Raw genomic sequence first — 72,089 nt, 5'->3', positions numbered from 1 at the left:
CAAGGACAGTCTGTACCTTTTCACGCCCGACTGTGAGCCCAAGCACAGTCTGTACCTTCTCACACCCGACTGTGAGCCCAAGGACAGTCTGTACCTTCTCACTCCTGACACTGAGCCCAAGGACAGTCTGTAGCTTCTCACTCCTGACTCTGAGCCCAAGGTCAGTCTGTACCTTCCCACGCCCGACTGTGAGCCCAAGGACAGTCTGTACCTTCTCACGCACGACTGTGAGCCCAAGGACAATCTGTACCTTCTCACGCCCGACGGTGAGCCCAAGGCTAGTCTGTACCTTCTCACGCCCGACTGTGAGCCCAAGGATAGTCTGTACCTTCTCACGCCCGACTGTGAACTCAAGGATAGTCTGTACCTTCTCACGCCCGACTGTGAGCTCAAGGACAGTCTGTACCTTCTCACTCCTGACTCTGAGCCCAAGGTCAGTCTGTACCTTCTCACGCCCGACTCTGAGCCCAAGGACAGTCTGTACCTGCTCACGCCCGACTGTGAGCCCAAGGACAGTCTGTACCTTCTCACTCCTGACTCAGAGCCCATGGTCAGTCTGTATCTTCTCACGCCCGACTGTGAGCCCAGGGTCAGTCTGTACCTTCTCACGCCGGACACTGAGCCCAAGGTCAGTCTGTACCTTCTCACGCCCGACTGTGAGCCCGAGGTCAATCTGTACCTTCTCACGCTCGACTGTGAGCCCAAGGACAATCTGTACCTTCTCACGCCCGACTGTGAGCCCAAGGATAGTCTATACCTTCTCACGCCCGACTGTGAGACCAAGGATAGTCTGTACCTTCTCACGCAAGACTGTGAACTCAAGGATAGTCTGTACCTTCTCACGCCCGACTGTGAGCTCAAGGACAGTCTGTACCTTCTCACTCCTGACTCTGAGCCCAAGGACAGTCTGTACCTTCTCACGCCCGACTCTGAGCCCAAGGACAGTCTGTACCTTCTCACGCCCGACTGTGAGCTCAAGGACAGTCTGTACCTTCTCACTCCTGACTCTGAGCCCAAGGTCAGTCTGTACCTTCCCACGCCCGACTGTGAGCCCAAGGACAGTCTGTACCTTCTCACGCCCGACTGTGAGCCCAAGGACAGTCTGTACCTTCTCACGCTCGACTGTGAGCCCAAGGACAATCTGTACCTTCTCACGCCCGACTGTGAGCCCAAGGATAGTCTGTACTTTCTCACGCCCTGCTGTGAGCCCAAGGATAGTCTGTACCTTCTCACGCCCGACTGTGAACTCAAGGATAGCCTGTACCTTCTCACGCCCGACTGTGAGCTCAAGGACAGTCTGTACCTACTCACTCCTGACTCTGAGCCCAAGGTCAGTCTGTACCTTCTCACGTCCGACTGTGAGCTCAAGGACAGTCTGTACCTTCTCACTCCTGACTCTGAGCCCATGTTCAGTCTGTACCTTCTCACGCCCGACTGTGAGCCAAGGGTAAGTCTGTACCTTCTCACGCCCGACTGTGAGCCCAAGGACAGTCTGTACCTTCTCACTCCGGACTCTGAGCCCAAGGTCAGTCCGTACCTTCTCACGCCCGACTGTGAGCCCGAGGTCAGTCTGTACCTTCTCACGCCCTACTGTGAGCTCAAGGACAGTCTGTACCTTCTCACTCCTGACTCTGAGCCCAAGGTCAGTCTGTACCTTCTCATGCCCGACTGTGAGCCCTGGGTCAGTCTGTACTTTCTGACGTCCGACTGTGAGGTCAAGGACAGTCTGTACCTTCTCACGCCCGACTGTGAGCTCAAGGACAGTCTGTACCATCTGACACACAACTCTGAGCCGAAGGGCAGTCTTCCTCCTGACCATGAGCCAAAAGACAGTCTGTACTCTCTAACTCCCGAATGTGTGCCCAAGGACAGTCTATAATCTCTGTCTCCCATCACTGAGCCCAAAGCCAGTCTCATTCTCAACACTGAGCACAAAGACAGTCTCGCTCACGACTGTGAGCTCAAGGACAGTCTCACTTCCGTCTGTTGTACTAAGCGTAGTCTGTACTCACTGACTCCTGACTGTGCACCCAAGGACTATCTGTACACCCTGACTGCTAACTGTGAGTCCACGGACAGTCTCACTCTTGACTGTGAGCCCAAGGACAGTCTGTCCCTTCTCACGCCCGACAGTCAGCCCAAGGACAGTCTGTATCTTTTCACGCCCCACAGTGAGCCCAAGGACAGTCTGTACCTTCTCACGCCCGACAGTGAGCCCAAGGGAAGTCTGTACCTCCTCACGCCCGACAGTGAGCCCAAGGACAGTCTGTACCTTTTCACGCCCGACTGTGAGCCCAAGCACAGTCTGTACCTTCTCACACCGGACTGTGAGCCCAAGGGCAGTCTGTACCTTCTCACGACCGATAGTGAGCCCAAGGGCAGTCTATACCGTCTCACGCCCGAGTGTGACCCCAAGGACACTCTGTACCTTCTCACGCCCGACTGTGAGCTCAAGGATAGCCTGTACCTTCTCACGCCCGATTGTGAGCTAAAGGACAGTCTGTACCTTCTCACTCCTGACTCTGAGCCCAATGTCAGTCTGTACCTTCTCACGCCCGACTGTGAGCCCAAGGACAGTCTGTACCTTCTCACGCCCGACTGTGAGCCCAAGGATAGTCTGTACCTTCTCACGCCCGACTGTGAGCCCAAGGACAGTCTGTACCTTCTCACGCCCGACTGTGAGCTCAAGGACAGTCTGTACCTTCTCACTCCTGACTCTGAGCCCAAGGACAGTCTGTAGCTTCTCACTCCTGACTCTGAGCCGAAGGTCAGTCTGTACCTTCCCACACCCGACTGTGAGCCCAAGGACAATCTGTACCTTCTCACACCTGACTCTGAACCCAAGGTCAGTCTGTACCTTCTCACGCCCGACTCTGAGCCCAAGGACAGTCTGTACCTTCTCACGCCCGACTGTGAGCTCAAGGACAGTCTGTACCTTGTCACTCCTGACTCTGAGCCCAAGGTCAGTCTGTACCTTCTCACGCCCGACTGTGAGCCCAGGGTCAGTCTGTACCTTCTCACGCCCGACTGTGAGCTCAAGGACAGTCTGTACCTTGTCACTCCTGACTCTGAGCCCAAGGTCAGTCTGTACCTTCTCACGCCCGACTGTGAGCCCAGGGTCAGTCTGTACCTTCTCACGACCGACTGTGAGCCCAGGGTCAGTCTGTACCTTCTCACGACCGACTGTGAGCTCAAGGACAGTCTGTACCTTCTCACTCCGGACACTGAGCCCAAGGTCAGTCTGTACCTTCTCACGCCCGACTGTGAGCCCGAGGTCAGTCTGTACCTTCTCACCCCCGACAGTGAGCTCAAGGACAGTCTGTACCTTCTCACTCCTGACTCTGAGCCCAAGGTCAGTCTGACCTTCCCACGGCCGACTGTGAGCCCAAGGACAGTCTGTACCTACTCACGCCCGACTGTGAGCCCAAGGACAGTCTGTACCTTCTCACGCTCGACTGTGAGCCCAAGGACAATCTGTACCTTCTCACGCCCGACTGTGAGCCCAAGGATAGTCTGTACCTTCTCACGCCCGACTGTGAGCCCAAGGATAATCTGTACCTTCTCACGCCCGACTGTGAAATCAAGGATAGTCTGTACCTTCTCACGCCCGACTCTGAGCCCAAGGTCAGTCCGTACCTTCTCACGCCCGACTGTGAGCCCGAGGTCAGTCTGTACTTTCTCATGCCCTACTGTGAGCTCAAGGACAGTCTGTACCTTCTCACTCCTGACTCTGAGCCCAAGGTCAGTCTGTACGTTCTCATGCCCGACTGTGAGCCCAGGATCAGTCTGTACCTTCTGACGCCCGACTGTGAGGTCAAGGACAGTCTGTCCCTTCTCACGCCCGACTGTGAGCTCAAGGACAGTCTGTACCATCTCACACACAACTCTGAGCCCAAGGGCAGTCTTCCTCCTCACCATGAGCCAAAAGACAGTCTGTACTCTCTAACTCCCGAATGTGTGCCCAAGGACAGTCTATAATCTCTGTCTCCCATCACTGAGCCCAAAGCCAGTCTCATTCTCAACACTGAGCCCAAAGACAGTCTCGCTCACGACTGTGAGCTCAAGGACAGTCTCACTTCCGTCTGTTGTACTAAGCGTAGTCTGTACTCACTGACTCCTGACTGTGCACCCAAGGACTGTCTGTACACCCTGACTGCTAACTGTGAGTCCACGGACAGTCTCACTCTTGACTGTGAGCCCAAGGACAGTCTGTCCCTTCTCACGCCCGACAGTGAGCCCAAGGACAGTCTGTATCTTTTCACGCCCGACAGTGAGCCCAAGGACAGTCTGTACCTTCTCACGCCCGACAGTGAGCCCAAGGGCAGTCTGTACCTCCTCACGCCCGACAGTGAGCCCAAGGACAGTCTGTACCTTTTCACGCCCGACTGTGAGCCCAAGCACAGTCTGTACATTCTCACACCTGACTGTGAGCCCAAGGACAGTCTGTACCTTCTCACGCCCGATAGTGAGCCCAAGGGCAGTCTATACCGTCTCACTCCCGAGTGTGACCCCAAGGACACTCTGTACCTTCTCACGCCCGACTGTGAGCTCAAGGATAGTCTGTACCTTCTCACGCCCGACTGTGAGCTAAAGGACAGTCTGTACCTTCTCACTCCTGACTCAGAGTCCAATGTCAGTCAGTACCTTCTCACGCCCGACTGTGAGCCCAAGGACAGTCTGTACCTTCTCACGCCCGACTGTGAGCCCAAGGATAGTCTGTACCTTCTCACGCCCGACTGTGAGGCCAAGGACAGTCTGTACCTTCTCACGCCCGACTGTGAGCTCAAGGACAGTCTGTACCTTCTGACGCTCGACTGTGAGCCCAAGGACAGTCTGTAGCTTCTCACTCCTGACTCTGAGCCCAAGGTCAGTCTGTAGCTTCTCACTCCTGACTCTGAGCCCAAGGTCAGTCTGTACCTTCTCACGCCCGACTGTAAGCTTAAGGACAGTCTGTACCTTCTCACTCCTGACTCTGAACCCAAGGACAGTCTGTAGCTTCTCACTCCTGACTCTGAGCCCAAGGTCAGTCTGTACCTTCCCACGCCCGACTGTGAGCCAAATGACAGTCTGTACCTTCTCACGCCCGACTGTGAGCCCAAGGACAGTCTGTACCTTCTCAAGCCCGACTGTGAACTCAAGGATAGTCTGTACCTTCTCACGCCCGACTGTGAGCTCAAGGACAGTCTGTATCTTCTCACGCCCGACTGTGAGCCCAAGGATAGTCTGTACCTTCTCACGCCCGACTGTGAACTCAAGGATAGTCTGTACCTTCTCACGCCCGACTGTGAGCTCAAGGGCAGTCTGTATCTTCTCACTCCTGACTCTGAGCCCAAGGTCAGTCTGTACCTTCTCACGCCCGACTCTGAGCCCAAGGACAGTCTGTACCTTCTCACGCCCGACTGTGAGCTCAAGGACAGTCTGTATCTTCTCACTCCTGACTCTGAGCCCAAGGTCAGTCTGTACCATCTCACGCCCGACTGTGAGCCCAGGGTCAGTCTGTACCTTCTCACGTCCGACTGTGAGCTCAAGGACAGTCTGTACCTTCTCACTCGGGACACTGAGCCCAAGGTCAGACTGTACCTTCTCACGCCCGACTGTGAGCCCGAGGTCAGTCTGTACCTTCTCACGCCCGACTGTGAGCTCAACGACAGTCTGTACCTTCTTACTCCTGACTCTGAGCCCAAGGTCAGTCTGTACCTTCCCACGCCCGACTGTGAGCCCAAGAACAGTCTGTACTTTCTCACGCCCGACTGTGAGCCCATGGACAGTCTGTACCTTCTCACGCTCGACTGTGAGCCCAAGGATAGTCTGTACCTTCTTACGCCCGACTGTGAGCCCAAGGACAGTCTGTACCTTCTCACGCTCGACTGTGAGCCCAAGGACAATCTGTACCTTCTCACGCCCGACTGTGAGCCCAAGGATAGTCTGTACCTTCTCACGCCCGACTGTGAGCCCAAGGATAATCTGTACCTTCTCACGCCCGACTGTGAAATCAAGCATAGTCTGTACCTTCTCACGCCCGACTGTGAGCTCAAGGACAGTCTGTACCTTCTCACTCCTGACTCTGAGCCCAAGGTCAGTCTGTACCTTCTCACGCCCGACTGTGAGCTCAAGGACAGTCTGTACCTTCTCACTCCTGACTCTGAGCCCCAGTTCAGTCTGTACCTTCTCACGCCCGACTGTGAGCCAAGGGTAAGTCTGTACCTTCTCACGCCCGACTGTGAGCTCAAGGACAGTCTGTACCTTCTCACTCCGGACTCTGAGCCCAAGGTCAGTCCGTACCTTCTCACGCCCGACTGTGAGCCCGAGGTCAGTCTGTACTTTCTCATGCCCTACTGTGAGCTCAAGGACAGTCTGTACCTTCTCACTCCTGACTCTGAGCCCAAGGTCAGTCTGTACGTTCTCATGCCCGACTGTGAGCCCAGGATCAGTCTGTACCTTCTGACGCCCGACTGTGAGGTCAAGGACAGTCTGTCCCTTCTCACGCCCGACTGTGAGCTCAAGGACAGTCTGTACCATCTCACACACAACTCTGAGCCCAAGGGCAGTCTTCCTCCTCACCATGAGCCAAATGACAGTCTGTACTCTCTAACTCCCGAATGTGTGCCCAAGGACAGTCTATAATCTCTGTCTCCCATCACTGAGCCCAAAGTCAGTCTCATTCTCAACACTGAGCCCAAAGACAGTCTCGCTCACGACTGTGAGCTCAAGGACAGTCTCACTTCCGTCTGTTGTACTAAGCGTAGTCTGTACTCACTGACTCCTGACTGTGCACCCAAGGACTGTCTGTACACCCTGACTGCTAACTGTGAGTCCACGGACAGTCTCACTCTTGACTGTGAGCCCAAGGACAGTCTGTCCCTTCTCACGCCCGACAGTGAGCCCAAGGACAGTCTGTATCTTTTCACGCCCGACAGTGAGCCCAAGGACAGTCTGTACCTTCTCACGCCCGACAGTGAGCCCAAGGGCAGTCTGTACCTCCTCACGCCCGACAGTGAGCCCAAGGACAGTCTGTACCTTTTCACGCCCGACTGTGAGCCCAAGCACAGTCTGTACATTCTCACACCTGACTGTGAGCCCAAGGACAGTCTGTACCTTCTCACGCCCGATAGTGAGCCCAAGGGCAGTCTATACCGTCTCACTCCCGAGTGTGACCCCAAGGACACTCTGTACCTTCTCACGCCCGACTGTGAGCTCAAGGATAGTCTGTACCTTCTCACGCCCGACTGTGAGCTAAAGGACAGTCTGTACATTCTCACTCCTGACTCAGAGTCCAATGTCAGTCAGTACCTTCTCACGCCCGACTGTGAGCCCAAGGACAGTCTGTACCTTCTCACGCCCGACTGTGAGCCCAAGGATAGTCTGTACCTTCTCACGCCCGACTGTGAGCTCAAGGACAGTCTGTACCTTCTGACGCTCGACTGTGAGCCCAAGGACAGTCTGTAGCTTCTCACTCCTGACTCTGAGCCCAAGGTCAGTCTGTAGCTTCTCACTCCTGACTCTGAGCCCAAGGTCAGTCTGTGCCTTCTCACGCCCGACTGTAAGCTTAAGGACAGTCTGTACCTTCTCACTCCTGACTCTGAACCCAAGGGCAGTCTGTAGCTTCTCACTCCTGACTCTGAGCCCAAGGTCAGTCTGTACCTTCCCGCGCCCGACTGTGAGCCAAATGACAGTCTGTACCTTCTCACGCCCGACTGTGAGCCCAAGGACAGTCTGTACCTTCTCAAGCCCGACTGTGAACTCAAGGATAGTCTGTACCTTCTCACGCCCGACTGTGAGCTCAAGGACAGTCTGTATCTTCTCACGCCCGACTGTGAGCCCAAGGATAGTCTGTACCTTCTCACGCCCGACTGTGAACTCAAGGATAGTCTGTACCTTCTCACGCCCGACTGTGAGCTCAAGGACAGTCTGTATCTTCTCACTCCTGACTCTGAGCCCAAGGTCAGTCTGTACCTTCTCACGCCCGACTCTGAGCCCAAGGACAGTCTGTACCTTCTCACGCCCGACTGTGAGCTCAAGGACAGTCTGTATCTTCTCACTCCTGACTCTGAGCCCAAGGTCAGTCTGTACCATCTCACGCCCGACTGTGAGCCCAGGGTCAGTCTGTACCTTCTCACGTCCGACTGTGAGCTCAAGGACAGTCTGTACCTTCTCACTCGGGACACTGAGCCCAAGGTCAGACTGTACCTTCTCACGCCCGACTGTGAGCCCGAGGTCAGTCTGTACCTTCTCACGCCCGACTGTGAGCTCAACGACAGTCTGTACCTTCTTACTCCTGACTCTGAGCCCAAGGTCAGTCTGTACCTTCCCACGCCCGACTGTGAGCCCAAGAACAGTCTGTACTTTCTCACGCCCGACTGTGAGCCCATGGACAGTCTGTACCTTCTCACGCTCGACTGTGAGCCCAAGGATAGTCTGTACCTTCTTACGCCCGACTGTGAGCCCAAGGATAGTCTGTACCTTCTCACGCTCGACTGTGAACTCAAGGATAGTCTGTACCTTCTCACACCCGACTGTGAGCTCAAGGACAGTCTGTACCTTCTCACTCCTGACTCTGAGCCCAAGGTCAGTCTGTACCTTCTCACGCCCGACTCCGAGCCCAAGGACAGTCTGTACCTTCTCACGCCCGAGTGTGAGCTCAAGGACAGTCTGTACCTTCTCACTCCTGACTCTGAGCCCAAGTTCAGTCTGTACCTTCTCACGCCCGACTGTGAGCCCAGGGTCAGTCTGTACCTTCTCACGCCCGACTGTGAGCTCAAGGACAGTCTGTACCTTCTCACTCCTGAGTCTGAGCCCAAGGTCAGTCTGTACCTTCTCACGCCCGACTGTGAGCCCGAGGTCAGTCTGTACCTTCTCACGCCCGACTGTGAGCTCAAGGACAGTCTGTACCTTCTCACTCCTGAGTCTGAGCCCAAGGAGATTCTGTACCTTCTCACGCCCGACTGTGAGCCCAGGGTCAGTCTGTACCTTCTCACGCCCGACTGTGAGCCCAGGGTCAGTCTTTACCTTCTCACGCCCGACTGTGAGCTCAAGTACAGTCTGTGCCTCCTCACGCCCGACTGTGAGCCCAGGGTCAGTCTGTACCTTCTGACGCCCGACTGTGAGCTCAAGGACAGTCTGTACCTTGTCACGCCCGACTGTGAGCTCAAGGACAGTCTATACCATCTCACACAGAACCCTGAGCCCAAGGGCAGTCTTCCTCCTGCCCATGAGCCCAAAGACAGTCTGTACTCTCAAACTCCCGAATGTGTGCCACAGGACAGTCTATAATCTCTGACTCCCATCACTGAGCCCAAAGCCAGTCTCATTCTCAACACAGAGCCCAAAGACAGTCTCGCTCACGACTGTTAGCTCAAGGACAGTCTCACTTCCGTCTATTGTACTAAGCATAGTATGTCTTCACTGACTCCTGACTGTGCACCCAAGGACTGTCTGTACCCACTGACTGCAAACTGTGAGTCCACGGACAGTCTCACTCTTGACTGTGAGCCCAAGGACAGTCTGTCCCTTCTCACGCCCGTCAGTGAGCCCAAGGACAGTCTGTACCTCCTCACGACCGACTGTGAGCCCAAGGACAGTCTGTACCTTCTCACGCCCGATAGTGAGCCCGAGGTCAGTCTGTACCTTCTCACGCCCGACTGTGAGCCCAAGGACAGTCTGTACTTTCTCACGCCCGACTGTGAGCCCATGGACAATCTGTACCTTCTCACGCTCGACTGTGAGCCCAACGATAGTCTGTACCTTCTCACGCCCGACTGTGAGCCCAAGGATAGTCTGTACCTTCTCACGCTCGACTGTGAACTCAAGGATAGTCTGTACCTTCTCACACCCGACTGTGAGCTCAAGGACGGTCTGTACCTTCTCACTCCTGACTCTGAGCCCAAGGTCAGTCTGTACCTTCCCACGCCCGACTGTGAGCCCAAGGACAGTCTGTACTTTCTCACGCCCGACTGTGAGCCCATGGACAATCTGTACCTTCTCACGCTCGACTGTGAGCCCAAGGATAGTCTGTACCTTCTCACGCCCGACTGTGAGCCCAAGGATAGTCTGTACCTTCTCACGCTCGACTGTGAACTCAAGGATAGTCTGTACCTTCTCACACCCGACTGTGAGCTCAAGGACAGTCTGTACCTTCTCACTCCTGACTCTGAGCCCAAGGTCAGTCTGTACCTTCTCACGCCCGACTCCGAGCCCAAGGACAGTCTGTACCTTCTCACGCCCGAGTGTGAGCTCAAGGACAGTCTGTACCTTCTCACTCCTGACTCTGAGCCCAAGGTCAGTCTGTACCTTCTCACGCCCGACTGTGAGCCCAGGGTCAGTCTGTACCTTCTCACGCCCGACTGTGAGCTCAATGACAGTCTGTACCTTCTCACTCCTGAGTCTGAGCCCAAGGTCAGTCTGTACCTTCTCACGCCCGACTGTGAGCCCGAGGTCAGTCTGTACCTTCTCACGCCCGACTGTGAGCTCAAGGACAGTCTGTACCTTCTCACTCCTGAGTCTGAGCCCAAGGAGATTCTGTACCTTCTCACGCCCGACTGTGAGCCCAGGGTCAGTCTGTACCTTCTCACGCCCGACTGTGAGCCCAGGGTCAGTCTGTACCTTCTCACGCCCGACTGTGAGCTCAAGTACAGTCTGTGCCTTCTCACGCCCGACTGTGAGCCCAGGGTCAGTCTGTACCTTCTGACGCCCGACTGTGAGCTCAAGGACAGTCTGTACCTTCTCACGCCCGACTGTGAGCTCAAGGACAGTCTGTACCATCTCACACACAACTCTGAGCCCAAGGGCAGTCTTCCTCCTGCCCATGAGCCCAAAGACAGTCTGTACTCTCAAACTCCCGAATGTGTGCCACAGGACAGTCTATAATCTCTGACTCCCATCACTGAGCCCAAAGCCAGTCTCATTCTCAACACAGAGCCCAAAGACAGTCTCGCTCACGACTGTTAGCTCAAGGACAGTCTCACTTCCGTCTATTGTACTAAGCATAGTATGTACTCACTGACTCCTGACTGTGCACCCAAGGACTGTCTGTACCCACTGACTGCAAACTGTGAGTCCACGGACAGTCTCACTCTTGACTGTGAGCCCAAGGACAGTCTGTCCCTTCTCACGCCCGTCAGTGAGCCCAAGGACAGTCTGTAACTCCTCACGACCGACTGTGTGCCCAAGGACAGTCTGTACCTTCTCACGCCCGATAGTGAGCCCAAGGGCAGTCTATACCTTCTCACGCCCGACTGTGAGCTCAAGGACAGTCTGCACCTTCTCACTCCTGACTCTGAGCCCAAGGACAGTCTGTACCTTCTCACGCCCGACTGTGAGCCCAGGGTCAGTCTGTACCTTTTCACGCCCGACTGTGAGCTCAAGGACAGTCTGTACCTTCTCACTCCTGAGTCTGAGCCCAAGGTCAGTCTGTACCTTCTCACGCCCGACTGTGAGCCCGAGGTCAGTCTGTACCTTCTCACGCCCGACTGTGAGCTCAAGGACCGTCTGTACCTTCTCACTCCTGAGTCTGAGCCCAAGGAGATTCTGTACCTTCTCACGCCCGACTGTGAGCCCAGGGTCAGTCTGTACCTTCTCACGCCCGACTGTGAGCCCAGGGTCAGTCTGTACCTTCTCACGCCCGACTGTGAGCTCAAGTACAGTCTGTGCCTTCTCACGCCCGACTGTGAGCCCAGGGTCAGTCTGTACCTTCTGACGCCCGACTGTGAGCTCAAGGACAGTCTGTACCTTCTCACGCCCGACTGTGAGCTCAAGGACAGTCTGTACCATCTCACACACAACTCTGAGCCCAAGGGCAGTCTTCCTCCTGCCCATGAGCCCAAAGACAGTCTGTACTCTCAAACTCCCGAATGTGTGCCACAGGACAGTCTATAATCTCTGACTCCCATCACTGAGCCCAAAGCCAGTCTCATTCTCAACACAGTGCCCAAAGACAGTCTCGCTCACGACTGTTAGCTCAAGGACAGTCTCACTTCCGTCTATTGTACTAAGCATAGTATGTACTCACTGACTCCTGACTGTGCACCCAAGGACTGTCTGTACCCACTGACTGCAAACTGTGAGTCCACGGACAGTCTCACTCTTGACTGTGAGCCCAAGGACAGTCTGTCCCTTCTCACGCCCGTCAGTGAGCCCAAGGACAGTCTGTAACTCCTCACGACCGACTGTGAGCCCAAGGACAGTCTGTACCTTCTCACGCCCGATAGTGAGCCCAAGGGCAGTCTATACCTTCTCACGCCCGACTGTGAGCTCAAGGACAGTCTGCACCTTCTCACTCCTGACTCTGAGCCCAAGGACAGTCTGTACCTTCTCACGCCGGACTGTGAGACCAAGGACAGTCTGTACCTTCTCACGCTGGACTGTGAGCCCACCGACAGTCTGTACCTTCTCACGCCCGATTGTGAGCCCAAGGACAGTCTGTACCTTCTCACGCCCGACTGTGAGCTCAAGGACAGTCTGTACCTTCTCACTCCTGACTCTGAGCCCAAGGTCAGTCTGTACCTTCACACGCCCGACTGTGAGCCCAGGGTCAGTCTGTACTTGCTCACGCCCGACTGTGAGCTCAAGGACAGTCTGTCCCTTCTCACTCCTGAATCTGAGCCCAGGTTCAGTCCGTACCTTCTCACGCCCGACTGTGAGCCCGAGGTCAGTCTGTACCTTCTCACGCCCGACCGTGAGCCCAGGGTCAGTCTGTACCTTCTCACTCCTGACTCTGAGCCCAAGGTCATTCTGTACCTTCTCACGCCCGACTGTGAGCTCAAGGACAGTCTGTACCATCTCACACACAACTCTGAGCCCAAGGGCAGTCTTCCTCCTGATCATGAGCCCAAAGACAGTCTGCACTCTCGGACTCCCGAATGTGTGCCCAAGGATAGTCTATAATCTCTGACTCCCATCACTGAGCCCAAAGCCAGTCTAATTCTTAACACTGAGCCCAAAGACAGTCTCACTCACGACTGTGAGCCCAAGTACAGTCTCACTTCCGTCTCTTATACTAAGCATAGTCTGTACTCACTAACTCTTTACTGTGCACCCAAGGACAGTCTGTTCCCCCTGACTGCTAACTGTGAGTCCACGGACAGTCTCACTCTTGACTGTGGCCCAAGGACAGTCTGTCCCTTCTCACGCCCGACAGTGAGCCCAAGGACAGTCTGTATCTTTTCACGCCCGACAGTGAGCCCAAGGACAGTCTATACCTTCTCACGCCCGAGTGTGATCCCAAGGACAGTCTGTAACTTCTCACGCCCGACAGTGAGCCCAAGGACAGTCTGTACCTTCTCACGCCCGACTGTGAGCCCAAGCACAATCTGTACCTTCTCACACCCGACTGTGAGCCCAAGCACAGTGTTCCTCCTGACCATGGGCCCAAGGACAGTCTGTACTCTCTGTCTCCCGAATGCGTGCCCAAGGACAGTCTGCATTCTCTGGCTCCTGTCTGTGAGCCCAATGGCAGTGTCACTGCTGACTGTGAAACCAAAGACATTCCGGACTGTGAGCGCAAGGACAGTCTGTACCTTCTCACACCCGACTGTGAGCGCAAGGACAGTCTTCCTCCTGACCATGAGCCCACGGACAGTCTATATTCGCTGACTCACGAATATGTGCCCAAGTACAGACTGTACTCTCTGATTCCCGAATTTGTGCCCAAGGACAGTCTGTACTCTCTGGCTCCTGTCTGTGAGCCCAATGGCAGTGTCACTCCTGACTGTGATTCTACGGTTGGTCTGTACTCTCTCACCTGTGACTGAGCCCAAGGACAGTCTGTACTCTCTGACTCCCGGATGTCTGCCCAAGGACAGTCTGTACTCTCTGGCTCCTGACTGTGAGCCCAAGGACAGTCTGTACTCTCTGACTACCGAATGTCTGCCCAAGGACAGTCTGTACCTTCTCACTCCTGACTCTGAGCCCAAGGTCAGTCTGTACCTTCTCACGCCCGACTCTGAGCCCAAGGACAGTCTGTACCTTCTCACGCCCGACTGTGAGCTCAAGGACAGTCTGTACCTTCTCACTCCTGACTCTGAGCCCAAGGTCAGTCTGTACCTTCTCACGCCCGACTGTGAGCCGGAGGTCAGTCTGTACCTTCTCACGCCCGACTGTGAGCTCAAGGACAGTCTGTACCTTCTCACTCCTGACTCTGAGCCCAAGGTCAGTCTGTACCTTCCCACGCCCGACTGTGAGCCCAAGGACAGTCTGTACCTTCTCACGACCGACTGTGAGCCCAAGGACAGTCTGTACCTTCTCACGCTCGACTGTGAGCCCAAGGACAATCTGTACCTTCTCACCCCCGATTGTGAGCACAAGGATAGTCTGTACCTTCTCACGCCCGACTGTGAGCCCAAGGATAGTCTGTACCTTCTCACGCCCGACTGTGAACTCAAGGATAGTCTGTACCTTCTCACGCCCGACTGTGAGCTCAAGGACAGTCTGTACCTTCTCACTCCTGACTCTGAGCCCAAGGTCAGTCTGTACCTTCTCACGCCCGACTGTGAGCCCAAGGACAGTCTGTATCTTTTCACGCCCGACAGTGAACCCAAGGACAGTCTGTACCTTCTCACGCCCGACAGTGAGCCCACGGGCAATCTGTACCTCCTCACGCCCGACAGTGAGCACAAGGACAGTCTGTACCTTCTCACACCCGACTGTGAACCCAAGGGCAGTGTGTACCTTCTCACGCCCGATAGTGAGCCCAAGGGCAGTCTATCCCGTCTCACGCCCGAGTGTGACCCCAAGGACACTCTGTACCTTCTGACGCCCGACTGTGAGCCGAAGGATAGTCTGTACCTTCTCACGCCCGACGGTGAGCCCAAGGATAGTCTGTACCTTCTCACGCCCGACTGTGAACTCAAGGATAGTCTGTACCTTCTCACGCCCGACTGTGAGCTCAAGGACAGTCTGTACCTTCTCACTCCTGACTCTGAGCCTAAGGTCAGTCCGTACCTTCTCACGCCCGACTGTGAGCCCGAGGTCAGTCTGTACCTTCTCACGCCCTACTGTGAGCTCAAGGACAGTCTGTACCTTCTCACTCCTGACTCTGAGCCCAAGGTCAGTCTGTACCTTCTCATGCCTGACTGTGAGCCCAGGGTCAGTCTGTACCTTCTGACGCCCGACTGTGAGGTCAAGGACAGTCTGTACCTTCTCACGCCCGACTGTGAGCTCAAGGACAGTCTGTACCATCTCACACACAACTCTGAGCCCAAGGGCAGTCTTCCTCCTGACCATGAGCCAAAAGACAGCCTGTACTCTCTAACTCCCGAATGTGTGCCCAAGGACAGTCTATAATCTCTGTCTCCCATCACTGAGCCCAAAGCCAGTCTCATTCTCAACACTGAGCCCAAAGACAGTCTCGCTCACGACTGTGAGCTCAAGGACAGTCTCACTTCCGTCTGTTGTACTAAGCATAGTCTGTACTCACTAACTCCTGACTGTGCACCCAAGGACTGTCTGTACACCCTGATTGCTAACTGTGAGTCCACGGACAGTCTCACTCTTGACTGTGAGCCCAAGGACAGTCTGTCCCTTCTCACGCCCGACAGTGAGCCCAAGGACAGTCTGTATCTTTTCACGCCCGACAGTGATCCCAAGGACACTCTGTACCTTCTCAGGCCCGACAGTGAGCCCAAGGGCAGTCTGTACCTCCTCACGCCCGACAGTGAGCCCAAGGACAGTCTGTACCTTTTCACGCCTGACTGTGAGCCCAAGCACAGTCTGTACCTTCTCACACCCGACTGTGAGCCCAAGGACAGTCTGTACCTTCTCACTCCTGACACTGAGCGCAAGGACAGTCTGTAGCTTCTCACTCCTGACTCTGAGCCCAAGGTCAGTCTGTACCTTCCCACGCCCGACTGTGAGCCCAAGGACAATCTGTACCTTCTCACGCCCGACGGTGAGCCCAAGGATAGTCTGTACCTTCTCACGCCCGACTGTGAGCCCAAGGATAGTCTGTACCTTCTCACGCCCGACTGTGAACTCAAGGATAGTCTGTACCTTCTCACGCCCGACTGTGAGCTCAAGGACAGTCTGTACCTTCTCACTCCTGACTCTGAGCCCAAGGTCAGTCTGTACCTTCTCACGCCCGACTCTGAGCCCAAGGACAGTCTGTACCTGCTCACGCCCGACTGTGAGCTCAAGGACAGTCTGTACCTTCTCACTCCTGACTCTGAGCCCAATGTCAGTCTGTACCTTCTCACGCCCGACTGTGAGCTCAAGGACAGTCTGTACCTTCTCACTCCTGACTCTGAGCCCAAGGTCAGTCTGTACATTCTCACGCCCGACTGTGAGCTCAAGGACAGTCTGTACCTTCTCACTCCTGACTCTGAGCCCATGTTCAGTCTGTACCTTCTCACGCCCGACTCTGAGCCAAGGGTAAGTCTGTACCTTCTCACGCCCGACTGTGAGCTCAAGGACAGTCTGTACCTTCTCACTCCGGACTCTGAGCCCAAGGTCAGTCCGTACCTTCTCACGCCCGACTGTGAGCCCGAGGTCAGTCTGTACCTTCTCACGCCCTACTGTGAGCTCATGGACAGTCTGTACCTTCTCACTCCTGACTCTGAGCCCAAGGTCAGTCTGTACCTTCTCATGCCCGACTGTGAGCCCAGGGTCAGTCTGTACTTTCTGATGTCCGACTGTGAGGTCAAGGACAGTCTGTACCTTCTCACGCCCGACTGTGAGCTCAAGGACAGTCTGTACCATCTGACACACAACTCTGAGCCCAAGGGCAGTCTTCCTCCTGACCATGAGCCAAAAGACAGTCTGTACTCTCTAACTCCCGAATGTGTGCCCAAGGACAGTCTATAATCTCTGTCTCCCACCACTGAGCCCAAAGCCAGTCTCATTCTCAACACTGAGCCCAAAGACAGTCTCGCTCACGACTGTGAGCTCAAGGACAGTCTCACTTCCGTCTGTTGTACTAAGCGTAGTCTGTACTCACTGACTCCTGACTGTGCACCCAAGGACTGTCTGTACACCCTGACTGCTAACTGTGAGTCCACGGACAGTCTCACTCTTGCTGTGAGCCCAAGGACAGTCTGTCCCTTCTCACGCCCGACAGTGAGCCCAAGGACAGTCTGTATCTTTTCACGCCCGACAGTGAGCCCAAGGACAGTCTGTACCTTCTCACGCCCGACAGTGAGCCCAAGGGCAATCTGTACCTCCTCACGCCCGACAGTGAGCACAAGGACAGTCTGTACCTTTTCACGCCCGACTGTGAGCCCAAGGACAGTCTGTACCTTCTCACACCCGACTGTGAGCCCAAGGGCAGTCTGTACCTTCTCACGCCCGATAGTGAGCCCAAGGGCAGTCTATCCCGTCTTACGCCCGAGTGTGACCCCAAGGACACTCTGTACCTTCTCACGCCCGACTGTGAGCTCAAGGATAGTCTGTACCTTCTGACGCCCGACTGTGAGCCGAAGGATAGTCTGTACCTTCTCACGCCCGACTGTGAGCCCAAGGATAGTCTGTACCTTCTCACGCCCGACTGTGAACTCAAGGATAGTCTGTACCTTCTCACGCCCGACTGTGAGCTCAAGGACAGTCTGTACCTTCTCACTCCTGACTCTGAGCCCAAGGTCAGTTCGTACCTTCTCACGCCCGACTGTGAGCCCGAGGTCAGTCTGTACCTTCTCACGCCCTACTGTGAGCTCAAGGACAGTCTGTACCTTCTCACTCCTGACTCTGAGCCCAAGGACAGTCTGTACCTTCTCATGCCCGACTGTGAGCCCAGGGTCAGTCTGTACCTTCTGACGCCCGACTGTGAGGTCAAGGACAGTCTGTACCTTCTCACGCCCGACTGTGAGCTCAAGGACAGTCTGTACCATCTCACACACAACTCTGAGCCCAAGGGCAGTCTTCCTCCTGACCATGAGCCAAAAGACAGTCTGTACTCTCTAACTCCCGAATGTGTGCCCAAGGACAGTCTATAATCTCTGTCTCCCATCACTGAGCCCAAAGCCAGTCTCATTCTCAACACTGAGCCCAAAGACAGTCTCGCTCACGACTGTGAGCTCAAGGACAGTCTCACTTCCGTCTGTTGTACTAAGCATAGTCTGTACTCACTAACTCCTGACTGTGCACCCAAGGACTGTCTGTACACCCTGATTGCTAACTGTGAGTCCACGGACAGTCTCACTCTTGACTGTGAGCCCAAGGACAGCCTGTCCCTTCTCACGCCCGACAGTCAGCCCAAGGACAGTCTGTATCTTTTCACGCCCGACAGTGATCCCAAGGACACTCTGTACCTTCTCAGGCCCGACAGTGAGCCCAAGGGCAGTCTGTACCTCCTCACGCCCGACAGTGAGCCCAAGGACAGTCTGTACCTTTTCACGCCCGACTGTGAGCCCAAGCACAGTCTGTACCTTCTCACACCCGACTGTGAGCCCAAGGACAGTCTGTACCTTCTCACTCCTGACACTGAGCCCAAGGACAGTCTGTAGCTTCTCACTCCTGACTCTGAGCCCAAGGTCAGTCTGTACCTTCCCACGCCCGACTGTGAGCCCAAGGACAGTCTGTACCTTCTCACTCACGACTGTGAGCCCAAGGACAATCTGTACCTTCTCACGCCCGACGGTGAGCCCAAGGATAGTCTGTACCTTCTCACGCCCGACTGTGAGCCCAAGGATAGTCTGTACCTTCTCACGCCCGACTGTGAACTCAAGGATAGTCTGTACCTTCTCACGCTCGACTGTGAGCTCAAGGACAGTCTGTACCTTCTCACTCCTGACTCTGAGCCCAAGGTCAGTCTGTACCTTCTCACGCCCGACTCTGAGCCCAAGGACAGTCTGTACCTGCTCACGCCCGACTGTGAGCTCAAGGACAGTCTGTACATTCTCACTCCTGACTCTGAGCCCATGGTCAGTCTGTATCTTCTCACGCCCGACTGTGAGCCCAGGGTCAGTCTGTACCTTCTCACGACCGACTGTGAGCTCAAGGACAGTCTGTACCTTCTCACTCCGGACACTGAGCCCAAGGTCAGTCTGTACCTTCTCACGCCCGACTGTGAGCCCGAGGTCAGTCTGTACCTTCTCACGCTCGACTGTGAGCCCAAGGACAATCTGTACCTTCTCACGCCCGACTGTGAGCCCAAGGATAGTCTATACCTTCTCACGCCCGACTGTGAGACCAAGGATAGTCTGTACCTTCTCACGCAAGACTGTGAACTCAAGGATAGTCTGTACCTTCTCACGCCCGACTGTGAGCTCAAGGACAGTCTGTACCTTCTCACTCCTGACTCTGAGCCCAAGGACAGTCTGTACCTTCTCACGCCCGACTCTGAGCCCAAGGACAGTCTGTACATTCTCACGCCCGACTGTGAGCTCAAGGACAGTCTGTACCTTCTCACTCCTGACTCTGAGCCCAAGGTCAGTCTGTACCTTCCCACGCCCGACTGAGAGCCCAAGGACAGTCTGTACCTTCTCACGCCCGACTGTGAGCCCAAGGACAGTCTGTACCTTCTCACGCTCGACTGTGAGCCCAAGGACAATCTGTACCTTCTCACGCCCGACTGTGAGCCCAAGGATAGTCTGTACTTTCTCACGCCCTGCTGTGAGCCCAAGGATAGTCTGTACCTTCTCACGCCCGACTGTGAACTCAAGGATAGCCTGTACCTTCTCACGCCCGACTGTGAGCTCAAGGACAGTCTGTACCTACTCACTCCTGACTCTGAGCCCAAGGTCAGTCTGCACCTTCTCACGTCCGACTGTGAGCTCAAGGACAGTCTGTACCTTCTCACTCCTGACTCTGAGCCCATGTTCAGTCTGTACCTTCTCACGCCCGACTGTGAGCCAAGGGTAAGTCTGTACCTTCTCACGCCCGACTGTGAGCACAAGGACAGTCTGTACCTTCTCACTCCGGACTCTGAGCCCAAGGTCAGTCCGTACCTTCTCACGCCCGACTGTGAGCCCGAGGTCAGTCTGTACCTTCTCACGCCCTACTGTGAGCTCAAGGACAGTCTGTACCTTCTCACTCCTGACTCTGAGCCCAAGGTCAGTCTGTACCTTCTCATGCCCGACTGTGAGCCCTGGGTCAGTCTGTACTTTCTGACGTCCGACTGTGAGGTCAAGGACAGTCTGTACCTTCTCACGCCCGACTGTGAGCTCAAGGACAGTCTGTACCATCTGACACACAACTCTGAGCAAAAGGGCAGTCTTCCTCCTGACCATGAGCCAAAAGACAGTCTGTACTCTCTAACTCCCGAATGTGTGCCCAAGGACAGTCTATAATCTCTGTCTCCCATCACTGAGCCCAAAGCCAGTCTCATTCTCAACACTGAGCACAAAGACAGTCTCGCTCACGACTGTGAGCTCAAGGACAGTCTCACTTCCGTCTGTTGTACTAAGCGTAGTCTGTACTCACTGACTCCTGACTGTGCACCCAAGGACTGTCTGTACACCCTGACTGCTAACTGTGAGTCCACGAACAGTCTCACTCTTGACTGTGAGCCCAAGGACAGTCTGTCCCTTCTCACGCCCGACAGTCAGCCCAAGGACAGTCTGTATCTTTTCAAGCCCGACAGTGAGCCCAAGGACAGTCTGTACCTTCTCACGCCCGACAGTGAGCCCAAGGGCAGTCTGTACCTCCTCACGCCCGACAGTGAGCCCAAGGACAGTCTGTACCTTTTCACGCCCGACTGTGAGCCCAAGCACAGTCTGTACCTTCTCACACCGGACTGTGAGCCCAAGGGCAGTCTGTACCTTCTCACGACCGATAGTGAGCCCAAGGGCAGTCTATACCGTCTCACGCCCGAGTGTGACCCCAAGGACACTCTGTACCTTCTCACGCCCGACTGTGAGCTCAAGGATAGCCTGTACCTTCTCACGCCCGATTGTGAGCTAAAGGACAGTCTGTACCTTCTCACTCCTGACTCTGAGCCCAATGTCAGTCTGTACCTTCTCACGCCCGACTGTGAGCCCAAGGACAGTCTGTACCTTCTCACGCCCGACTGTGAGCCCAAGGATAGTCTGTACCTTCTCACGCCCGACTGTGAGCCCAAGGACAGTCTGTACCTTCTCACGCCCGACTGTGAGCTCAAGGACAGTCTGTACCTTCTCACTCCTGACTCTGAGCCCAAGGACAGTCTGTAGCTTCTCACTCCTGACACTGAGCCCAAGGTCAGTCTGTACCTTCCCACGCCCGACTGTGAGCCCAAGGACAATCTGTACCTTCTCACTCCTGACTCTGATCCCAAGGTCAGTCTGTACCTTCTCACGCCCGACTCTGAGCCCAAGGACAGTCTGTACCTTGTCACTCCTGACTCTGAGCCCAAGGTCAGTCTGTACCTTCTCACGCCCGACTGTGAGCCCAGGGTCAGTCTGTACCTTCTCACGACCGACTGTGAGCTCAAGGACAGTCTGTACCTTCTCACTCCGGACACTGAGCCCAAGGTCAGTCTGTACCTTCTCACGCCCGACTGTGAGCCCGAGGTCAGTCTGTACCTTCGCACCCCCGACAGTGAGCTCAAGGACAGTCTGTACCTTCTCACTCCTGACTCTGAGCCCAAGGTCAGTCTGTACCTTCCCACGGCCGACTGTGAGCCCAAGGACAGTCTGTACCTACTCACGCCCGACTGTGAGCCCAAGGACAGTCTGTACCTTCTCACGCTCGACTGTGAGCCCAAGGACAATCTGTACCTTCTCACGCCCGACTGTGAGCCCAAGGATAGTCTGTACCTTCTCACGCCCGACTGTGAGCCCAAGGATAATCTGTACCTTCTCACGCCCGACTGTGAAATCAAGGATAGTCTGTACCTTCTCACGCCCGACTGTGAGCTCAAGGACAGTCTGTACCTTCTCACTCCTGACTCTGAGCCAAGGTCAGTCTGTACCTTCTCACGCCCGACTGTGAGCTCAAGGACAGTCTGTACCTTCTCACTCCTGACTCTGAGCCCAAGTTCAGTCTGTACCTTCTCACGCCCGACTGTGAGCCAAGGGTAAGTCTGTACCTTCTCACGCCCGACTGTGAGCTCAAGGACAGTCTGTACCTTCTCACTCCGGACTCTGAGCCCAAGGTCAGTCCGTACCTTCTCACGCCCGACTGTGAGCCCGAGGTCAGTCTGTACCTTCTCATGCCCTACTGTGAGCTCAAGGACAGTCTGTACCTTCTCACTCCTGACTCTGAGCCCAAGGTCAGTCTGTACGTTCTCATGCCCGACTGTGAGCCCAGGGTCAGTCTGTACCTTCTGACGCCCGACTGTGAGGTCAAGGACAGTCTGTCCCTTCTCACGCCCGACTGTGAGCTCAAGGACAGTCTGTACCATCTCACACACAACTCTGAGCCCAAGGGCAGTCTTCCTCCTCACCATGAGCCAAAAGACAGTCTGTACTCTCTAACTCCCGAATGTGTGCCCAAGGACAGTCTATAATCTCTGTCTCCCATCACTGAGCCCAAAGCCAGTCTCATTCTCAACACTGAGCCCAAAGACAGTCTCGCTCACGACTGTGAGCTCAAGGACAATCTCACTTCCGTCTGTTGTACTAAGCGTAGTCTGTACTCACTGACTCCTGACTGTGCACCCAAGGACTGTCTGTACACCCTGACTGCTAACTGTGAGTCCACGGACAGTCTCACTCTTGACTGTGGGCCCAAGGACAGTCTGTCCCTTCTCACGCCCGACAGTGAGCTCAAGGACAGTCTGTAACTTTTCACGCCCGACAGTGAGCCCAAGGACAGTCTGTACCTTCTCACGCCCGACAGTGAGCCCAAGGGCAGTCTGTACCTCCTCACGCCCGACAGTGAGCCCAAGCACAGTCTGTACCTTTTCACGCCCGACTGTGAGCCCAAGCACAGTCTGTACATTCTCACACCTGACTGTGAGCCCAAGGACAGTCTGTACCTTCTCACGCCCGATAGTGAGCCCAAGGGCAGTCTATACCGTCTCACTCCCGAGTGTGACCCCAAGGACACTCTGTACCTTCTCACGCCCGACTGTGAGCTCAAGGATAGTCTGTACCTTCTCACGCCCGACTGTGAGCTAAAGGACAGTCTGTACCTTCTCACTCCTGACTCAGAGTCCAATGTCAGTCAGTACCTTCTCACGCCCGACTGTGAGCCCAAGGACAGTCTGTACCTTCTCACGCCCGACTGTGAGCCCAAGGATAGTCTGTACCTTCTCACGCCCGACTGTGAGGCCAAGGACAGTCTACCTTCTCACGCCCGACTGTGAGCTCAAGGACAGTCTGTACCTTCTGACGCTCGACTGTGAGCCCAAGGACAGTCTGTAGCTTCTCACTCCTGACTCTGAGCCCAAGGTCAGTCTGTAGCTTCTCACTCCTGACTCTGAGCCCAAGGTCAGTCTGTACCTTCTCACGCCCGACTGTAAGCTCAAGGACAGTCTGTACCTTCTCACTCCTGACTCTGAACCCAAGGACAGTCTGTAGCTTCTCACTCCTGACTCTGAGCCCAAGGTCAGTCTGTACCTTCCCACGCCCGACTGTGAGCCAAATGACAGTCTGTACCTTCTCACGCCCGACTGTGAGCCCAAGGACAGTCTGTACCTTCTCACGCCCGACTGTGAACTCAAGGATAGTCTGTACCTTCTCACGCCCGACTGTGAGCTCAAGGACAGTCTGTATCTTCTCACTCCTGACTCTGAGCCCAAGGTCAGTCTGTACCTTCTCACGCCCGACTCTGAGCCCAAGGACAGTCTGTACCTTCTCACGCCCGACTGTGAGCTCAAGGACAGTCTGTATCTTCTCACTCCTGACTCTGAGTCCGAGGTCAGTCTGTACCATCTCACGCCCGACTGTGAGCCCAGGGTCAGTCTGTACCTTCTCACGTCCGACTGTGAGCTCAAGGACAGTCTGTACCTTCTCACTCGGGACACTGAGCCCAAGGTCAGTCTGTACCTTCTCACGCCCGACTGTGAGCCCGAGGTCAGTCTGTACCTTCTCACGCCCGACTGTGAGCTCAACGACAGTCTGTACCTTCTTACTCCTGACTCTGAGCCCAAGGTCAGTCTGTACCTTCCCACGCCCGACTGTGAGCCCAAGAACAGTCTGTACTTTCTCACGCCCGACTGTGAGCCCATGGACAGTCTGTACCTTCTCACGCTCGACTGTGAGCCCAAGGATAGTCTGTACCTTCTTACGCCCGACTGTGAGCCCAAGGATAGTCTGTACCTTCTCACGCTCGACTGTGAACTCAAGGATAGTCTGTACCTTCTCACACGCGACTGTGAGCTCAAGGACAGTCTGTACCTTCTCACTCCTGACTCTGAGCCCAAGGTCAGTCTGTACCTTCTCACGCCCGACTCCGAGCCCAAGGACAGTCTGTACCTTCTCACGCCCGAGTGTGAGCTCAAGGACAGTCTGTACCTTCTCACTCCTGACTCTGAGCCCAAGTTCAGTCTGTACCTTCTCACGCCCGACTGTGAGCCCAGGGTCAGTCTGTACCTTCTCAAGCCCGACTGTGAGCTCAAGGACAGTCTGTACCTTCTCACTCCTGAGTCTGAGCCCAAGGTCAGTCTGTACCTTCTCACGCCCGACTGTGAGCCCGAGGTCAGTCTGTACCTTCTCACGCCCGACTGTGAGCTCAAGGACAGTCTGTACCTTCTCACTCCTGAGTCTGAGCCCAAGGAGATTCTGTACCTTCTCACGCCCGACTGTGAGCCCAGGGTCAGTCTGTACCTTCTCACGCCCGACTGTGAGCCCAGGGTCAGTCTTTACCTTCTCACGCCCGACTGTGAGCTCAAGTACAGTCTGTGCCTTCTCACGCCCGACTGTGAGCCCAGGGTCAGTCTGTACCTTCTGACGCCCGACTGTGAGCTCAAGGACAGTCTGTACCTTGTCACGCCCGACTGTGAGCTCAAGGACAGTCTGTACCATCTCACACAGAACCCTGAGCCCAAGGGCAGTCTTCCTCCTGCCCATGAGCCCAAAGACAGTCTGTACTCTCAAACTCCCGAATGTGTGCCACAGGACAGTCTATAATCTCTGACTCCCATCACTGAGCCCAAAGCCAGTCTCATTCTCAACACAGAGCCCAAAGACAGTCTCGCTCACGACTGTTAGCTCAAGGACAGTCTCACTTCCGTCTATTGTACTAAGCATAGTATGTCTTCACTGACTCCTGACTGTGCACCCAAGGACTGTCTGTACCCACTGACTGCAAACTGTGAGTCCACGGACAGTCTCACTCTTGACTGTGAGCCCAAGGACAGTCTGTCCCTTCTCACGCCCGTCAGTGAGCCCAAGGACAGTCTGTACCTCCTCACGACCGACTGTGAGCCCAAGGACAGTCTGTACCTTCTCACGCCCGATAGTGAGCCCGAGGTCAGTCTGTACCTTCTCACGCCCGACTGTGAGCTCAACGACAGTCTGTACCTTCTCACTCCTGACTCTGAGCCCAAGGTCAGTCTGTACCTTCCCACGCCCGACTGTGAGCCCAAGGACAGTCTGTACTTTCTCACGCCCGACTGTGAGCCCATGGACAATCTGTACCTTCTCACGCTCGACTGTGAGCCCAAGGATAGTCTGTACCTTCTCACGCCCGACTGTGAGCCCAAGGATAGTCTGTACCTTCTCACGCTCGACTGTGAACTCAAGGATAGTCTGTACCTTCTCACACCCGACTGTGAGCTCAAGGACAGTCTGTACCTTCTCACTCCTGACTCTGAGCCCAAGGTCAGTCTGTACCTTCTCACGCCCGACTCCGAGCCCAAGGACAGTCTGTACCTTCTCACGCCCGAGTGTGAGCTCAAGGACAGTCTGTACCTTCTCACTCCTGACTCTGAGCCGAAGGTCAGTCTGTACCTTCTCACGCCCGACTGTGAGCCCAGGGTCAGTCTGTACCTTCTCACGCCCGACTGTGAGCTCAAGGACAGTCTGTACCTTCTCACTCCTGAGTCTGAGCCCAAGGTCAGTCTGTACCTTCTCACGCCCGACTGTGAGCCCGAGGTCAGTCTGTACCTTCTCACGCCCGACTGTGAGCTCAAGGACAGTCTGTACCTTCTCACTCCTGAGTCTGAGCCCAAGGAGATTCTGTACCTTCTCACGCCCGACTGTGAGCCCAGGGTCAGTCTGTACCTTCTCACGCCCGACTGTGAGCCCAGGGTCAGTCTGTACCTTCTCACGCCCGACTGTGAGCTCAAGTACAGTCTGTGCCTTCTCACGCCCGACTGTGAGCCCAGGGTCAGTCTGTACCTTCTGACGCCCGACTGTGAGCTCAAGGACAGTCTGTACCTTCTCACGCCCGACTGTGAGCTCAAGGACAGTCTGTACCATCTCACACACAACTCTGAGCCCAAGGGCAGTCTTCCTCCTGCCCATGAGCCCAAAGACAGTCTGTACTCTCAAACTCTCGAATGTGTGCCACAGGACAGTCTATAATCTCTGACTCCCATCACTGAGCCCAAAGCCAGTCTCATTCTGAACACAGAGCCCAAAGACAGTCTCGCTCACGACTGTTAGCTCAAGGACAGTCTCACTTCCGTCTATTGTACTAAGCATAGTATGTACTCACTGACTCCTGACTGTGCACCCAAGGACTGTCTGTACCCACTGACTGCAAACTGTGAGTCCACGGACAGTCTCACTCTTGACTGTGAGCCCAAGGACAGTCTGTCCCTTCTCACGCCCGTCAGTGAGCCCAAGGACAGTCTGTAACTCCTCACGACCGACTGTGAGCCCAAGGACAGTCTGTACCTTCTCACGCCCGATAGTGAGCCCAAGGGCAGTCTATACCTTCTCACGCCCGACTGTGAGCTCAAGGACAGTCTGCACCTTCTCACTCCTGACTCTGAGCCCAAGGACAGTCTGTACCTTCTCACGCCCGACTGTGAGCCCAGTGTCAGTCTGTACCTTCTCACGCCCGACTGTGAGCTCAAGGACAGTCTGTACCTTCTCACTCCTGAGTCTGAGCCCAAGGTCAGTCTGTACCTTCTCACGCCCGACTGTGAGCCCGAGGTCAGTCTGTACCTTCTCACGCCCGACTGTGAGCTCAAGGACAGTCTGTACCTTCTCACTCCTGAGTCTGAGCCCAAGGAGATTCTGTACCTTCTCACGCCCGACTGTGAGCCCAGGGTCAGTCTGTACCTTCTCACGCCCGACTGTGAGCCCAGGGTCAGTCTGTACCTTCTCACGCCCGACTGTGAGCTCAAGTACAGTCTGTGCCTTCTCACGCCCGGCTGTGAGCCCAGGGTCAGTCTGTACCTTCTGACGCCCGACTGTGAGCTCAAGGACAGTCTGTACCTTCTCACGCCCGACTGTGAGCTCAAGGACAGTCTGTACCATCTCACACACAACTCTGAGCCCAAGGGCAGTCTTCCTCCTGCCCATGAGCCCAAAGACAGTCTGTACTCTCAAACTCCCGAATGTGTGCCACAGGACAGTCTATAATCTCTGACTCCCATCACTGAGCCCAAAGCCAGTCTCATTCTCAACACAGAGCCCAAAGACAGTCTCGCTCACGACTGTTAGCTCAAGGACAGTCTCACTTCCGTCTATTGTACTAAGCATAGTATGTACTCACTGACTCCTGACTGTGCACCCAAGGACTGTCTGTACCCACTGACTGCAAACTGTGAGTCCACGGACAGTCTCACTCTTGACTGTGAGCCCAAGGACAGTCTGTCCCTTCTCACGCCCGTCAGTGAGCCCAAGGACAGTCTGTAACTCCTCACGACCGACTGTGAGCCCAAGGACAGTCTGTACCTTCTCACGCCCGATAGTGAGCCCAAGGGCAGTCTATACCTTCTCACGCCCGACTGTGAGCTCAAGGACAGTCTGCACCTTCTCACTCCTGACTCTGAGCCCAAGGACAGTCTGTACCTTCTCACGCCGGACTGTGAGACCAAGGACAGTCTGTACCTTCTCACGCTGGACTGTGAGCCCAACGACAGTCTGTACCTTCTCACGCCCGATTGTGAGCCGAAGGATAGTCTGTACCTTCTCACGCCCGACTGTGAGCTCAAGGACAGTCTGTACCTTCTCACTCCTGACTCTGAGCACAAGGTCAGTCTGTACCTTCACACGCCCGACTGTGAGCCCGAGGTCAGTCTGTACCTTCTCACGCCCGACCGTGAGCCCAGGGTCAGTCTGTACCTTCTCACTCCTGACTCTGAGCCCAAGGTCATTCTGTACCTTCTCACGCCCGACTGTGAGCTCAAGGACAGTCTGTACCATCTCACACACAACTCTGAGCCCAAGGGCAGTCTTCCTCCTGATCATGAGCCCAAAGACAGTCTGCACTCTCGGACTCCCGAATGTGTGCCCAAGGATAGTCTATAATCTCTGACTCCCATCACTGAGCCCAAAGCCAGTCTCATTCTTAACACTGAGCCCAAAGACAGTCTCACTCACGACTGTGAGCCCAAGGACAGTCTCACTTCCGTCTCTTATACTAAGCATAGTCTGTACTCACTAACTCTTGACTGTGCACCCAAGGACAGTCTGTTCCCCCTGACTGCTAACTGTGAGTCCACGGACAGTCTCACTCTTGACTGTGGCCCAAGGACAGTCTGTCCCTTCTCACGCCCGACAGTGAGCCCAAGGACAGTCTGTATCTTTTCACGCCCGACAGTGAGCCCAAGGACAGTCTATACCTTCTCACGCCCGAGTGTGATCCCAAGGACAGTCTGTAACTTCTCACGCCCGACAGTGAGCCCAAGGACAGTCTGTACCTTCTCACGCCCGACTGTGAGCCCAAGCACAATCTGTACCTTCTCACACCCGACTGTGAGCCCAAGCACAGTGTTCCTCCTGACCATGGGCCCAAGGACAGTCTGTACTCTCTGTCTCCCGGATGCGTGCCCAAGGACAGTCTGCATTCTCTGGCTCCTGTCTGTGAGCCCAATGGCAGTGTCACTGCTGACTGTGAAACCAAAGACATTCCGGACTGTGAGCGCAAGGACAGTCTGTACCTTCTCACACCCGACTGTGAGCGCAAGGACAGTCTTCCTCCTGACCATGAGCCCACGGACAGTCTGTATTCGCTGACTCCCGAATATGTGCCCAAGTACAGACTGTACTCTCTGATTCCCGAATTTGTGCCCAAGGACAGTCTGTACTCTCTGGCTCCTGTCTGTGAGCCCAATGGCAGTGTCACTCCTGACTGTGATTCTACGGTTGGTCTGTACTCTCTCACCTGTGACTGAGCCCAAGGACAGTCTGTACTCTCTGACTCCCTGATGTCTGCCCAAGGACAGTCTGTACTCTCTGGCTCCTGACTGTGAGCCCAAGGACAGTCTGTACTCTCTGACTACCGAATGTCTGCCCAAGGACAGTCTGTACCTTCTCACTCCTGACTCTGAGCCCAAGGTCAGTCTGTACCTTCTCACGCCCGACTCTGAGCCCAAGGACAGTCTGTACCTTCTCACGCCCGACTGTGAGCTCAAGGACAGTCTGTACCTTCTCACTCCTGACTCTGAGCCCAAGGTCAGTCTGTACCTTCTCACGCCCGACTGTGAGCCGGAGGTCAGTCTGTACCTTCTCACGCCCGACTGTGAGCTCAAGGACAGTCTGTACCTTCTCACTCCTGACTCTGAGCCCAAGGTCAGTCTGTACCTTCCCACGCCCGACTGTGAGCCCAAGGACAGTCTGTACCTTCTCACGACCGACTGTGAGCCCAAGGACAGTCTGTACCTTCTCACGCTCGACTGTGAGCCCAAGGACAATCTGTACCTTCTCACCCCCGATTGTGAGCACAAGGATAGTCTGTACCTTCTCACGCCCGACTGTGAGCCCAAGGATAGTCTGTACCTTCTCACGCCCGACTGTGAACTCAAGGATAGTCTGTACCTTTTCACGCCCGACTGTGAGCTCAAGGACAGTCTGTACCTTCTCACTCCTGACTCTGAGCCCAAGGTCAGTCTGTACCTTCTCACGCCCGACTGTGAGCCCAAGGACAGTCTGTATCTTTTCACGCCCGACAGTGAGCCCAAGGACAGTCTGTACCTTCTCACGCCCGACAGTGAGCCCACGGGCAATCTGTACCTCCTCACGCCCGACAGTGAGCACAAGGACAGTCTGTACCTTCTCACACCCGACTGTGAGCCCAAGGGCAGTGTGTACCTTCTCACGCCCGATAGTGAGCCCAAGGGCAGTCTATCCCGTCTCACGCCCGAGTGCGACCCCAAGGACACTCTGTACCTTCTCACGCCCGACTGTGAGCTCAAGGATAGTCTGTACCTTCTGACGCCCGACTGTGAGCCGAAGGATAGTCTGTACCTTCTCACGCCCGACGGTGAGCCCAAGGATAGTCTGTACCTTCTCACGCCCGACAGTGAGCTCAAGGACAGTCTGTACCTTCTCACTCCTGACTCTGAGCCTAAGGTCAGTCCGTACCTTCTCACGCCCGACTGGGAGCCCGAGGTCAGTCTGTACCTTCTCACGCCCTACTGTGAGCTCAAGGACAGTCTGTACCTTCTCACTCCTGACTCTGAGCCCAAGGTCAGTCTGTACCTTCTCATGCCCGACTGTGAGCCCAGGGTCAGTCTGTACCTTCTGACGCCCGACTGTGAGGTCAAGGACAGTCTGTACCTTCTCACGCCCGACTGTGAGCTCAAGGACAGTCTGTACCATCTCACACACAACTCTGAGCCCAAGGGCAGTCTTCCTCCTGACCATGAGCCAAAAGACAGTCTGTACTCTCTAACTCCCGAATGTGTGCCCAAGGACAGTCTATAATCTATGTCTCCCATCACTGAGCCCAAAGCCAGTCTCATTCTCAACACTGAGCCCAAAGACAGTCTCGCTCACGACTGTGAGCTCAAGGACAGTCTCACTTCCGTCTGTTGTACTAAGCATAGCCTGTACTCACTAACTCCTGACTGTGCACCCAAGGACTGTCTGTACACCCTGATTGCTAACTGTGAGTCCACGGACAGTCTCACTATTGACTGTGAGCCCAAGGACAGTCTGTCCCTTCTCACGCCCGACAGTGAGCCCAAGGACAGTCTGTATCTTTTCACGCCCGACAGTGATCCCAAGGACACTCTGTACCTTCTCAGGCCCGACAGTGAGCCCAAGGGCAGTCTGTACCTCCTCACGCCCGACAGTGAGCCCAAGGACAGTCTGTACCTTTTCACGCCTGACTGTGAGCCCAAGCACAGTCTGTACCTTCTCACACCCGACTGTGAGGCCAAGGACAGTCTGTACCTTCTCACTCCTGACACTGAGCCCAAGGACAGTCTGTAGCTTCTCACTCCTGACTCTGAGCCCAAGGTCAGTCTGTACCTTCCCACGCCCGACTGTGAGCCCAAGGACAATCTGTACCTTCTCACGCCCGACGGGGAGCCCAAGGATAGTCTGTACCTTCTCACGCCCGACTGTGAGCCCAAGGATAGTCTGTACCTTCTCACGCCCGACTGTGAACTCAAGGATAGTCTGTACCTTCTCACGCCCGACTGTGAGCTCAAGGACAGTCTGTACCTTCTCACTCCTGACTCTGAGCCCAAGGACAGTCTGTACCTTCTCACGCCCGACTCTGAGCCCAGGGTCAGTCTGTACCTTCTCACGACCGACTGTGAGCTCAAGGACAGTCTGTACCTTCTCACTCCGGACACTGAGCCCAAGGTCAGTCTGTACCTTCTCACGCCCGACTGTGAGCCCGAGGTCAGTCTGTACCTTCTCACGCCCGACTGTGAGCTCAAGGACAGTCTGTACCTTCTCACTCCTGACTCTGAGCCCAAGGTCAGTCTGTACCTTCCCACGCCCGACTGTGAGCCCAAGGACAGGCTGTACCTACTCACGCCCGACTGTGAGCCCAAGGTCAGTCTGTACCTTCTCACGCCCGACTGTGAGCTCAAGGACAGTCTGTACCTACTCACTCCTGACTCTGAGCCCAAGGTCAGTCTGTACCTTCTCACGCCCTACTGTGAGCTCAAGGACAGTCTGTACCTTCTCACTCCTGACTCTGAGCCCAAGGTCAGTCTGTACCTTCTCATGCCCGACTGTGAGCCCAGGGTCAGTCTGTACCTTCTGACGCCCGACTGTGAGGTCAAGGACAGTCTGTACCTTCTCACGCCCGACTGTGAGCTCAAGGACAGTCTGTACCATCTCACACACAACTCTGAGCCCAAGGGCAGTCTTCCTCCTGACCATGAGCCAAAAGACAGTCTGTACTCTCTAACTCCCGAATGTGTGCCCAAGGACAGTCTATAATCTATGTCTCCCATCACTGAGCCCAAAGCCAGTCTCATTCTCAACACTGAGCCCAAAGACAGTCTCGCTCACGACTGTGAGCTCAAGGACAGTCTCACTTCCGTCTGTTGTACTAAGCATAGTCTGTACTCACTAACTCCTGACTGTGCACCCAAGGACTGTCTGTACACCCTGATTGCTAACTGTGAGTCCACGGACAGTCTCACTATTGACTGTGAGCCCAAGGACAGTCTGTCCCTTCTCACGCCCGACAGTGAGCCCAAGGACAGTCTGTATCTTTTCACGCCCGACAGTGATCCCAAGGACACTCTGTACCTTCTCAGGCCCGACAGTGAGCCCAAGGGCAGTCTGTACCTCCTCACGCCCGACAGTGAGCCCAAGGACAGTCTGTACCTTTTCACGCCTGACTGTGAGCCCAAGCACAGTCTGTACCTTCTCACACCCGACTGTGAGGCCAAGGACAGTCTGTACCTTCTCACTCCTGACACTGAGCCCAAGGACAGTCTGTAGCTTCTCACTCCTGACTCTGAGCCCAAGGTCAGTCTGTACCTTCCCACGCCCGACTGTGAGCCCAAGGACAATCTGTACCTTCTCACGCCCGACGGGGAGCCCAAGGATAGTCTGTACCTTCTCACGCCCGACTGTGAGCCCAAGGATAGTCTGTACCTTCTCACGCCCGACTGTGAACTCAAGGATAGTCTGTACCTTCTCACGCCCGACTGTGAGCTCAAGGACAGTCTGTACCTTCTCACTCCTGACTCTGAGCCCAAGGACAGTCTGTACCTTCTCACGCCCGACTCTGAGCCCAGGGTCAGTCTGTACCTTCTCACGACCGACTGTGAGCTCAAGGACAGTCTGTACCTTCTCACTCCGGACACTGAGCCCAAGGTCAGTCTGTACCTTCTCACGCCCGACTGTGAGCCCGAGGTCAGTCTGTACCTTCTCACGCCCGACTGTGAGCTCAAGGACAGTCTGTACCTTCTCACTCCTGACTCTGAGCCCAAGGTCAGTCTGTACCTTCCCACGCCCGACTGTGAGCCCAAGGACAGGCTGTACCTACTCACGCCCGACTGTGAGCCCAAGGTCAGTCTGTACCTTCTCACGCCCGACTGTGAACTCAAGAACAGTCTGTACCTTCTCACTCCTGACTCTGAGGCCAATGTCAGTCTGTACCTTCTCACGCCCGACTGTGAGCTCAAGGACAGTCTGTACCTACTCACTCCTGACTCTGAGCCCAAGGTCAGTCTGTACCTTCTCACGCCCGACTGTGAGCTCAAGGACAGTCTGTACCTTCTCACTCCTGACTCTGAGCCCAAGTTCAGTCTGTACCTTCTCACGCCCGACTGTGAGCCAAGGGTAAGTCTGTACCTTCTCACGCCCGACTGTGAGCTCAAGGACAGTCTGTACCTTCTCACTCCGGACTCTGAGCCCAAGGTCAGTCCGTACCTTCTCACGCCCGACTGTGAGCCCGAGGTCAGTCTGTACCTTCTCACGCCCTACTGTGAGCTCATGGACAGTCTGTACCTTCTCACTCCTGACTCTGAGCCCAAGGTCAGTCTGTACCTTCTCATGCCCGACTGTGAGCCCAGGGTCAGTCTGTACTTTCTGATGTCCGACTGTGAGGTCAAGGACAGTCTGTACCTTCTCACGCCCGACTGTGAGCTCAAGGACAGTCTGTACCATCTGACACACAACTCTGAGCCCAAGGGCAGTCTTCCTCCTGACCATGAGCCAAAAGACAGTCTGTACTCTCTAACTCCCGAATGTGTGCCCAAGGACAGTCTATAATCTCTGTCTCCCACCACTGAGCCCAAAGCCTGTCTCATTCTCAACACTGAGCCCAAAGACAGTCTCACTCACGACTGTGAGCTCAAGGACAGTCTCACTTCCGTCTGTTGTACTAAGCGTAGTCTGTACTCACTGACTCCTGACTGTGCACCCAAGGACTGTCTGTACACCCTGACTGCTAACTGTGAGTCCACGGACAGTCTCACTCTTGCTGTGAGCCCAAGGACAGTCTGTCCCTTCTCACGCCCGACAGTGAGCCCAAGGACAGTCTGTATCTTTTCACGGCCGACAGTGAGCCCAAGGACAGTCTGTACCTTCTCACGACCGACAGTGAGCCCAAGGGCAATCTGTACCTCCTCACGCCCGACAGTGAGCACAAGGACAGTCTGTACCTTTTCACGCCCGACTGTGAGCCCAAGCACAGTCTGTACCTTCTCACACCCGACTGTGAGCCCAAGGGCAGTCTGTACCTTCTCACGCCCGATAGTGAGCCCAAGGGCAGTCTATCCCGTCTTACGCCCGAGTGTGACCCCAAGGACACTCTGTACCTTCTCACGCCCGACTGTGAGCTCAAGGATAGTCTGTACCTTCTGACGCCCGACTGTGAGCCGAAGGATAGTCTGTACCTTCTCACGCCCGACTGTGAGCCCAAGGATAGTCTGTACCTTCTCACGCCCGACTGTGAACTCAAGGATAGTCTGTACCTTCTCACGCCCGACTGTGAGCTCAAGGACAGTCTGTACCTTCTCACTCCTGACTCTGAGCCCAAGGTCAGTCCGTACCTTCTCACGCCCGACTGTGAGCCCGAGGTCAGTCTGTACCTTCTCACGCCCTACTGTGAGCTCAAGGACAGTCTGTACCTTCTCACTCCTGACTCTGAGCCCAAGGACAGTCTGTACCTTCTCATGCCCGACTGTGAGCCCAGGGTCAGTCTGTACCTTCTGACGCCCGACTGTGAGGTGAAGGACAGTCTGTACCTTCTGACGCCCGACTGTGAGCTCAAGGACAGTCTGTACCATCTCACACACAACTCTGAGCCCAAGGGCAGTCTTCCTCCTGACCATGAGCCAAAAGACAGTCTGTACTCTCTAACTCCCGAATGTGTGCCCAAGGACAGTCTATAATCTCTGTCTCCCATCACTGAGCCCAAAGCCAGTCTCATTCTCAACACTGAGCCCAAAGACAGTCTCGCTCACGACTGTGAGATCAAGGACAGTCTCACTTCCGTCTGTTGTACTAAGCATAGTCTGTACTCACTAACTCCTGACTGTGCACCCAAGGACTGTCTGTACACCCTGATTGCTAACTGTGAGTCCACGGACAGTCTCACTCTTGACTGTGAGCCCAAGGACAGTCTGTCCCTTCTCACGCCCGACAGTCAGCCCAAGGACAGTCTGTATCTTTTCACGCCCGACAGTGATCCCAAGGACACTCTGTACCTTCTCAGGCCCGACAGTGAGCCCAAGGGCAGTCTGTACCTCCTCACGCCCGACAGTGAGCCCAAGGACAGTCTGTACCTTTTCACGCCCGACTGTGAGCCCAAGCACAGTCTGTACCTTCTCACACCCGACTGTGAGCCCAAGGACAGTCTGTACCTTCTCACTCCTGACACTGAGCCCAAGGACAGTCTGTAGCTTCTCACTCCTGACTCTGAGCCCAAGGCCAGTCTGTACCTTCCCACGCCCGACTGTGAGCCCAAGGACAGTCTGTACCTTCTCACGCACGACTGTGAGCCCAAGGACAATCTGTACCTTCTCACGCCCGACGGTGAGCCCAAGGATAGTCTGTACCTTCTCACGCCCGACTGTGAGCCCAAGGATAGTCTGTACCTTCTCACGCCCGACTGTGAACTCAAGGATAGTCTGTACCTTCTCACGCCCGACTGTGAGCTCAAGGACAGTCTGTACCTTCTCACTCCTGACTCTGAGCCCAATGTCAGTCTGTACCTTCTCACGCCCGACTCTGAGCCCAAGGACAGTTTGTACCTGCTCACGCCCGACTGTGAGCTCAAGGACAGTCTGTACCTTCTCACTCCTGACTCTGAGCCCATGGTCAGTCTGTATCTTCTCACGCCCGACTGTGAGCCCAGGGTCAGTCTGTACCTTCTCACGACCGACTGTGAGCTCAAGGACAGTCTGTACCTTCTCACTCCGGACACTGAGCCCAAGGTCAGTCTGTACCTTCTCACGCCCGACTGTGAGCCCGAGGTCAGTCTGTACCTTCTCACGCCCGACTGTGAGCTCAAGGACAGTCTGTACCTTCTCACTCCTGACTCTGAGCCCAAGTTCAGTCTGTACCTTCCCACGCCCGACTGTGAGCCCAAGGACAGTCTGTACCTACTCACGCCCGACTGTGAGCCCAAGGTAAGTCTGTACCTTCTCACGCTCGACTGTCAGCCCAAGGACAATCAGTACCTTCTCACGCCCGACTGTGAGCCCAAGGATAGTCTGTACCTTCTCACGCCCGACTGTGAGCCCAAGGATAGTCTGTACCTTCTCACGCCCGACTGTGAACTCAAGGATAGTCTGTACCTTCTCACGCCCGACTGTGAGCTCAAGGACAGTCAGTACCTTCTCACTCCTGACTCTGAGCCCAAGGTCAGTCTGTACCTTCTCAAGCCCGACTGTGAGCTCAAGGAAAGTCTGTACCTTCTCACTCCTGACTCTGAGCCCAAGTTTAGTCTGTACCTTCTCACGCCCGACTGTGAGCCAAGGGTAAGTCTGTACCTTCTCACGCCCGACTGTGAGCTCAAGGACCGTCTGTACCTTCTCACTCCGGACTCTGAGCCCAAGGTCAGTCCGTACCTTCTCACTCCCGACTGTGAGCCCGAGGTCAGTCTGTACCATCTCACGCCCGACTGTGAGCCCAAGGACAGTCTGTACCTTCTCACGCTCGACTGTGAGCCCAAGGAAAATCTGTACCTTCTCTCGCCCGACTGTGAGCCCAAGGATAGTCTGTACCTTCTCACTCCTGACTCTGAGCCCAAGGTCAGTCTGTACCTTCTCATGCCCGACTGTGAGCCCAGGGTCAGTCTGTACCTTCTGACGCCCGAGTGTGAGGTCAAGGACAGTCTGCACCTTCTCACGCCCGACTGTGAGCTCAAGGACAGTCTGTACCATCTCACACACAACTCTGAGCCCAAGGGCAGTTTTCCTCCTCACCATGAGCCAAAAGACAGTCTGTACTCTCTAACTCCCGAATGTGTGCCCAAGGACAGTCTATAATCTCTGTCTCCCATCACTGAGCCCAAAGCCAGTCTCATTCTCAACACTGAGCCCAAAGACAGTCTCGCTCACGACTGTGAGCTCAAGGACAGTCTCACTTCCGTCTGTTGTACAAAGCGTAGTCTGTACTCACTGACTCCTGACTGTGCACCCAAGAACTGTCTGTACACCCTGACTGCTAACTGTGAGTCCACGGACAGTCTCACTCTTGACTGTGAGCCCAAGGACAGTCTGTCCCTTCTCACGCCCGACAGTGAACCCAAGGACAGTCTGTATCTTTTCACGCCCGACAGTGAGCCCAAGGACAGTCTTTACCTTCTCACGCCCGACAGTGAGCCCAAGGGCAGTCTGTACCTCCTCACGCCCGACAGTGAGCCCAAGGACAGTCTGTACCTTTTCACGCCCGACTGTGAGCCCAAGGACAGTCTGTACCTTCTCACGCCCGACTGTGAGCTCAAGGATAGTCTGTACCTTCTCACGCCCGACTGTGAGCAAAAGGAAAGTCTGTACCTTCTCACTCCTGACTCTGAGCCCAATGTCAGTCTGTACCTTCTCAAGCCCGACTGTGAGCCCAAGGACAGTCTGTACCTTCTCACGCCCGACTGTGAGCCCAAGGTCAGTCTGTACCTTCTCACGCCCGACTGTGAGCCCAAGGACAGTCTGTACCTTCTCACGCCCGACTGTGAGCCCAAGGACAGTCTGTACCTTCTCACGCTCGACTGTGAGCCCAAGGACAATCTGTACCTTCTCACGCCCGACTGTGAGGCCAAGGACAGTCTGTACCTCCTCACGCCCGACTGTGAGCTCAAGGACAGTCTGTACCTTCTCACGCCCGACTCTGAGCCCAAGGACAGTCTGTAGCTTCTCACTCCTGACTCTGAGCCCAAGGTCAGTCTGTACCTTCCCACGCCCGACTGTGAGCCCAAGGACAGTCTGTACCTTCTCACGCCCGACTGTGAGCCCAAGGACAGTCTGTACCTTCTCACGCCCGACTGTGAGCCCAAGGTCAGTCTGTACCTTCTCACGCCCGACTGTGAGCCCAAGGATAGTCTGTACCTTCTCACGCCCGACTGTGAACTCAAGGATAGTCTGTACCTTCTCACGCCCGACTGTGAGCTCAAGGACAGTCAGTGCCTTCTCACTCCTGACTCTGAGCCCGAGGTCAGTCTGTACCTTCTCACGCCCGACTGTGAGCCCAAGGATAGTCTGTACCTTCTCACGCCCGACTGTGAGCCCAAGGATAGTCTGTACCTTCTCACGCCCGACTGTGAGCCCAAGGATAGTCTGTACCTTCTCACGCCCGACTGTGAGCCCAAGGATAGTCTGTACCTTCTCACGCCCGACTGTGAACTCAAGGATAGTCTGTACCTTCGCACGCCCGACTGTGAGCTCAAGGACAGTCTGTACCTTCTCACTCCTGACTCTGAGCCCAAGGTCAGTCTGTACCTTCTCACGCCCGACTCTGAGCCAAAGGACAGTCTGTACCTTCTCACGCCCGACTGTGAGCTCAAGGACAGTCTGTACCTTCTCACTCCTGACTCTGAGCCCAAGGTCAGTCTGTACCTTCTCACGCCCGACTATGAGCCCAGGGTCAGTCTGTACCTTCTCACGACCGACTGTGAGCTCAAGGGCAGTCTGTACCTTCTCACTCCGGACACTGAGCCCAAGGTCAGTCTGTACCTTCTCACGCCCGACTGTGAGCCCGAGGTCAGTCTGTACCTTCTCACGCCCGACTGTGAGCTCAAGGACAGTCTGTACCTTCTCACTCCTGACTCTGAGCCCAAGGTCAGTCTGTACCTTCCCACGCCCGACTGTGAGCCCAAGGACAGTCTGTACCTACTCACGACCTACTGTGAGCCCAAGGACAGTCTGTACCTTCTCACGCTCGACTGTGAGCCCAAGGACAATCTGTACCTTCTCACGCCCGACTGTGAGCCCAAGGATAGTCTGTACCTTCTCACGCCCGACTGTGAAATCAAAGATAGTCTATACCTTCTCACGCCCGACTGTGAGCTCAAGGACAGTCTGTACCTTCTCACTCCTGACTCTGAGCCCAAGGTCGGTCTGTACCTTCTCACGCCCGACTGTGAGCTCAAGGACAGTCTGTACCTTCTCACTCCTGACTCTGAGCCCAAGTTCAGTCTGTACCTTCTCACGCCCGACTGTGAGCCAAGGGTAAGTCTGTACCTTCTCACTCCGGACTCTGAGCCCAAGGTCAGTCCGTACCTTCTCACGCCCGACTGTGAGCCCGAGGTCAGTCTGTACCTTCTCACGCCCTACTGTGAGCTCAAGGACAGTCTGTACCTTCTCACTCCTGACTCTAAGCCCAAGGTCAGTCTGTACCTTCTCATGCCCGACTGTGAGCCCAGGGTCAGTCTGTACCTTCTGACGCCCGACTGTGAGGTCAAGGACAGTCTGTACCTTCTCCCGCCCGACTGTGAGCTCAAGGACAGTCTGTACCATCTCACACACAACTCTGAGCCCAAGGGCAGTCTTCCTCCTCACCATGAGCCAAAAGACAGTCTGTACTCTCTAACTCCCGGATGTGTGCCCAAGGACAGTCTATAATCTCTGTCTCCCATCACTGAGCCCAAAGCCAGTCTCATTCTCAACACTGAGCCCAAAGACAGTCTCGCTCACGACTGGTTGCTCAAGGACAGTCTCACTTCCGTCTGATGTACTAAGCGGAGTCTGTACTCACTGACTCCTGACTGTGCACCCAAGGACTGTCTGTACACCCTGACTGCTAACTGTGAGTCCACGGACAGTCTCACTCTTGACAGTGAGCCCAAGGGCAGTCTGTCCCTTCTCACGCCCGACAGTGAGCCCAAGGACAGTCTGTATCTTTTCACGCCCGACAGTGAGCCCAAGGACAGTCTGTACCTTCTCACGCCCGACAGTGAGCCCAAGGGCAGTCTGTACCTCCTCACGCCCGACAGTGAGCCCAAGGACAGTCTGTACCTTTTCACGCCCGACTGTGAGCCCAAGCACAGTCTGTACCTTCTCACACCTGACTGTGAGCCCAAGGACAGTCTGTACCTTCTCACGCCCGATAGTGAGCCCAAGGGCAGTCTATACCGTCTCACGCCCGAGTGTGACCCCCAGGACACTCTGTACCTTCTCACGCCCGACTGTGAGCTCAAGGATAGTCTGTACCTTCTCATGCCCGACTGTGAGCTAAAGAACAGTCTGTACCTTCTCACTCCTGACTCAGAGCCCAATGTCAGTCTGTACCTTCTCACGCCCGACTGTGAGCCCAAGGACAGTCTGTACCTTCTCACGCCCGACTGTGAGCCCAAGGATAGTCTGTACCTTCTCACGCCCGACTGTGAGGCCAAGGACAGTCTGTACCTTCTCACGCCCGACTGTGAGCTCAAGGACAGTCTGTACCTTCTCACGCTCGACTGTGAGCCCAAGGACAGTCTGTCGCTTCTCACTCCTGACTCTGAGCCCAAGGTCAGTCTGTAGCTTCTCACTCCTGACTCTGAGCCCAAGGTCAGTCTGTACCTTTTCACGCCCGACTGTAAGCTCAAGGACAGTCTGTACCTTCTCACTCCTGACTCTGAACCCAAGGACAGTCTGTAGCTTCTCACTCCTGACTCTGAGCCCAATGTCAGTCTGTACTTTCCCACGCCCGACTGTGAGCCAAATGACAGTCTGTACCTTCTCACGACCGACTGTGAGCTCAAGGGCTGTCTGTACCTTCTCACTCCGGACACTGAGCCCAAGGTCAGTCTGTACCTTCTCACGCCTGACTGTGAGCCCAGGGTCAGTCTGTACCTTCCCACGCCCGACTGTGAGCTCAAGGACAGTCTGTACCCTCTCACTCCTGACTCTGAGCCCAAGGTCAGTCTGTACCTTCCCACGCCCGACTGTGAGCCCAAGGACAGTCTGTACCTACTCACGCCCGACTGTGAGCCCAAGGACAGTCTGTACCTTCTCACGCTCGACTGTGAGCCCAAGGACAATCTGTACCTTCTCACGCCCGACTGTGAGCCCAAGGATAGTCTGTACCTTCTCACGCCCGACTGTGAGCCAAAGGATAGTCTGTACCTTCTCACGCCCGACTGTGAAATCAAGGATAGTCTATACCTTCTCACGCCCGACTGTGAGCTCAAGGACAGTCTGTACCTTCTCACTCCTGACTCTGAGCCCAAGGTCAGTCTGTACCTTCTCACGCCCGACTATGAGCTCAAGGACAGTCTGTACCTTCTCACTCCTGACTCTGAGCTCAAGTTCAGTCTGTACCTTCTCACGCCCGACTGTGAGCCAAGGGTAAGTCTGTACCTTCTCACGCCCGACTGTGAGCTCAAGGACAGTCTGTACCTTCTCACTCCGGATTCTGAGCCCAAGGTCAGTCCGTACCTTCTCACGCCCGACTGTGAGCCCGAGGTCAGTCTGTACCTTCTCACGCCCTACTGTGAGCTCAAGGACAGTCTGTACCTTCTCACTCCTGACTCTAAGCCCAAGGTCAGTCTGTACCTTCTCATGCCCGACTGTGAGCCCAGGGTCAGTCTGTACCTTCTGACGCCCGACTGTGAGGTCAAGGACAGTCTGTACCTTCTCCCGCCCGACTGTGAGCTCAAGGATAGTCTGTACCATCTCACACACAACTCTGAGCCCAAGGGCAGTCTTCCTCCTCACCATGAGCCAAAAGACAGTCTGTACTCTCTAACTCCCGAATGTGTGCCCAAGGACAGTCTATAATCTCTGTCTCCCATCACTGAGCCCAAATCCAGTCTCATTCTCAACACTGAGCCCAAAGACAGTCTCGCTCACGACTGGTTGCTCAAGGACAGTCTCACTTCCGTCTGTTGTACTAAGCGTAGTCTGTACTCACTGACTCCTGACTGTGCACCCAAGGACTGTCTGTACACCCTGACTGCTAACTGTGAGTCCACGGACAGTCTCACTCTTGACTGTGAGCCCAAGGACAGTCTGTCCCTTCTGACGCCCGACAGTGAGCCCAAGGACAGTCTGTATCTTTTCACGCCCGACAGTGAGCCCAAGGACAGTCTGTACCTTCTCACTCCTGACACTGAGCCCAAGGACAGTCTGTAGCTTCTCACTCCTGACTCTGAGCCCAAGGTCAGTCTGTACCTTCGCACGCCCGACTGTGAGCCCAAGGACAGTCTGTACCTTCTCACGCACGACTGTGAGCCCAAGGACAATCTGTACCTTCTCACGCCCGACGGTGAGCCCAAGGATAGTCTGTACCTTCTCACGCCCGACTGTGAGCCCAAGGATAGTCTGTACCTTCTCACGCCCGACTGTGAACTCAAGGATAGTCTGTACCTTCTCACGCCCGACTGTGAGCTCAAGGACAGTCTGTACCTTCTCACTCCTGACTCTGAGCCCATGGTCAGTCTGTATCTTCTCACGCCCGACTGTGAGCCCAGGGTCAGTCTGTACCTTCTCACGACCGACTGTGAGCTCAAGGACAGTCTGTACCTTCTCACTCCGGACACTGAGCCCAAGGTCAGTCTGTACCTTCTCACGCCCGACTGTGAGCCCGAGGTCAGTCTGTACCTTCTCACGCCCGACTGTGAGCTCAAGGACAGTCTGTACCTTCTCACTCCTGAGTCTGAGCCCAAGGTCAGTCTGTACCTTCTCACGCCCGACTGTGAGCCCGAGGTCAGTCTGTACCTTCTCACGCCCGACTGTGAGCTCAAGGACAGTCTGTACCTTCTCACGCCCGACTGTGAGCCCAGGGTCAGTCTTTACCTTCTCACGCCCGACTGTGAGCTCAAGTACAGTCTGTGCCTTCTCACGCCCGACTGTGAGCCCAGGGTCAGTCTGTACCTTCTGACGCCCGACTGTGAGCTCAAGGACAGTCTGTACCTTGTCACGCCCGACTGTGAGCTCAAGGACAGTCTGTACCATCTCACACAGAACCCTGAGCCCAAGGGCAGTCTTCCTCCTGCCCATGAGCCCAAAGACAGTCTGTACTCTCAAACTCCCGAATGTGTGCCACAGGACAGTCTATAATCTCTGACTCCCATCACTGAGCCCAAAGCCAGTCTCATTCTCAACACAGAGCCCAAAGACAGTCTCGCTCACGACTGTTAGCTCAAGGACAGTCTCACTTCCGTCTATTGTACTAAGCATAGTATGTCTTCACTGACTCCTGACTGTGCACCCAAGGACTGTCTGTACCCACTGACTGCAAACTGTGAGTCCACGGACAGTCTCACTCTTGACTGTGAGCCCAAGTACAGTCTGTCCCTTCTCACGCCCTTCAGTGAGCCCAAGGACAGTCTGTACCTCCTCACGACCGACTGTGAGCCCAAGGACAGTCTGTACCTTCTCACGCCCGATAGTGAGCCCGAGGTCAGTCTGTACCTTCTCACGCCCGACTGTGAGCCCAAGGACAGTCTGTACTTTCTCACGCCCGACTGTGAGCCCATGGACAATCTGTACCTTCTCACGCTCGACTGTGAGCCCAACGATAGTCTGTACCTTCTCACGCCCGACTGTGAGCCCAAGGATAGTCTGTACCTTCTCACGCTCGACTGTGAACTCAAGGATAGTCTGTACCTTCTCACACCCGACTGTGAGCTCAAGGACGGTCTGTACCTTCTCACTCCTGACTCTGAGCCCAAGGTCAGTCTGTACCTTCCCACGCCCGACTGTGAGCCCAAGGACAGTCTGTACTTTCTCACGCCCGACTGTGAGCCCATGGACAATCTGTACCTTCTCACGCTCGACTGTGAGCCCAAGGATAGTCTGTACCTTCTCACGCCCGACTGTGAGCCCAAGGATAGTCTGTACCTTCTCACGCTCGACTGTGAACTCAAGGATAGTCTGTACCTTCTCACACCCGACTGTGAGCTCAAAGACAGTCTGTACCTTCTCACTCCTGACTCTGAGCCCAAGGTCAGTCTGTACCTTCTCACGCCCGACTCCGAGCCCAAGGACAGTCTGTACCTTCTCACGCCCGAGTGTGAGCTCAAGGACAGTCTGTACCTTCTCACTCCTGACTCTGAGCCCAAGGTCAGTCTGTACCTTCTCACGCCCGACTGTGAGCCCAGGGTCAGTCTGTACCTTCTCACGCCCGACTGTGAGCTCAAGGACAGTCTGTACCTTCTCACTCCTGAGTCTGAGCCCAAGGTCAGTCTGTACCTTCTCACGCCCGACTGTGAGCCCGAGGTCAGTCTGTACCTTCTCACGCCCGACTGTGAGCTCAAGGACAGTCTGTACCTTCTCACTCCTGAGTCTGAGCCCAAGGAGATTCTGTACCTTCTCACGCCCGACTGTGAGCCCAGGGTCAGTCTGTACCTTCTCACGCCCGACTGTGAGCCCAGGGTCAGTCTGTACCTTCTCACGCCCGACTGTGAGCTCAAGTACAGTCTGTGCCTTCTCACGCCCGACTGTGAGCCCAGGGTCAGTCTGTACCTTCTGACGCCCGACTGTGAGCTCAAGGACAGTCTGTACCTTCTCACGCCCGACTGTGAGCTCAAGGACAGTCTGTACCATCTCACACACAACTCTGAGCCCAAGGGCAGTCTTCCTCCTGCCCATGAGCCCAAAGACAGTCTGTACTCTCAAACTCCCGAATGTGTGCCACAGGACAGTCTATAATCTCTGACTCCCATCACTGAGCCCAAAGCCAGTCTCATTCTCAACACAGAGCCCAAAGACAGTCTCGCTCACGACTGTTAGCTCAAGGACAGTCTCACTTCCGTCTATTGTACTAAGCATAGTATGTACTCACTGACTCCTGACTGTGCACCCAAGGACTGTCTGTACCCACTGACTGCAAACTGTGAGTCCACGGACAGTCTCACTCTTGACTGTGAGCCCAAGGACAGTCTGTCCCTTCTCACGCCCGTCAGTGAGCCCAAGGACAGTCTGTAACTCCTCACGACCGACTGTGTGCCCAAGGACAGTCTGTACCTTCTCACGCCCGATAGTGAGCCCAAGGGCAGTCTATACCTTCTCACGCCCGACTGTGAGCTCAAGGACAGTCTGCACCTTCTCACTCCTGACTCTGAGCCCAAGGACAGTCTGTACCTTCTCACGCCCGACTGTGAGCCCAGGGTCAGTCTGTACCTTTTCACGCCCGACTGTGAGCTCAAGGACAGTCTGTACCTTCTCACTCCTGAGTCTGAGCCCAAGGTCAGTCTGTACCTTCTCACGCCCGACTGTGAGCCCGAGGTCAGTCTGTACCTTCTCACGCCCGACTGTGAGCTCAAGGACAGTCTGTACCTTCTCACTCCTGAGTCTGAGCCCAAGGAGATTCTGTACCTTCTCACGCCCGACTGTGAGCCCAGGGTCAGTCTGTACCTTCTCACGCCCGACTGTGAGCCCAGGGTCAGTCTGTACCTTCTCACGCCCGACTGTGAGCTCAAGTACAGTCTGTGCCTTCTCACGCCCGACTGTAAGCCCAGGGTCAGTCTGTACCTTCTGACGCCCGACTGTGAGCTCAAGGACAGTCTGTACCTTCTCACGCCCGACTGTGAGCTCAAGGACAGTCTGTACCATCTCACACACAACTCTGAGCCCAAGGGCAGTCTTCCTCCTGCCCATGAGCCCAAAGACAGTCTGTACTCTCAAACTCCCGAATGTGTGCCACAGGACAGTCTATAATCTCTGACTCCCATCACTGAGCCCAAAGCCAGTCTCATTCTCAACACAGTGCCCAAAGACAGTCTCGCTCACGACTGTTAGCTCAAGGACAGTCTCACTTCCGTCTATTGTACTAAGCATAGTATGTACTCACTGACTCCTGACTGTGCACCCAAGGACTGTCTGTACCCACTGACTGCAAACTGTGAGTCCACGGACAGTCTCACTCTTGACTGTGAGCCCAAGGACAGTCTGTCCCTTCTCACGCCCGTCAGTGAGCCCAAGGACAGTCTGTAACTCCTCACGACCGACTGTGAGCCCAAGGACAGTCTGTACCTTCTCACGCCCGATAGTGAGCCCAAGGGCAGTCTATACCTTCTCACGCCCGACTGTGAGCTCAAGGACAGTCTGCACCTTCTCACTCCTGACTCTGAGCCCAAGGACAGTCTGTACCTTCTCACGCCGGACTGTGAGACCAAGGACAGTCTGTACCTTCTCACGCTGGACTGTGAGCCCACCGACAGTCTGTACCTTCTCACGCCCGATTGTGAGCCCAAGGACAGTCTGTACCTTCTCACGCCCGACTGTGAGCTCAAGGACAGTCTGTACCTTCTCACTCCTGACTCTGAGCCCAAGGTCAGTCTGTACCTTCACACGCCCGACTGTGAGCCCAGGGTCAGTCTGTACTTGCTCACGCCCGACTGTGAGCTCAAGGACAGTCTGTCCCTTCTCACTCCTGAATCTGAGCCCAGGTTCAGTCCGTACCTTCTCACGCGCGACTGTGAGCCCGAGGTCAGTCTGTACCTTCTCACGCCCGACCGTGAGCCCAGGGTCAGTCTGTACCTTCTCACTCCTGACTCTGAGCCCAAGGTCATTCTGTACCTTCTCACGCCCGACTGTGAGCTCAAGGACAGTCTGTACCATCTCACACACAACTCTGAGCCCAAGGGCAGTCTTCCTCCTGATCATGAGCCCAAAGACAGTCTGCACTCTCGGACTCCCGAATGTGTGCCCAAGGATAGTCTATAATCTCTGACTCCCATCACTGAGCCCAAAGCCAGTCTAATTCTTAACACTGAGCCCAAAGACAGTCTCACTCACGACTGTGAGCCCAAGTACAGTCTCACTTCCGTCTCTTATACTAAGCATAGTCTGTACTCACTAACTCTTGACTGTGCACCCAAGGACAGTCTGTTCCCCCTGACTGCTAACTGTGAGTCCACGGACAGTCTCACTCTTGACTGTGGCCCAAGGACAGTCTGTCCCTTCTCACGCCCGACAGTGAGCCCAAGGACAGTCTGTATCTTTTCACGCCCGACAGTGAGCCCAAGGACAGTCTATACCTTCTCACGCCCGAGTGTGATCCCAAGGACAGTCTGTAACTTCTCACGCCCGACAGTGAGCCCAAGGACAGTCTGTACCTTCTCACGCCCGACTGTGAGCCCAAGCACAATCTGTACCTTCTCACACCCGACTGTGAGCCCAAGCACAGTGTTCCTCCTGACCATGGGCCCAAGGACAGTCTGTACTCTCTGTCTCCCGAATGCGTGCCCAAGGACAGTCTGCATTCTCTGGCTCCTGTCTGTGAGCCCAATGGCAGTGTCACTGCTGACTGTGAAACCAAAGACATTCCGGACTGTGAGCGCAAGGACAGTCTGTACCTTCTCACACCCGACTGTGAGCGCAAGGACAGTCTTCCTCCTGACCATGAGCCCACGGACAGTCTATATTCGCTGACTCACGAATATGTGCCCAAGTACAGACTGTACTCTCTGATTCCCGAATTTGTGCCCAAGGACAGTCTGTACTCTCTGGCTCCTGTCTGTGAGCCCAATGGCAGTGTCACTCCTGACTGTGATTCTACGGTTGGTCTGTACTCTCTCACCTGTGACTGAGCCCAAGGACAGTCTGTACTCTCTGACTCCCGGATGTCTGCCCAAGGACAGTCTGTACTCTCTGGCTCCTGACTGTGAGCCCAAGGACAGTCTGTACTCTCTGACTACCGAATGTCTGCCCAAGGACAGTCTGTACCTTCTCACTCCTGACTCTGAGCCCAAGGTCAGTCTGTACCTTCTCACGCCCGACTCTGAGCCCAAGGACAGTCCGTACCTTCTCACGCCCGACTGTGAGCTCAAGGACAGTCTGTACCTTCTCACTCCTGACTCTGAGCCCAAGGTCAGTCTGTACCTTCTCACGCCCGACTGTGAGCCGGAGGTCAGTCTGTACCTTCTCACGCCCGACTGTGAGCTCAAGGACAGTCTGTACCTTCTCACTCCTGACTCTGAGCCCAAGGTCAGTCTGTACCTTCCCACGCCCGACTGTGAGCCCAAGGACAGTCTGTACCTTCTCACGACCGACTGTGAGCCCAAGGACAGTCTGTACCTTCTCACGCTCGACTGTGAGCCCAAGGACAATCTGTACCTTCTCACCCCCGATTGTGAGCACAAGGATAGTCTGTACCTTCTCACGCCCGACTGTGAGCCCAAGGATAGTCTGTACCTTCTCACGCCCGACTGTGAACTCAAGGATAGTCTGTACCTTCTCACGCCCGACTGTGAGCTCAAGGACAGTCTGTACCTTCTCACTCCTGACTCTGAGCCCAAGGTCAGTCTGTACCTTCTCACGCCCGACTGTGAGCCCAAGGACAGTCTGTATCTTTTCACGCCCGACAGTGAACCCAAGGACAGTCTGTACCTTCTCACGCCCGACAGTGAGCCCACGGGCAATCTGTACCTCCTCACGCCCGACAGTGAGCACAAGGACAGTCTGTACCTTCTCACACCCGACTGTGAGCCCAAGGGCAGTGTGTACCTTCTCACGCCCGATAGTGAGCCCAAGGGCAGTCTATCCCGTCTCACGCCCGAGTGTGACCCCAAGGACACTCTGTACCTTCTGACGCCCGACTGTGAGCCGAAGGATAGTCTGTACCTTCTCACGCCCGACGGTGAGCCCAAGGATAGTCTGTACCTTCTCACGCCCGACTGTGAACTCAAGGATAGTCTGTACCTTCTCACGCCCGACTGTGAGCTCAAGGACAGTCTGTACCTTCTCACTCCTGACTCTGAGCCTAAGGTCAGTCCGTACCTTCTCACGCCCGACTGTGAGCCCGAGGTCAGTCTGTACCTTCTCACGCCCTACTGTGAGCTCAAGGACAGTCTGTACCTTCTCACTCCTGACTCTGAGCCCAAGGTCAGTCTGTACCTTCTCATGCCTGACTGTGAGCCCAGGGTCAGTCTGTACCTTCTGACGCCCGACTGTGAGGTCAAGGACAGTCTGTACCTTCTCACGCCCGACTGTGAGCTCAAGGACAGTCTGTACCATCTCACACACAACTCTGAGCCCAAGGGCAGTCTTCCTCCTGACCATGAGCCAAAAGACAGTCTGTACTCTCTAACTCCCGAATGTGTGCCCAAGGACAGTCTATAATCTCTGTCTCCCATCACTGAGCCCAAAGCCAGTCTCATTCTCAACACTGAGCCCAAAGACAGTCTCGCTCACGACTGTGAGCTCAAGGACAGTCTCACTTCCGTCTGTTGTACTAAGCATAGTCTGTACTCACTAACTCCTGACTGTGCACCCAAGGACTGTCTGTACACCCTGATTGCTAACTGTGAGTCCACGGACAGTCTCACTCTTGACTGTGAGCCCAAGGACAGTCTGTCCCTTCTCACGCCCGACAGTGAGCCCAAGGACAGTCTGTATCTTTTCACGCCCGACAGTGATCCCAAGGACACTCTGTACCTTCTCAGGCCCGACAGTGAGCCCAAGGGCAGTCTGTACCTCCTCACGCCCGACAGTGAGCCCAAGGACAGTCTGTACCTTTTCACGCCTGACTGTGAGCCCAAGCACAGTCTGTACCTTCTCACACCCGACTGTGAGCCCAAGGACAGTCTGTACCTTCTCACTCCTGACACTGAGCGCAAGGACAGTCTGTAGCTTCTCACTCCTGACTCTGAGCCCAAGGTCAGTCTGTACCTTCCCACGCCCGACTGTGAGCCCAAGGACAATCTGTACCTTCTCACGCCCGACGGTGAGCCCAAGGATAGTCTGTACCTTCTCACGCCCGACTGTGAGCCCAAGGATAGTCTGTACCTTCTCACGCCCGACTGTGAACTCAAGGATAGTCTGTACCTTCTCACGCCCGACTGTGAGCTCAAGGACAGTCTGTACCTTCTCACTCCTGACTCTGAGCCCAAGGTCAGTCTGTACCTTCTCACGCCCGACTCTGAGCCCAAGGACAGTCTGTACCTGCTAACGCCCGACTGTGAGCTCAAGGACAGTCTGTACCTTCTCACTCCTGACTCTGAGCCCAATGTCAGTCTGTACCTTCTCACGCCCGACTGTGAGCTCAAGGACAGTCTGTACCTTCTCACTCCTGACTCTGAGCCCAAGGTCAGTCTGTACATTCTCACGCCCGACTGTGAGCTCAAGGACAGTCTGTACCTTCTCACTCCTGACTCTGAGCCCATGTTCAGTCTGTACCTTCTCACGCCCGACTCTGAGCCAAGGGTAAGTCTGTACCTTTTCACGCCCGACTGTGAGCTCAAGGACAGTCTGTACCTTCTCACTCCGGACTCTGAGCCCAAGGTCAGTCCGTACCTTCTCACGCCCGACTGTGAGCCCGAGGTCAGTCTGTACCTTCTCACGCCCTACTGTGAGCTCATGGACAGTCTGTACCTTCTCACTCCTGACTCTGAGCCCAAGGTCAGTCTGTACCTTCTCATGCCCGACTGTGAGCCCAGGGTCAGTCTGTACTTTCTGATGTCCGACTGTGAGGTCAAGGACAGTCTGTACCTTCTCACGCCCGACTGTGAGCTCAAGGACAGTCTGTACCATCTGACACACAACTCTGAGCCCAAGGGCAGTCTTCCTCCTGACCATGAGCCAAAAGACAGTCTGTACTCTCTAACTCCCGAATGTGTGCCCAAGGACAGTCTATAATCTCTGTCTCCCACCACTGAGCCCAAAGCCAGTCTCATTCTCAACACTGAGCCCAAAGACAGTCTCGCTCACGACTGTGAGCTCAAGGACAGTCTCACTTCCGTCTGTTGTACTAAGCGTAGTCTGTACTCACTGACTCCTGACTGTGCACCCAAGGACTGTCTGTACACCCTGACTGCTAACTGTGAGTCCACGGACAGTCTCACTCTTGCTGTGAGCCCAAGGACAGTCTGTCCCTTCTCACGCCCGACAGTGAGCCCAAGGACAGTCTGTATCTTTTCACGCCCGACAGTGAGCCCAAGGACAGTCTGTACCTTCTCACGCCCGACAGTGAGCCCAAGGGCAATCTGTACCTCCTCACGCCCGACAGTGAGCACAAGGACAGTCTGTACCTTTTCACGCCCGACTGTGAGCCCAAGGACAGTCTGTACCTTCTCACACCCGACTGTGAGCCCAAGGGCAGTCTGTACCTTCTCACGCCCGATAGTGAGCCCAAGGGCAGTCTATCCCGTCTTACGCCCGAGTGTGACCCCAAGGACACTCTGTACCTTCTCACGCCCGACTGTGAGCTCAAGGATAGTCTGTACCTTCTGACGCCCGACTGTGAGCCGAAGGATAGTCTGTACCTTCTCACGCCCGACTGTGAGCCCAAGGATAGTCTGTACCTTCTCACGCCCGACTGTGAACTCAAGGATAGTCTGTACCTTCTCACGCCCGACTGTGAGCTCAAGGACAGTCTGTACCTTCTCACTCCTGACTCTGAGCCCAAGGTCAGTTCGTACCTTCTCACGCCCGACTGTGAGCCCGAGGTCAGTCTGTACCTTCTCACGCCCTACTGTGAGCTCAAGGACAGTCTGTACCTTCTCACTCCTGACTCTGAGCCCAAGGACAGTCTGTACCTTCTCATGCCCGGCTGTGAGCCCAGCGTCAGTCTGTACCTTCTGACGCCCGACTGTGAGGTCAAGGACAGTCTGTACCTTCTCACGCCCGACTGTGAGCTCAAGGACAGTCTGTACCATCTCACACACAACTCTGAGCCCAAGGGCAGTCTTCCTCCTGACCATGAGCCAAAAGACAGTCTGTACTCTCTAACTCCCGAATGTGTGCCCAAGGACAGTCTATAATCTCTGTCTCCCATCACTGAGCCCAAAGCCAGTCTCATTCTCAACACTGAGCCCAAAGACAGTCTCGCTCACGACTGTGAGCTCAAGGACAGTCTCACTTCCGTCTGTTGTACTAAGCATAGTCTGTACTCACTAACTCCTGACTGTGCACCCAAGGACTGTCTGTACACCCTGATTGCTAACTGTGAGTCCACGGACAGTCTCACTCTTGACTGTGAGCCCAAGGACAGCCTGTCCCTTCTCACGCCCGACAGTCAGCCCAAGGACAGTCTGTATCTTTTCACGCCCGACAGTGATCCCAAGGACACTCTGTACCTTCTCAGGCCCGACAGTGAGCCCAAGGGCAGTCTGTACCTCCTCACGCCCGACAGTGAGCCCAAGGACAGTCTGTACCTTTTCACGCCCGACTGTGAGCCCAAGCACAGTCTGTACCTTCTCACACCCGACTGTGAGCCCAAGGACAGTCTGTACCTTCTCACTCCTGACACTGAGCCCAAGGACAGTCTGTAGCTTCTCACTCCTGACTCTGAGCCCAAGGTCAGTCTGTACCTTCCCACGCCCGACTGTGAGCCCAAGGACAGTCTGTACCTTCTCACTCACGACTGTGAGCCCAAGGACAATCTGTACCTTCTCACGCCCGACGGTGAGCCCAAGGATAGTCTGTACCTTCTCACGCCCGACTGTGAGCCCAAGGATAGTCTGTACCTTCTCACGCCCGACTGTGAACTCAAGGATAGTCTGTACCTTCTCACGCCCGACTGTGAGCTCAAGGACAGTCTGTACCTTCTCACTCCTGACTCTGAGCCCAAGGTCAGTCTGTACCTTCTCACGCCCGACTCTGAGCCCAAGGACAGTCTGTACCTGCTCACGCCCGACTGTGAGCTCAAGGACAGTCTGTACCTTCTCACTCCTGACTCTGAGCCCATGGTCAGTCTGTATCTTCTCACGCCCGACTGTGAGCCCAGGGTCAGTCTGTACCTTCTCACGACCGACTGTGAGCTCAAGGACAGTCTGTACCTTCTCACTCCGGACACTGAGCCCAAGGTCAGTCTGTACCTTCTCACGCCCGACTGTGAGCCCGAGGTCAGTCTGTACCTTCTCACGCTCGACTGTGAGCCCAAGGACAATCTGTACCTTCTCACGCCCGACTGTGAGCCCAAGGATAGTCTATACCTTCTCACGCCCGACTGTGAGACCAAGGATAGTCTGTACCTTCTCACGCAAGACTGTGAACTCAAGGATAGTCTGTACCTTCTCACGCCCGACTGTGAGCTCAAGGACAGTCTGTACCTTCTCACTCCTGACTCTGAGCCCAAGGACAGTCTGTACCTTCTCACGCCCGACTCTGAGCCCAAGGACAGTCTGTACCTTCTCACGCCCGACTGTGAGCTCAAGGACAGTCTGTACCTTCTCACTCCTGACTCTGAGCCCAAGGTCAGTCTGTACCTTCCCACGCCCGACTGAGAGCCCAAGGACAGTCTGTACCTTCTCACGCCCGACTGTGAGCCCAAGGACAGTCTGTACCTTCTCACGCTCGACTGTGAGCCCAAGGACAATCTGTACCTTCTCACGCCCGACTGTGAGCCCAAGGATAGTCTGTACTTTCTCACGCCCTGCTGTGAGCCCAAGGATAGTCTGTACCTTCTCACGCCCGACTGTGAACTCAAGGATAGCCTGTACCTTCTCACGCCCGACTGTGAGCTCAAGGACAGTCTGTACCTACTCACTCCTGACTCTGAGCCCAAGGTCAGTCTGCACCTTCTCACGTCCGACTGTGAGCTCAAGGACAGTCTGTACCTTCTCACTCCTGACTCTGAGCCCATGTTCAGTCTGTACCTTCTCACGCCCGACTGTGAGCCAAGGGTAAGTCTGTACCTTCTCACGCCCGACTGTGAGCACAAGGACAGTCTGTACCTTCTCACTCCGGACTCTGAGCCCAAGGTCAGTCCGTACCTTCTCACGCCCGACTGTGAGCCCGAGGTCAGTCTGTACCTTCTCACGCCCTACTGTGAGCTCAAGGACAGTCTGTACCTTCTCACTCCTGACTCTGAGCCCAAGGTCAGTCTGTACCTTCTCATGCCCGACTGTGAGCCCTGGGTCAGTCTGTACTTTCTGACGTCCGACTGTGAGGTCAAGGACAGTCTGTACCTTCTCACGCCCGACTGTGAGCTCAAGGACAGTCTGTACCATCTGACACACAACTCTGAGCAAAAGGGCAGTCTTCCTCCTGACCATGAGCCAAAAGACAGTCTGTACTCTCTAACTCCCGAATGTGTGCCCAAGGACAGTCTATAATCTCTGTCTCCCATCACTGAGCCCAAAGCCAGTCTCATTCTCAACACTGAGCACAAAGACAGTCTCGCTCACGACTGTGAGCTCAAGGACAGTCTCACTTCCGTCTGTTGTACTAAGCGTAGTCTGTACTCACTGACTCCTGACTGTGCACCCAAGGACTGTCTGTACACCCTGACTGCTAACTGTGAGTCCACGAACAGTCTCACTCTTGACTGTGAGCCCAAGGACAGTCTGTCCCTTCTCACGCCCGACAGTCAGCCCAAGGACAGTCTGTATCTTTTCACGCCCGACAGTGAGCCCAAGGACAGTCTGTACCTTCTCACGCCCGACAGTGAGCCCAAGGGCAGTCTGTACCTCCTCACGCCCGACAGTGAGCCCAAGGACAGTCTGTACCTTTTCACGCCCGACTGTGAGCCCAAGCACAGTCTGTACCTTCTCACACCGGACTGTGAGCCCAAGGGCAGTCTGTACCTTCTCACGACCGATAGTGAGCCCAAGGGCAGTCTATACCGTCTCACGCCCGAGTGTGACCCCAAGGACACTCTGTACCTTCTCACGCCCGACTGTGAGCTCAAGGATAGCCTGTACCTTCTCACGCCCGATTGTGAGCTAAAGGACAGTCTGTACCTTCTCACTCCTGACTCTGAGCCCAATGTCAGTCTGTACCTTCTCACGCCCGACTGTGAGCCCAAGGACAGTCTGTACCTTCTCACGCCCGACTGTGAGCCCAAGGATAGTCTGTACCTTCTCACGCCCGACTGTGAGCCCAAGGACAGTCTGTACCTTCTCACGCCCGACTGTGAGCTCAAGGACAGTCTGTACCTTCTCACTCCTGACTCTGAGCCCAAGGACAGTCTGTAGCTTCTCACTCCTGACACTGAGCCCAAGGTCAGTCTGTACCTTCCCACGCCCGACTGTGAGCCCAAGGACAATCTGTACCTTCTCACTCCTGACTCTGATCCCAAGGTCAGTCTGTACCTTCTCACGCCCGACTCTGAGCCCAAGGACAGTCTGTACCTTGTCACTCCTGACTCTGAGCCCAAGGTCAGTCTGTACCTTCTCACGCCCGACTGTGAGCCCAGGGTCAGTCTGTACCTTCTCACGACCGACTGTGAGCTCAAGGACAGTCTGTACCTTCTCACTCCGGACACTGAGCCCAAGGTCAGTCTGTACCTTCTCACGCCCGACTGTGAGCCCGAGGTCAGTCTGTACCTTCGCACCCCCGACAGTGAGCTCAAGGACAGTCTGTACCTTCTCACTCCTGACTCTGAGCCCAAGGTCAGTCTGTACCTTCCCACGGCCGACTGTGAGCCCAAGGACAGTCTGTACCTACTCACGCCCGACTGTGAGCCCAAGGACAGTCTGTACCTTCTCACGCTCGACTGTGAGCCCAAGGACAATCTGTACCTTCTCACGCCCGACTGTGAGCCCAAGGATAGTCTGTACCTTCTCACGCCCGACTGTGAGCCCAAGGATAATCTGTACCTTCTCACGCCCGACTGTGAAATCAAGGATAGTCTGTACCTTCTCACGCCCGACTGTGAGCTCAAGGACAGTCTGTACCTTCTCACTCCTGACTCTGAGCCCAAGGTCAGTCTGTACCTTCTCACGCCCGACTGTGAGCTCAAGGACAGTCTGTACCTTCTCACTCCTGACTCTGAGCCCAAGTTCAGTCTGTACCTTCTCACGCCCGACTGTGAGCCAAGGGTAAGTCTGTACCTTCTCACGCCCGACTGTGAGCTCAAGGACAGTCTGTACCTTCTCACTCCGGACTCTGAGCCCAAGGTCAGTCCGTACCTTCTCACGCCCGACTGTGAGCCCGAGGTCAGTCTGTACCTTCTCATGCCCTACTGTGAGCTCAAGGACAGTCTGTACCTTCTCACTCCTGACTCTGAGCCCAAGGTCAGTCTGTACGTTCTCATGCCCGACTGTGAGCCCAGGGTCAGTCTGTACCTTCTGACGCCCGACTGTGAGGTCAAGGACAGTCTGTCCCTTCTCACGCCCGACTGTGAGCTCAAGGACAGTCTGTACCATCTCACACACAACTCTGAGCCCAAGGGCAGTCTTCCTCCTCACCATGAGCCAAAAGACAGTCTGTACTCTCTAACTCCCGAATGTGTGCCCAAGGACAGTCTATAATCTCTGTCTCCCATCACTGAGCCCAAAGCCAGTCTCATTCTCAACACTGAGCCCAAAGACAGTCTCGCTCACGACTGTGAGCTCAAGGACAGTCTCACTTCCGTCTGTTGTACTAAGCGTAGTCTGTACTCACTGACTCCTGACTGTGCACCCAAGGACTGTCTGTACACCCTGACTGCTAACTGTGAGTCCACGGACAGTCTCACTCTTGACTGTGGGCCCAAGGACAGTCTGTCCCTTCTCACGCCCGACAGTGAGCTCAAGGACAGTCTGTATCTTTTCACGCCCGACAGTGAGCCCAAGGACAGTCTGTACCTTCTCACGCCCGACAGTGAGCCCAAGGGCAGTCTGTACCTCCTCACGCCCGACAGTGAGCCCAAGGACAGTCTGTACCTTTTCACGCCCGACTCTGAGCCCAAGCACAGTCTGTACATTCTCACACCTGACTGTGAGCCCAAGGACAGTCTGTACCTTCTCACGCCCGATAGTGAGCCCAAGGGCAGTCTATACCGTCTCACTCCCGAGTGTGACCCCAAGGACACTCTGTACCTTCTCACGCCCGACTGTGAGCTCAAGGATAGTCTGTACCTTCTCACGCCCGACTGTGAGCTAAAGGACAGTCTGTACCTTCTCACTCCTGACTCAGAGTCCAATGTCAGTCAGTACCTTCTCACGCCCGACTGTGAGCCCAAGGATAGTCTGTACCTTCTCACGCCCGACTGTGAGGCCAAGGACAGTCTACCTTCTCACGCCCGACTGTGAGCTCAAGGACAGTCTGTACCTTCTGACGCTCGACTGTGAGCCCAAGGACAGTCTGTAGCTTCTCACTCCTGACTCTGAGCCCAAGGTCAGTCTGTAGCTTCTCACTCCTGACTCTGAGCCCAAGGTCAGTCTGTACCTTCTCACGCCCGACTGTAAGCTCAAGGACAGTCTGTACCTTCTCACTCCTGACTCTGAACCCAAGGACAGTCTGTAGCTTCTCACTCCTGACTCTGAGCCCAAGGTCAGTCTGTACCTTCCCACGCCCGACTGTGAGCCAAATGACAGTCTGTACCTTCTCACGCCCGACTGTGAGCCCAAGGACAGTCTGTACCTTCTCACGCCCGACTGTGAACTCAAGGATAGTCTGTACCTTCTCACGCCCGACTGTGAGCTCAAGGACAGTCTGTATCTTCTCACTCCTGACTCTGAGCCCAAGGTCAGTCTGTACCTTCTCACGCCCGACTCTGAGCCCAAGGACAGTCTGTACCTTCTCACGGCCGACTGTGAGCTCAAGGACAGTCTGTATCTTCTCACTCCTGACTCTGAGCCCGAGGTCAGTCTGTACCATCTCACGCCCGACTGTGAGCCCAGGGTCAGTCTGTACCTTCTCACGTCCGACTGTGAGCTCAAGGACAGTCTGTACCTTCTCACTCGGGACACTGAGCCCAAGGTCAGTCTGTACCTTCTCACGCCCGACTGTGAGCCCGAGGTCAGTCTGTACCTTCTCACGCCCGACTGTGAGCTCAACGACAGTCTGTACCTTCTTACTCCTGACTCTGAGCCCAAGGTCAGTCTGTACCTTCCCACGCCCGACTGTGAGCCCAAGAACAGTCTGTACTTTCTCACGCCCGACTGTGAGCCCATGGACAGTCTGTACCTTCTCACGCTCGACCGTGAGCCCAAGGATAGTCTGTACCTTCTTACGCCCGACTGTGAGCCCAAGGATAGTCTGTACCTTCTCACGCTCGACTGTGAACTCAAGGATAGTCTGTACCTTCTCACACGCGACTGTGAGCTCAAGGACAGTCTGTACCTTCTCACTCCTGACTCTGAGCCCAAGGTCAGTCTGTACCTTCTCACGCCCGACTCCGAGCCCAAGGACAGTCTGTACCTTCTCACGCCCGAGTGTGAGCTCAAGGACAGTCTGTACCTTCTCACTCCTGACTCTGAGCCCAAGTTCAGTCTGTACCTTCTCACGCCCGACTGTGAGCCCAGGGTCAGTCTGTACCTTCTCAAGCCCGACTGTGAGCTCAAGGACAGTCTGTACCTTCTCACTCCTGAGTCTGAGCCCAAGGTCAGTCTGTACCTTCTCACGCCCGACTGTGAGCCCGAGGTCAGTCTGTACCTTCTCACGCCCGACTGTGAGCTCAAGGACAGTCTGTACCTTCTCACTCCTGAGTCTGAGCCCAAGGAGATTCTGTACCTTCTCACGCCCGACTGTGAGCCCAGGGTCAGTCTGTACCTTCTCACGCCCGACTGTGAGCTCAGGGTCAGTCTTTACCTTCTCACGCCCGACTGTGAGCTCAAGTACAGTCTGTGCCTTCTCACGCCCGACTGTGAGCCCAGGGTCAGTCTGTACCTTCTGACGCCCGACTGTGAGCTCAAGGACAGTCTGTACCTTGTCACGCCCGACTGTGAGCTCAAGGACAGTCTGTACCATCTCACACAGAACCCTGAGCCCAAGGGCAGTCTTCCTCCTGCCCATGAGCCCAAAGACAGTCTGTACTCTCAAACTCCCGAATGTGTGCCACAGGACAGTCTATAATCTCTGACTCCCATCACTGAGCCCAAAGCCAGTCTCATTCTCAACACAGAGCCCAAAGACAGTCTCGCTCACGACTGTTAGCTCAAGGACAGTCTCACTTCCGTCTATTGTACTAAGCATAGTATGTCTTCACTGACTCCTGACTGTGCACCCAAGGACTGTCTGTACCCACTGACTGCAAACTGTGAGTCCACGGACAGTCTCACTCTTGACTGTGAGCCCAAGGACAGTCTGTCCCTTCTCACGCCCGTCAGTGAGCCCAAGGACAGTCTGTACCTCCTCACGACCGACTGTGAGCCCAAGGACAGTCTGTACCTTCTCACGCCCGATAGTGAGCCCGAGGTCAGTCTGTACCTTCTCACGCCCGACTGTGAGCTCAACGACAGTCTGTACCTTCTCACTCCTGACTCTGAGCCCAAGGTCAGTCTGTACCTTCCCACGCCCGACTGTGAGCCCAAGGACAGTCTGTACTTTCTCACGCCCGACTGTGAGCCCATGGACAATCTGTACCTTCTCACGCTCGACTGTGAGCCCAAGGATAGTCTGTACCTTCTCACGCCCGACTGTGAGCCCAAGGATAGTCTGTACCTTCTCACGCTCGACTGTGAACTCAAGGATAGTCTGTACCTTCTCACACCCGACTGTGAGCTCAAGGACAGTCTGTACCTTCTCACTCCTGACTCTGAGCCCAAGGTCAGTCTGTACCTTCTCACGCCCGACTCCGAGCCCAAGGACAGTCTGTACCTTCTCACGCCCGAGTGTGAGCTCAAGGACAGTCTGTACCTTCTCACTCCTGACTCTGAGCCGAAGGTCAGTCTGTACCTTCTCACGCCCGACTGTGAGCCCAGGGTCAGTCTGTACCTTCTCACGCCCGACTGTGAGCTCAAGGACAGTCTGTACCTTCTCACTCCTGAGTCGGAGCCCAAGGTCAGTCTGTACCTTCTCACGCCCGACTGTGAGCCCGAGGTCAGTCTGTACCTTCTCACGCCCGACTGTGAGCTCAAGGACAGTCTGTACCTTCTCACTCCTGAGTCTGAGCCCAAGGAGATTCTGTACCTTCTCACGCCCGACTGTGAGCCCAGGGTCAGTCTGTACCTTCTCACGCCCGACTGTGAGCCCAGGGTCAGTCTGTACCTTCTCACGCCCGACTGTGAGCTCAAGTACAGTCTGTGCCTTCTCACGCCCGACTGTGAGCCCAGGGTCAGTCTGTACCTTCTGACGCCCGACTGTGAGCTCAAGGACAGTCTGTACCTTCTCACGCCCGACTGTGAGCTCAAGGACAGTCTGTACCATCTCACACACAACTCTGAGCCCAAGGGCAGTCTTCCTCCTGCCCATGAGCCCAAAGACAGTCTGTACTCTCAAACTCTCGAATGTGTGCCACAGGACAGTCTATAATCTCTGACTCCCATCACTGAGCCCAAAGCCAGTCTCATTCTGAACACAGAGCCCAAAGACAGTCTCGCTCACGACTGTTAGCTCAAGGACAGTCTCACTTCCGTCTATTGTACTAAGCATAGTATGTACTCACTGACTCCTGACTGTGCACCCAAGGACTGTCTGTACCCACTGACTGCAAACTGTGAGTCCACGGACAGTCTCACTCTTGACTGTGAGCCCAAGGACAGTCTGTCCCTTCTCACGCCCGTCAGTGAGCCCAAGGACAGTCTGTAACTCCTCACGACCGACTGTGAGCCCAAGGACAGTCTGTACCTTCTCACGCCCGATAGTGAGCCCAAGGGCAGTCTATACCTTCTCACGCCCGACTGTGAGCTCAAGGACAGTCTGCACCTTCTCACTCCTGACTCTGAGCCCAAGGACAGTCTGTACCTTCTCACGCCCGACTGTGAGCCCAGTGTCAGTCTGTACCTTCTCACGCCCGACTGTGAGCTCAAGGACAGTCTGTACCTTCTCACTCCTGAGTCTGAGCCCAAGGTCAGTCTGTACCTTCTCACGCCCGACTGTGAGCCCGAGGTCAGTCTGTACCTTCTCACGCCCGACTGTGAGCTCAAGGACAGTCTGTACCTTCTCACTCCTGAGTCTGAGCCCAAGGAGATTCTGTACCTTCTCACGCCCGACTGTGAGCCCAGGGTCAGTCTGTACCTTCTCACGCCCGACTGTGAGCCCAGGGTCAGTCTGTACCTTCTCACGCCCGACTGTGAGCTCAAGTACAGTCTGTGCCTTCTCACGCCCGGCTGTGAGCCCAGGGTCAGTCTGTACCTTCTGACGCCCGACTGTGAGCTCAAGGACAGTCTGTACCTTCTCACGCCCGACTGTGAGCTCAAGGACAGTCTGTACCATCTCACACACAACTCTGAGCCCAAGGGCAGTCTTCCTCCTGCCCATGAGCCCAAAGACAGTCTGTACTCTCAAACTCCCGAATGTGTGCCACAGGACAGTCTATAATCTCTGACTCCCATCACTGAGCCCAAAGCCAGTCTCATTCTCAACACAGAGCCCAAAGACAGTCTCGCTCACGACTGTTAGCTCAAGGACAGTCTCACTTCCGTCTATTGTACTAAGCATAGTATGTACTCACTGACTCCTGACTGTGCACCCAAGGACTGTCTGTACCCACTGACTGCAAACTGTGAGTCCACGGACAGTCTCACTCTTGACTGTGAGCCCAAGGACAGTCTGTCCCTTCTCACGCCCGTCAGTGAGCCCAAGGACAGTCTGTAACTCCTCACGACCGACTGTGAGCCCAAGGACAGTCTGTACCTTCTCACGCCCGATAGTGAGCCCAAGGGCAGTCTATACCTTCTCACGCCCGACTGTGAGCTCAAGGACAGTCTGCACCTTCTCACTCCTGACTCTGAGCCCAAGGACAGTCTGTACCTTCTCACGCCGGACTGTGAGACCAAGGACAGTCTGTACCTTCTCACGCTGGACTGTGAGCCCAACGACAGTCTGTACCTTCTCACGCCCGATTGTGAGCCCAAGGACAGTCTGTACCTTCTCACGCCCGACTGTGAGCTCAAGGACAGTCTGTACCTTCTCACTCCTGACTCTGAGCACAAGGTCAGTCTGTACCTTCACACGCCCGACTGTGAGCCCGAGGTCAGTCTGTACCTTCTCACGCCCGACCGTGAGCCCAGGGTCAGTCTGTACCTTCTCACTCCTGACTCTGAGCCCAAGGTCATTCTGTACCTTCTCACGCCCGACTGTGAGCTCAAGGACAGTCTGTACCATCTCACACACAACTCTGAGCCCAAGGGCAGTCTTCCTCCTGATCATGAGCCCAAAGACAGTCTGCACTCTCGGACTCCCGAATGTGTGCCCAAGGATAGTCTATAATCTCTGACTCCCATCACTGAGCCCAAAGCCAGTCTCATTCTTAACACTGAGCCCAAAGACAGTCTCACTCACGACTGTGAGCCCAAGGACAGTCTCACTTCCGTCTCTTATACTAAGCATAGTCTGTACTCACTAACTCTTGACTGTGCACCCAAGGACAGTCTGTTCCCCCTGACTGCTAACTGTGAGTCCACGGACAGTCTCACTCTTGACTGTGGCCCAAGGACAGTCTGTCCCTTCTCACGCCCGACAGTGAGCCCAAGGACAGTCTGTATCTTTTCACGCCCGACAGTGAGCCCAAGGACAGTCTATACCTTCTCACGCCCGAGTGTGATCCCAAGGACAGTCTGTAACTTCTCACGCCCGACAGTGAGCCCAAGGACAGTCTGTACCTTCTCACGCCCGACTGTGAGCCCAAGCACAATCTGTACCTTCTCACACCCGACTGTGAGCCCAAGCACAGTGTTCCTCCTGACCATGGGCCCAAGGACAGTCTGTACTCTCTGTCTCCCGGATGCGTGCCCAAGGACAGTCTGCATTCTCTGGCTCCTGTCTGTGAGCCCAATGGCAGTGTCACTGCTGACTGTGAAACCAAAGACATTCCGGACTGTGAGCGCAAGGACAGTCTGTACCTTCTCACACCCGACTGTGAGCGCAAGGACAGTCTTCCTCCTGACCATGAGCCCACGGACAGTCTGTATTCGCTGACTCCCGAATATGTGCCCAAGTACAGACTGTACTCTCTGATTCCCGAATTTGTGCCCAAGGACAGTCTGTACTCTCTGGCTCCTGTCTGTGAGCCCAATGGCAGTGTCACTCCTGACTGTGATTCTACGGTTGGTCTGTACTCTCTCACCTGTGACTGAGCCCAAGGACAGTCTGTACTCTCTGACTCCCTGATGTCTGCCCAAGGACAGTCTGTACTCTCTGGCTCCTGACTGTGAGCCCAAGGACAGTCTGTACTCTCTGACGACCGAATGTCTGCCCAAGGACAGTCTGTACCTTCTCACTCCTGACTCTGAGCCCAAGGTCAGTCTGTACCTTCTCACGCCCGACTCTGAGCCCAAGGACAGTCTGTACCTTCTCACGCCCGACTGTGAGCTCAAGGACAGTCTGTACCTTCTCACTCCTGACTCTGAGCCCAAGGTCAGTCTGTACCTTCTCACGCCCGACTGTGAGCCGGAGGTCAGTCTGTACCTTCTCACGCCCGACTGTGAGCTCAAGGACAGTCTGTACCTTCTCACTCCTGACTCTGAGCCCAAGGTCAGTCTGTACCTTCCCACGCCCGACTGTGAGCCCAAGGACAGTCTGTACCTTCTCACGACCGACTGTGAGCCCAAGGACAGTCTGTACCTTCTCACGCTCGACTGTGAGCCCAAGGACAATCTGTACCTTCTCACCCCCGACTGTGAGCCCAAGAACAGTCTGTACTTTCTCACGCCCGACTGTGAGCCCATGGACAGTCTGTACCTTCTCACGCTCGACCGTGAGCCCAAGGATAGTCTGTACCTTCTTACGCCCGACTGTGAGCCCAAGGATAGTCTGTACCTTCTCACGCTCGACTGTGAACTCAAGGATAGTCTGTACCTTCTCACACGCGACTGTGAGCTCAAGGACAGTCTGTACCTTCTCACTCCTGACTCTGAGCCCAAGGTCAGTCTGTACCTTCTCACGCCCGACTCCGAGCCCAAGGACAGTCTGTACCTTCTCACGCCCGAGTGTGAGCTCAAGGACAGTCTGTACCTTCTCACTCCTGACTCTGAGCCCAAGTTCAGTCTGTACCTTCTCACGCCCGACTGTGAGCCCAGGGTCAGTCTGTACCTTCTCAAGCCCGACTGTGAGCTCAAGGACAGTCTGTACCTTCTCACTCCTGAGTCTGAGCCCAAGGTCAGTCTGTACCTTCTCACGCCCGACTGTGAGCCCGAGGTCAGTCTGTACCTTCTCACGCCCGACTGTGAGCTCAAGGACAGTCTGTACCTTCTCACTCCTGAGTCTGAGCCCAAGGAGATTCTGTACCTTCTCACGCCCGACTGTGAGCCCAGGGTCAGTCTGTACCTTCTCACGCCCGACTGTGAGCCCAGGGTCAGTCTTTACCTTCTCACGCCCGACTGTGAGCTCAAGTACAGTCTGTGCCTTCTCACGCCCGACTGTGAGCCCAGGGTCAGTCTGTACCTTCTGACGCCCGACTGTGAGCTCAAGGACAGTCTGTACCTTGTCACGCCCGACTGTGAGCTCAAGGACAGTCTGTACCATCTCACACAGAACCCTGAGCCCAAGGGCAGTCTTCCTCCTGCCCATGAGCCCAAAGACAGTCTGTACTCTCAAACTCCCGAATGTGTGCCACAGGACAGTCTATAATCTCTGACTCCCATCACTGAGCCCAAAGCCAGTCTCATTCTCAACACAGAGCCCAAAGACAGTCTCGCTCACGACTGTTAGCTCAAGGACAGTCTCACTTCCGTCTATTGTACTAAGCATAGTATGTCTTCACTGACTCCTGACTGTGCACCCAAGGACTGTCTGTACCCACTGACTGCAAACTGTGAGTCCACGGACAGTCTCACTCTTGACTGTGAGCCCAAGGACAGTCTGTCCCTTCTCACGCCCGTCAGTGAGCCCAAGGACAGTCTGTACCTCCTCACGACCGACTGTGAGCCCAAGGACAGTCTGTACCTTCTCACGCCCGATAGTGAGCCCGAGGTCAGTCTGTACCTTCTCACGCCCGACTGTGAGCTCAACGACAGTCTGTACCTTCTCACTCCTGACTCTGAGCCCAAGGTCAGTCTGTACCTTCCCACGCCCTACTGTGAGCCCAAGGACAGTCTGTACTTTCTCACGCCCGACTGTGAGCCCATGGACAATCTGTACCTTCTCACGCTCGACTGTGAGCCCAAGGATAGTCTGTACCTTCTCACGCCCGACTGTGAGCCCAAGGATAGTCTGTACCTTCTCACGCTCGACTGTGAACTCAAGGATAGTCTGTACCTTCTCACACCCGACTGTGAGCTCAAGGACAGTCTGTACCTTCTCACTCCTGACTCTGAGCCCAAGGTCAGTCTGTACCTTCTCACGCCCGACTCCGAGCCCAAGGACAGTCTGTACCTTCTCACGCCCGAGTGTGAGCTCAAGGACAGTCTGTACCTTCTCACTCCTGACTCTGAGCCGAAGGTCAGTCTGTACCTTCTCACGCCCGACTGTGAGCCCAGGGTCAGTCTGTACCTTCTCACGCCCGACTGTGAGCTCAAGGACAGTCTGTACCTTCTCACTCCTGAGTCGGAGCCCAAGGTCAGTCTGTACCTTCTCACGCCCGACTGTGAGCCCGAGGTCAGTCTGTACCTTCTCACGCCCGACTGTGAGCTCAAGGACAGTCTGTACCTTCTCACTCCTGAGTCTGAGCCCAAGGAGATTCTGTACCTTCTCACGCCCGACTGTGAGCCCAGGGTCAGTCTGTACCTTCTCACGCCCGACTGTGAGCCCAGGGTCAGTCTGTACCTTCTCACGCCCGACTGTGAGCTCAAGTACAGTCTGTGCCTTCTCACGCCCGACTGTGAGCCCAGGGTCAGTCTGTACCTTCTGACGCCCGACTGTGAGCTCAAGGACAGTCTGTACCTTCTCACGCCCGACTGTGAGCTCAAGGACAGTCTGTACCATCTCACACACAACTCTGAGCCCAAGGGCAGTCTTCCTCCTGCCCATGAGCCCAAAGACAGTCTGTACTCTCAAACTCTCGAATGTGTGCCACAGGACAGTCTATAATCTCTGACTCCCATCACTGAGCCCAAAGCCAGTCTCATTCTGAACACAGAGCCCAAAGACAGTCTCGCTCACGACTGTTAGCTCAAGGACAGTCTCACTTCCGTCTATTGTACTAAGCATAGTATGTACTCACTGACTCCTGACTGTGCACCCAAGGACTGTCTGTACCCACTGACTGCAAACTGTGAGTCCACGGACAGTCTCACTCTTGACTGTGAGCCCAAGGACAGTCTGTCCCTTCTCACGCCCGTCAGTGAGCCCAAGGACAGTCTGTAACTCCTCACGACCGACTGTGAGCCCAAGGACAGTCTGTACCTTCTCACGCCCGATAGTGAGCCCAAGGGCAGTCTATACCTTCTCACGCCCGACTGTGAGCTCAAGGACAGTCTGCACCTTCTCACTCCTGACTCTGAGCCCAAGGACAGTCTGTACCTTCTCACGCCCGACTGTGAGCCCAGTGTCAGTCTGTACCTTCTCACGCCCGACTGTGAGCTCAAGGACAGTCTGTACCTTCTCACTCCTGAGTCTGAGCCCAAGGTCAGTCTGTACCTTCTCACGCCCGACTGTGAGCCCGAGGTCAGTCTGTACCTTCTCACGCCCGACTGTGAGCTCAAGGACAGTCTGTACCTTCTCACTCCTGAGTCTGAGCCCAAGGAGATTCTGTACCTTCTCACGCCCGACTGTGAGCCCAGGGTCAGTCTGTACCTTCTCACGCCCGACTGTGAGCCCAGGGTCAGTCTGTACCTTCTCACGCCCGACTGTGAGCTCAAGTACAGTCTGTGCCTTCTCACGCCCGGCTGTGAGCCCAGGGTCAGTCTGTACCTTCTGACGCCCGACTGTGAGCTCAAGGACAGTCTGTACCTTCTCACGCCCGACTGTGAGCTCAAGGACAGTCTGTACCATCTCACACACAACTCTGAGCCCAAGGGCAGTCTTCCTCCTGCCCATGAGCCCAAAGACAGTCTGTACTCTCAAACTCCCGAATGTGTGCCACAGGACAGTCTATAATCTCTGACTCCCATCACTGAGCCCAAAGCCAGTCTCATTCTCAACACAGAGCCCAAAGACAGTCTCGCTCACGACTGTTAGCTCAAGGACAGTCTCACTTCCGTCTATTGTACTAAGCATAGTATGTACTCACTGACTCCTGACTGTGCACCCAAGGACTGTCTGTACCCACTGACTGCAAACTGTGAGTCCACGGACAGTCTCACTCTTGACTGTGAGCCCAAGGACAGTCTGTCCCTTCTCACGCCCGTCAGTGAGCCCAAGGACAGTCTGTAACTCCTCACGACCGACTGTGAGCCCAAGGACAGTCTGTACCTTCTCACGCCCGATAGTGAGCCCAAGGGCAGTCTATACCTTCTCACGCCCGACTGTGAGCTCAAGGACAGTCTGCACCTTCTCACTCCTGACTCTGAGCCCAAGGACAGTCTGTACCTTCTCACGCCGGACTGTGAGACCAAGGACAGTCTGTACCTTCTCACGCTGGACTGTGAGCCCAACGACAGTCTGTACCTTCTCACGCCCGATTGTGAGCCCAAGGACAGTCTGTACCTTCTCACGCCCGACTGTGAGCTCAAGGACAGTCTGTACCTTCTCACTCCTGACTCTGAGCACAAGGTCAGTCTGTACCTTCACACGCCCGACTGTGAGCCCGAGGTCAGTCTGTACCTTCTCACGCCCGACCGTGAGCCCAGGGTCAGTCTGTACCTTCTCACTCCTGACTCTGAGCCCAAGGTCATTCTGTACCTTCTCACGCCCGACTGTGAGCTCAAGGACAGTCTGTACCATCTCACACACAACTCTGAGCCCAAGGGCAGTCTTCCTCCTGATCATGAGCCCAAAGACAGTCTGCACTCTCGGACTCCCGAATGTGTGCCCAAGGATAGTCTATAATCTCTGACTCCCATCACTGAGCCCAAAGCCAGTCTCATTCTTAACACTGAGCCCAAAGACAGTCACACTCACGACTGTGAGCCCAAGGACAGTCTCACTTCCGTCTCTTATACTAAGCATAGTCTGTACTCACTAACTCTTGACTGTGCACCCAAGGACAGTCTGTTCCCCCTGACTGCTAACTGTGAGTCCACGGACAGTCTCACTCTTGACTGTGGCCCAAGGACAGTCTGTCCCTTCTCACGCCCGACAGTGAGCCCAAGGACAGTCTGTATCTTTTCACGCCCGACAGTGAGCCCAAGGACAGTCTATACCTTCTCACGCCCGAGTGTGATCCCAAGGACAGTCTGTAACTTCTCACGCCCGACAGTGAGCCCAAGGACAGTCTGTACCTTCTCACGCCCGACTGTGAGCCCAAGCACAATCTGTACCTTCTCACACCCGACTGTGAGCCCAAGCACAGTGTTCCTCCTGACCATGGGCCCAAGGACAGTCTGTACTCTCTGTCTCCCGGATGCGTGCCCAAGGACAGTCTGCATTCTCTGGCTCCTGTCTGTGAGCCCAATGGCAGTGTCACTGCTGACTGTGAAACCAAAGACATTCCGGACTGTGAGCGCAAGGACAGTCTGTACCTTCTCACACCCGACTGTGAGCGCAAGGACAGTCTTCCTCCTGACCATGAGCCCACGGACAGTCTGTATTCGCTGACTCCCGAATATGTGCCCAAGTACAGACTGTACTCTCTGATTCCCGAATTTGTGCCCAAGGACAGTCTGTACTCTCTGGCTCCTGTCTGTGAGCCCAATGGCAGTGTCACTCCTGACTGTGATTCTACGGTTGGTCTGTACTCTCTCACCTGTGACTGAGCCCAAGGACAGTCTGTACTCTCTGACTCCCTGATGTCTGCCCAAGGACAGTCTGTACTCTCTGGCTCCTGACTGTGAGCCCAAGGACAGTCTGTACTCTCTGACTACCGAATGTCTGCCCAAGGACAGTCTGTACCTTCTCACTCCTGACTCTGAGCCCAAGGTCAGTCTGTACCTTCTCACGCCCGACTCTGAGCCCAAGGACAGTCTGTACCTTCTCACGCCCGACTGTGAGCTCAAGGACAGTCTGTACCTTCTCACTCCTGACTCTGAGCCCAAGGTCAGTCTGGACCTTCTCACGCCCGACTGTGAGCCGGAGGTCAGTCTGTACCTTCTCACGCCCGACTGTGAGCTCAAGGACAGTCTGTACCTTCTCACTCCTGACTCTGAGCCCAAGGTCAGTCTGTACCTTCCCACGCCCGACTGTGAGCCCAAGGACAGTCTGTACCTTCTCACGACCGACTGTGAGCCCAAGGACAGTCTGTACCTTCTCACGCTCGACTGTGAGCCCAAGGACAATCTGTACCTTCTCACCCCCGATTGTGAGCACAAGGATAGTCTGTACCTTCTCACGCCCGACTGTGAGCCCAAGGATAGTCTGTACCTTCTCACGCCCGACTGTGAACTCAAGGATAGTCTGTACCTTTTCACGCCCGACTGTGAGCTCAAGGACAGTCTGTACCTTCTCACTCCTGACTCTGAGCCCAAGGTCAGTCTGTACCTTCTCACGCCCGACTGTGAGCCCAAGGACAGTCTGTATCTTTTCACGCCCGACAGTGAGCCCAAGGACAGTCTGTACCTTCTCACGCCCGACAGTGAGCCCACGGGCAATCTGTACCTCCTCACGCCCGACAGTGAGCACAAGGACAGTCTGTACCTTCTCACACCCGACTGTGAGCCCAAGGGCAGTGTGTACCTTCTCACGCCCGATAGTGAGCCCAAGGGCAGTCTATCCCGTCTCACGCCCGAGTGTGACCCCAAGGACACTCTGTACCTTCTCACGCCCGACTGTGAGCTCAAGGATAGTCTGTACCTTCTGACGCCCGACTGTGAGCCGAAGGATAGTCTGTACCTTCTCACGCCCGACGGTGAGCCCAAGGATAGTCTGTACCTTCTCACGCCCGACAGTGAGCTCAAGGACAGTCTGTACCTTCTCACTCCTGACTCTGAGCCTAAGGTCAGTCCGTACCTTCTCACGCCCGACTGGGAGCCCGAGGTCAGTCTGTACCTTCTCACGCCCTACTGTGAGCTCAAGGACAGTCTGTACCTTCTCACTCCTGACTCTGAGCCCAAGGTCAGTCTGTACCTTCTCATGCCCGACTGTGAGCCCAGGGTCAGTCTGTACCTTCTGACGCCCGACTGTGAGGTCAAGGACAGTCTGTACCTTCTCACGCCCGACTGTGAGCTCAAGGACAGTCTGTACCATCTCACACACAACTCTGAGCCCAAGGGCAGTCTTCCTCCTGACCATGAGCCAAAAGACAGTCTGTACTCTCTAACTCCCGAATGTGTGCCCAAGGACAGTCTATAATCTATGTCTCCCATCACTGAGCCCAAAGCCAGTCTCATTCTCAACACTGAGCCCAAAGACAGTCTCGCTCACGACTGTGAGCTCAAGGACAGTCTCACTTCCGTCTGTTGTACTAAGCATAGTCTGTACTCACTAACTCCTGACTGTGCACCCAAGGACTGTCTGTACACCCTGATTGCTAACTGTGAGTCCACGGACAGTCTCACTATTGACTGTGAGCCCAAGGACAGTCTGTCCCTTCTCACGCCCGACAGTGAGCCCAAGGACAGTCTGTATCTTTTCACGCCCGACAGTGATCCCAAGGACACTCTGTACCTTCTCAGGCCCGACAGTGAGCCCAAGGGCAGTCTGTACCTCCTCACGCCCGACAGTGAGCCCAAGGACAGTCTGTACCTTTTCACGCCTGACTGTGAGCCCAAGCACAGTCTGTACCTTCTCACACCCGACTGTGAGGCCAAGGACAGTCTGTACCTTCTCACTCCTGACACTGAGCCCAAGGACAGTCTGTAGCTTCTCACTCCTGACTCTGAGCCCAAGGTCAGTCTGTACCTTCCCACGCCCGACTGTGAGCCCAAGGACAATCTGTACCTTCTCACGCCCGACGGGGAGCCCAAGGATAGACTGTACCTTCTCACGCCCGACTGTGAGCCCAAGGATAGTCTGTACCTTCTCACGCCCGACTGTGAACTCAAGGATAGTCTGTACCTTCTCACGCCCGACTGTGAGCTCAAGGACAGTCTGTACCTTCTCACTCCTGACTCTGAGCCCAAGGACAGTCTGTACCTTCTCACGCCCGACTCTGAGCCCAGGGTCAGTCTGTACCTTCTCACGACCGACTGTGAGCTCAAGGACAGTCTGTACCTTCTCACTCCGGACACTGAGCCCAAGGTCAGTCTGTACCTTCTCACGCCCGACTGTGAGCCCGAGGTCAGTCTGTACCTTCTCACGCCCGACTGTGAGCTCAAGGACAGTCTGTACCTTCTCACTCCTGACTCTGAGCCCAAGGTCAGTCTGTACCTTCCCACGCCCGACTGTGAGCCCAAGGACAGGCTGTACCTACTCACGCCCGACTGTGAGCCCAAGGTCAGTCTGTACCTTCTCACGCCCGACTGTGAACTCAAGGACAGTCTGTACCTTCTCACTCCTGACTCTGAGGCCAATGTCAGTCTGTACCTTCTCACGCCCGACTGTGAGCTCAAGGACAGTCTGTACCTACTCACTCCTGACTCTGAGCCCAAGGTCAGTCTGCACCTTCTCACGCCCGACTGTGAGCTTAAGGACAGTCTGTACCTTCTCACTCCTGACTCTGAGCCCAAGTTCAGTCTGTACCTTCTCACGCCCGACTGTGAGCCCGAGGTCAGTCTGTACCTTCTCACGCCCTACTGTGAGCTCATGGACAGTCTGTACCTTCTCACTCCTGACTCTGAGCCCAAGGTAAGTCTGTACCTTCTCATGCCCGACTGTGAGCCCAGGGTCAGTCTGTACTTTCTGATGTCCGACTGTGAGGTCAAGGACAGTCTGTACCTTCTCACGCCCGACTGTGAGCTAAAGGACAGTCTGTACCATCTGACACACAACTCTGAGCCCAAGGGCAGTCTTCCTCCTGACCATGAGCCAAAAGACAGTCTGTACTCTCTAACTCCCGAATGTGTGCCCAAGGACAGTCTATAATCTCTGTCTCCCACCACTGAGCCCAAAGCCTGTCTCATTCTCAACACTGAGCCCAAAGACAGTCTCACTCACGACTGTGAGCTCAAGGACAGTCTCACTTCCGTCTGTTGTACTAAGCGTAGTCTGTACTCACTGACTCCTGACTGTGCACCCAAGGACTGTCTGTACACCCTGACTGCTAACTGTGAGTCCACGGACAGTCTCACTCTTGCTGTGAGCCCAAGGACAGTCTGTCCCTTCTCACGGCCGACAGTGAGCCCAAGGACAGTCTGTATCTTTTCACGGCCGACAGTGAGCCCAAGGACAGTCTGTACCTTCTCACGACCGACAGTGAGCCCAAGGGCAATCTGTACCTCCTCACGCCCGACAGTGAGCACAA

This window comes from Scyliorhinus torazame, chromosome 1 (assembly GCF_047496885.1).
Source record: "Scyliorhinus torazame isolate Kashiwa2021f chromosome 1, sScyTor2.1, whole genome shotgun sequence".
Classification (NCBI taxonomy): domain Eukaryota; kingdom Metazoa; phylum Chordata; class Chondrichthyes; order Carcharhiniformes; family Scyliorhinidae; genus Scyliorhinus; species Scyliorhinus torazame.
This window is presented reverse-complemented; position numbering follows the sequence as displayed.